Source organism: Lampetra planeri, chromosome 14 (assembly GCF_965212315.1).
Source record: "Lampetra planeri chromosome 14, kcLamPlan1.2.h2, whole genome shotgun sequence".
Classification (NCBI taxonomy): domain Eukaryota; kingdom Metazoa; phylum Chordata; class Hyperoartia; order Petromyzontiformes; family Petromyzontidae; genus Lampetra; species Lampetra planeri.
Window position 1 is genome coordinate 936,632 of NC_136120.1, and position 72,089 is coordinate 1,008,720.

Sequence of the window (72,089 nt, forward strand, 5' to 3'; positions counted from 1 at the left end):
TGGGCTCGGGTCCAGGAGGTCAACCACATATACATGAATAGGGCCCGGCGATATTGTGCATGTATTATAAACGAAGGACAGTCGCCTGTTTTTTTTTCTATTTCAATGAAACTAAATTATTGACGGTGTTGGCACCCTTGTGCTGAACAATTGTGGGACCGCATGCTATACTTTATTTTGTAGGTGGATTATGATGTTTATACATCAGAAGATCATGAGCGGTAGTGGCGACTTGAGAAATACCTTCATCCAGTAGTGGATTGACCATGGCTGCTGCTGATGATGATGCTCGTACTTTATTTTCCCATATGTTGCAATGTGCAATTGAAACGGGATATGGTTGTACGACAGAGTTGTTGGCCAAAGATGGGACATCAAAAGACACCGGTCCCAATTTATTTCATGACGGGATCTCATTCTCAAAACGTATTCAGCTCTCTGTGTTTGTTTGTCTACGTGAAAGTTGTGTTCATGTAAACCAACATCTTAAGGCATTTATCTGCCTCACACGCCGTGATGTACCTGTGGGCTAAGCATCACACATTGCCACAATTTTTTTGCCAACACAATTTTTATTGCCTATCTATCTTCGCCATCCACAGTATATCTTAACATTTATGTGTTCAATATAATTGGATAGTTTTCCTTCCTGCGCCTATCGGTCTTTCTTTTTGTGTACGCAACGCGTCTATTTATCGTATATGAAGTATACATTATGTTATCTTTTCCGTGTTTAAAGTTGCATTGGTTAAATACCAGCGGGAGGAAAATATTGAAGGGACGAGATCACAACGTGATGCTGACCGAGTCACAGCTCGCCTGACAGGCCGTCACAACACGACGCGATCCTTTCATTAAGAAAAACCGACAATACTAATATCTGTACTCTATACTCGAATACTAATATCCGAGAGCGTTATTTGGCGGAGCGGTGGCGCAGCAGTTATTGCCCTGCGCCGTGAACCCGGGCAAAATAAGTTCAATTGTCATTCGATAGCGAGCGATATTTGAAGGGCGATTGTTACCGCCTCATCCCCGTCACCAACAACCCGCACTCAATCGTCGCGGTGAAGCAAGTTCCATCAGCTGTCAACACAGACGACACTGCGTGGGGAGGCCTTGATTCGGCAGTTGATTGACAAAGGACTGCAATTTGTATTGTTGTTGTTGTATGATTCCTGTACGGTAAAATGCACCTTATAAAAGGCCTTGTTAATATCAACAACATTCTGCCCGGTAAGATGATGTATATCTGCAAGCCCAAGTTGCACACGTGCTTATTGCAGACAACGACATCCGATTGTGTCAGCGAGGTGCAGATGCATTTAGACGCTGTATGGAACAATATCGCATTGCATCGTACATGTAGATTATAACTGACGACATTGTCTCGCGTCGGCGCTGGAGATACGAGGCCCTATAGTGGCAGAGTCGCCTTGAGAGTAAAGCTGCACTGACACTCGCACGGACATAACAAACACGGGTAAGATTACGCACGTTGGGTGCGATAAGACATAGACCCCCCGTATAGTCATACAGAATGTTGGGACAAGTGTCGTTCGCGAGCGCCTATGAAGGGCCCAGCACAATGGCACGTGTGGATTTGCGTGGCCAGCACCACATCCGTCCGCACTTATCTTAAAAGCTCTGATATTTTACACGTAGCACGAGGTACTGATTTGAGGCCGAGTCAACCTAGGAGAGCCACGGGACCGGTTCATATAGAAATCGCCAATGATTTATCCGTGAACGCGAGTCGAACTCAGGTGGCCAGGGTTCGGTGCTAAGCATCACGCAACCGCTCTATCCAACACACACACATACGTTGATTTTGTCAAGGAGCATAAGCTATCCTACCAACTCGGGTCAGCCATCGAACAAAGACGGTCACCACATCGCTCGCTTTCAGATGCGCCTCTACGACCGTCTGGAACGCTCTTACTTACGATATTAGGAAGCTACTGGAGCTATGCACTTTTAAATCTAGATTGAAAACGCATTTATTTAGAACTGATTTTCGTGTTTAGTTTGTTGTCCTTCCCCCGCACCTCGGACTGTTGGCTACGTACGGAAAGAAGTTCAACATACACGCACACAGCGTAGACTCGGCACGTACAACAAACAGATGTAGGAGCGTCTATTGCGAAACAAACACAACAAGAAAACGCTCACGCGCACACAGAGGAGCAATACGAGTTCCTTGAGCGTTAAATCGTCCATGACCTGTCCAGGGATACAGAACGGATGGCATTTTACGGACGCCCCGGAGAAGTGAGTGCGAGAGGAGGAGGAGGTGGGGGGGTATTGGATAGGGCGGTGGTGGGGTGGTGGGGTGGGGGGTAAAAATTGATTCTGCACGGAGGGCGGTCCTCAAAGGGTTAATGGGGCCCGTGTTTATTCATCGCTATAACGCTCCGCTTGAGTTGAAGGGCGGCGTCTGGGAAAGGCAACATCTGCTTCACAGTCGTAGCTGCTGCGACTTTTTGTGCGCCATTCAAAGTCCCCTCCCCCCTTTGCCCGTACCCCCCCCCCTCCAACCATCGCCACGGTGCTTAGGCAACAAATTTATTTGGCTTCTCCAGTAAATCAGGGGTCCCGGGCGCATGCGACGGGGCCTGGAGAGCGTGAGTGTCAGGGGGTCGCGTTGGGGAGGGGCTTTTGAGTTGAGGGGGGTTAAGGATCGGGCCTCGGGGGGAGAAAGGAAAGTCGAGGAAATATTTTTCTGTGAGACTGTGTTGCCAGTGGTGCACGACGTGCTAAAAAAAAAAACAACGAACTCCAACATATTCGTCAACAGCGCCGCTTCTAAAAAGTATTAAAATATAGTTTTATTTGGGCGACGTTTCTGACAATGACCGCACTTCATGGCATCTCTCTGACGCGAGGAAACGTGGCAGAGAGATGGCATGAAGAAGGTGCGCATATTGTAGATGTCGTTTTATGTTTTGTGTAGGGCAGTGTTACCGTTCGGCGTGTCGGGGTTGTTGTTGTTGTGGAGATTGTGAGAGGCTCGGAAGACTCAAGATATTTATTAACGCTGGTGGAATCAAATGAACTATGAAGCTCTTTTTCACAGATGTCCAGTCCCCGGTCTCCACCACCACCTACACACACATTGGTAGGCCTCACCATAATCGTGCTGCCGACTTTTACTTCTGTGCAAAGCCGTTTAGCAACGTGTGTAAGCCACTCTGGCTTGCTGATGAGCACCAAGAGTAGCGAGTCGATTGGATACTTTTTTATTTTATGTCTGCCAATGGAAATATGAACATGGAAAGGTCTGTTGCAAAAACTTTGTGAATATATGTGTGTTTTCGTTTTAGAGAATATATTGTTGCACGTATTAAAATTGGATTATTTGCCTATTCAGCAATTTGGTGTGTTTATGTACGTCACGTATTTATATGTTGTTAATTTAATTCAAAAAGGGCACCGACAAATGTGCTTGAAATAAGCACAGGCAGTTATGATTTTTTTTATTTTGTAATAATATACATGCAATGCATTAGCCATTGCATGTTATCAATAATGAGATGTATTCGCAAAAATTGTCATATATCCCAATGCAGTATCCTGGGGACAAAACCTCTCAATATTCATTGAGTTTTTTAAGGCTAAATAATTCGCATTATTGCGTATTGTTATTACTGTTTCTCATTGTAATGTACCATAAATGAAAAACATTTAACATTTGTGCAACCTCGTTAAACATCATCATCCTTGATCTATCCCACTACCGAAAGAAGGCCTACCCAAGTTGCAGCTGCGACAATCCATCTCACTCCTGCACATGAGCTGATCTCATCATCCATTTCCTCTGTGGTTATTCTACCGGGTGCGATCCCTCCTTTAACTGGCGGTCTGTCACCAGCCTCGACCATCAGCTGTCATCCCTTTTGTAGCCGCGTGTCCTGCACCATCCTACTTGCATCCCCTAATATGAGTGTCTCCTCATTCAACTTTGTTCTCTGATCGACATGTACCAGTATACGGTACTATAAATGACGTTGTTATTTAATCCACTTTGAGTTCAACCTTGTTTTATTAAAGACCTATGGCTTAATTCATCCCAGCGCTCCACTGGATGCCTTCCGTAGGCCGTGGAGGGGGCGGGGGGCATGCAGCCGCCCGTCTGGTTTTGAGAATGAGAGATTCCTCCTCTGCCCGTGGCTTTGAGCCACACAGGTAGAATATATCGCCACGAGGAACGGGAAAAAACATTCACTTAATTAATCCACTGAACGCGGCAAACCCATAAAGTACCACGGAGCACATAACGCCGCCTGCTTTCAACGCGTCATTAAAATCAGCTGGAGGAGAGGAGGGGTTAGATATTAATCGTGCGCTGCTGCGCTGATGTGTGTTTGCATGGTGAACTTCTTTCGCACCGTACGTAGCCAACCGTGCTAATCGGCGGTGCGGGTGAAGGACATGCCTAATCACCACAACCAATGTCAACAGACATACGGATCACGTGAAAAAACTGCGATGAATACATTGCGTCACGTGGCCCAACCTACACAAGCGTCCGATTGGATACATGAGAGACGATCTTGACTGAATTATGCAAATCCTAATTGAGTTCTCGATTGGATAGCAAGCTGAAATTTGGCACAAATATAGTCGAGCCTAACGTTCATAACTTACAAAATCATAAAACCAAAAAGATTTAGAAAACAAAACATACAAACAAATTACGACCCGGAGGCTCATGATTTCGGCTCGCCGTTATCATCGATGAACCAAGTAATTTGCCTCCCGCAAAGTTTGACGATAATTACATCTTCCATCAGAAAGCAGGCAAACACATTGCGACCGTGAAATAGTATTAAACACACCGGTTTATTATTTAACTTCAAAATGTATTGCTGAAACTTACTCATATTGCTTGAGTATGTTGACATATATGTGTGTTATGTGGGCCCGTGCAGCTATGCAGCCACGCATCATTCTACGTCGTGTCTGAACACATTGCGGGTCCATCTCACGCAGGCATGTACTGCGTCGGTAATGATTTGTTTCTGATATAGCGCCCTCGTGTACACCCGGGCGTCTCAAAGCGTTTCGCGTCCCATCTCAACGCATTTGATAGGGCACTCCCAGTGGCAGCTGTCTCTTGTAGGACAAGGTCGACTCAACACTTGGCCTGCAAAACGAGCATTAGTCTGGCCGTGGTGGAGGACGATGATTGCTACGTCTGATCCCAGTTGAGGATATCTGTGGGTAATTTTCGAATTTGGGAGGATTGGACAGAAAGCAAGATGATTTATCCAATCCACTGGACGAATTAGATAAATAGTCATACCCCGGTTTATGTCGGGGATGCGTTCCTTAAATGTGCGATGACGAATATAGAAACGTCGTAAATCAAAGCGATTTACAGAGTAGATGGAGGTGAAGGCCGAGGCGACGGATATGAGAAAGAACGAATTTAGTGGACATCTTTGAAATAATAATCTTTCTAGCTAATCAGATTCCACCAGTAAAAAATGAATATTGTGATTCTTATTCTGGATGCTGTTAGCAACGCGAACTCCGTCATCCTCGCAGCAGCAGCGGCTTTTGGCGAACCATCGAACAAAGACAGTCACTGTTATCGCGCTTTCAGATGCGCTTCTGTGGCCGTCTGGAACGCTCTTTCTTCCGATCTTCGGAAGCCACTGGGATCTATGCATTTTTCAATAATCTCAATTGACAACTCATTTCTTCTAAAACTGCTGTTTGTCTTTAGTTTGTTGTCACTTTAGCCACGCACCGCCGAGAAGCGCGGTTGGCTACGCACGGTGCGAAAGAAGTTCAACACTTACATATAACGATAGTAATAATTTCATTTTATATAGCGTCATTCATGCAATTGCATCCCACAACGCTCCACATCAATTAGCCAGTCCCTTATACAGATAATGCAAAAACAAAACCCCACTACTTAGCAAAAAAAGAAAACGAATAAATAAATAACGTGAAAAAATGTGTATACCAACGTGAAGTGGGGAAGACGTGAATCGGGGTATGATTGTACCTACCTACGTAGGCAACATCTCGCTCTGTGTCGGGGACGCACGGTGATAGCCGTGTCCCCTTTATTGTTGCCGGCAGCGAGCGAGCAAACAGCGGCGGCGCGTGCGTCTCTTCAGGCGGGGGAGGCGAGACGCGGCGCGGCTATTAAGAGACTCGCAGACGCGCTCCGCTAGCGGTTAATTTAGTGCGGGGCCGCATGTTTCCAATGCGCGATGGGACCTCGCTCTAACGTTTTGCTTTTTTTGCTGTTGTTGTTGTAACGCGACTTTTAACGCGCAGCGGGCTCCAACTTAGGAGGAGCAGGAGGATGGGTCGGGGGGCGGGGTGATGGGGGGTGGAGGATGGGGTCGAAGAGCATGGGGTGGAGGAGGATGGGTTGGAGGAGGTAATGAGAAGCGGGGACCCGTCCTCTCTGACAAGGGGGGCACGCGTCCGCACATTCACACCCCGCCGTCCACTCCACCACCACCACCACTCACGGCTGCATGGGCTCCACGCGGTATATTACAGCTCAATGAATAGTAAGTGCGGGGCAGTGGCATGGCCCGGGCTGCCGGCGTCCTGCTGAGTGTTTGAGAAGAGAGCAGAAGCGGCTTTCTATAACGCGCGAGTCCCCAGCATGTCTGCCTACAGCCACTACCCCCCAGTACCCCCCCCCCCTCCGCTCTCTCCCTCTACCCATCACCACCCCCATCTATTCCACAGTAACTCACATTTTTCTGTCTTTCTCTCCACGACCCCCCCTCCCGTACTTCACGTCTCTCTACCCCCCCCCCCCGCAGTCTCCCTTCTCTCCCGTTTGCTCTCTCTCGCTCTGTCTTTTCAGCCCGAGGCACAACATATGCCGCTCTCGGAGCCGCCAAGCCAACGCGTCGGGCATCCTCCAGTTCCTAAACAAACACGCAGCACAGCAATAGGGGCTATGGCTCACGGGTACACGGCTTCGCTGTTCGTGAGTAACACCGCTCAACATCAGCAGCAACGTCATCTACTTGTGCTGCTGCTACTGTTTCTCCTGCTGAAAAGAGAATACTTTATTATTGTTTTATCTCGCGCGGTTTTCAGAAGATTAAAAACGTTCCTGCTGGATCCCCCCCCCCCCCACATAAAAAAACGAGCAAAATCTGAATTAGAGTTTGCACGCCGCTTGTCGGTACCGAATGGTTTTACGAAAAGCTTTCCAGCGAAGGTTGAAAGGGTGAAAGTGTCCGTCTGTCTGTTCCCTCCGTCTGCCGGTCCTGCATTACACACTTCCAGCGACAACGGGCATTGCGGAGTCCGTGCGTGCGCGTGGTTTCTCTCCGCCGTGTGGGTGGACCGTCACAAACGCCAACAAAACCTTGCCCACGTTAGGGCGACGTAATTCGTGGTTCCACGTCACTTCCGTGGTTCCGTTTGACCGTTTTTTTTTATGTCACTTCAAAATCAGTCACACGAAATAGTGTAAAAAAAGAGAGTTGTTAAACAAATAGACGCACGTAATATGAAATGGACTTAAGTATATATTTTTTTCCATAAATTCTCACAAAGCCTGCTAATTATAGTAATCACCAATCATCATCATCGTCATCAGCAGCAGCAGCTATGAGCAATCCACTGCTGGCTGGTTGACGGCCATCGTCACCTCTCACGATCCTGAAATGCTAAAATAATTTTGAGCATGGAACAAACACAAATGTAGAAAAATGCTTTGAAAAAGTGTGCACCACCACCATCATCATCATTGTCGTTAACATCGCTGTGTGCGGTAGGATAGGTGATCGTGCTATACACCACGTTTATCACAGACGCGGAAACCATGCATGCAAGGGATAGTCCAGTGGCCCATCACCTGAAGCAATGTCACCGTACTGTATGTAGTGTATGGTTTTGCTACGCGTAATGCATGCTTGGTGGTGAAAGGTGGAGAGGAATGCATGATTGTGCCCTTTCCGTGCGTGCAAGTGGTTGAGTTTGCATAATCACTCGGGAGAACAAGGTTTAAGGTCAACCCATCAAACCAGAGACGCACCCTCAAGGTACACAGATGTGATCAAATTACCGAGACCCCCGATGCATATTTTCAATGGTAACACGAGTGCAGAATTTCTTAGTATGCTAGCCCATCAATGTTGACATGGAGTTTTAATGCAAGATTTTCAAATTCTCCACGTATCTAATTTTTGTTGCTGTTCAACCACCAGCGACACTTAATTCGTGTATGGGTTTTTCATTTTATTCTAATGTGTTTTCTTGTTGCACAGGTTTTGTAGCAGTCCACGTATACATGTTGAAGCAATATTTTTTGTGGCTAGAATATTTATGATATTCTGAGAAGTATGACCCGTCTCGTGATGTTCATGCCCAAGCGAACGCACGTCTTGCTGAATTGCATCGTGCATGCTGTGACATGATCGTCAAATCACAGTCAAAATGTCTGCAAGTTGAGATATTTAATTTTCCATTTAATAACAACACCTATTTACCCGTCGTATATACCACATTCATGAAGTGTGAGAGCTTTATCGATGGTATGATTACCTGATGATCCTCTCATCTCGTTTCATCTCGTTAGTTTGAGTCTAACACGGCACGTACATTTGACACAATGACATCATTTTCTGGGGTATTAACAGACCTATAATATTGACAGGTTTTAGGAGAGGGTTGGATATGAGTGATAGGGGAAATTGGTGTGTGCTTGTGAAATGTATATCCCTCACATTGTCTGTCCGTTGTCCACGTGATATGTGCCGAAACAATACACGTTCTGTGATAATTCAAACATCGTTACTATCGTGGAGACCTCGAAGCTCATTTAACAACACAAACATATATTACAACAGACGAGGGATTCTCGTACTGTCCAATGGAAAGTGAGCATATCACATGGATTCGCATTGTTGGTCGTAAAATAAGCCAGCATTTCTAATAGAACAACACCATCATGAAACTTGCTCACACTAGAAATGAAAGATATGCATTTTTATTTCAGCTTGTGTATACATATATTCATGTGCTATGAAGAAGGACTATTGCCCAAAACGTTGCATATTGTATATTTTTCGTCGTAAGGGCACGGTGTTATTGACGAATTTGCTCATTGTTTTTTTTTGTATGCCCACACATTCGGAAATATTGCTAGAATCCCGCCCCAAAACGTCAATTAATATCGTCTTAAACAGTTATCCCAGTCGTCGCACACACACGCGCGCGCGGAAAAATGCGATACCGCATTAAATGTGAACGAGTGGGACAGAGTCAGTGAAAAAAACGAGCAGGAAAAAAGTGTAATATGCTGACACCCAAAATGGTGTCTGTACTCCCCTTTTTTGCCCGTAATTATCATGGTAATTTGTGGATTCACGGTTAGAAATGCCAACAAAAGCTTTTTCTGCCACTACTCAGCATGGGTGACTAAAACAGTGGGGGTAGAAAATAATAATACGAACCGTCGTATTAAAGCGCTTTGCCGTGTGCTGTCGGCAGGGCCCGGCCAGATATGCAGGGCAGGCGTAGGGGGGGGGGGTGTAGATACCTCAAGGCTATGTTGCTCCAGGCTAACACATGTCCAACTGTGATAAAGGGATACATGTGGAAAGAAAAGGCTGGTCTTGCCTTTTACAGACACTGGCATCTGCAGTGAAATAAATATATATATATAGGCACTACTACTAACGCTGAAATTGTCATCATAATCACAAATGCAATTTTTCCCGTTCTCAGAATGTGTCGTGGCTTCTTGAAGGATGGAGAATTGCCCGCTTTGGGCAGCAAATTTGAGCAGTTTTGTTTAATGTTGCTATCCTATTCCATTCATTATTATATATATAATAAATGTAATTGTTTAATGAGTGAATGTTAATTTAATATTACATTGCATGCATTTTTCGGCGACATGGCACTCCTTTATATTCCTTGGAAATGAGTGCATCTGCCGTAACAACTGCAGTCCGAATGGTAACACGTTTATCATAACATTCAAATCGTTCAGCTGAAGTAATTCGCGTGCTTTTATTTGATTTATTGTTGCCCGCTGCGGAGATGTAGCGACGATATCAGCTCGCGTGTTGTGAACGTGACCACGAGGGATGGCGACAGCTTGGGGAGACCTCCATCCAGCAGTGGATAGATGATGGCTGACCACGACGATGATTATTGATTTAATGCCAACTGCAATCGTTAAATCCCACATCTCAGTGTGTGTGTTTTCACCACGCGTGTATGTTTAAGCTTATATTTCCACTGGTTCATGTTTGTGTGTATATATATAGTTCAGTCTATAGTAAAAAAAAACAAGCCTTGTCACTCAACATTTTAAATCGCAGAGCCAAGCCTCTCATAGTCAATTCTACTCACTTGGACTAAAGGCAATGTCCTAACAGATATACAGTAGAATGAATATGGAATGTCTCTATTTATAGAGGTCATTTAAATTAACATTTTGTTCATAACTATCACGGCTAATTGAATGATTTCTGTTAAATCCCCACTGCACTCTCCTAGCTCAATAACATGTATTTCAAAAATATACACTATGTTTCTGACAACCCTTTCGCAATCCACTGCTGGATGAAGGTCCCAGTCATGGGGGGCTGTTTGACCATACTTCACCACACCCAGGTTGGTGAAATGGAGGCCCCACCAACCAATTCAGATTTCATGTTAACCGTGGCCGGGAATGAAACTCAAACATTAAGCTATAAAACTATAAGCAATGCTTTATTTTAAGAGAAAACAATGTTTTATTTCCAGCAGGTACGGCTCACTGAGCAATATCGTTTTTGTTTGAGAAGCGAACTGGCCACAATGATAGCTCAACGAAGTGGCTTATCATGTGGACATTTCCAGTCGCCAAATACTCTAAACGCGTTTCTTTGAATGAGAAGGGAAAAACCGGAGGACCCGGAGAAAAATCCACGCGACCATGGGAAGAAAGACACGCAAACTCCACATATACGGGCGTCAGGTGTTGGGATCGAATCCACGACCTCCAGCATACCAGGCAAGGTAGTTAACATCTCGCCACCATCGTCAGGTTCGTAGCATGGTGTGCAAACCACTGTGCCACTGTGTGTACGTATATATGCAAACATGACGTTCATTATGTAAAACACAAGGGGTGGAACAGATGTCAATTGGTGAGTGTTGTATTATGAACCCGGTGACCAGAGTTCGATTCCTGGAAAAAGCCAACATCATTGGCGAGGGATATCGGAACCAGTCTTGTCCTCTGTCAATTTTAACAACCAGCACTGACCATCGTGGTGAAGTATGGTAAAAAAAAACATGGTGTGAGCAGGCCTTCGTGGACTCATGGATTGCGAATAGCTGGGGGTTGTATTATTACTGCATTGTATTATTGTAATAGTATGTAAGGTCGAAAACAGCAGTATAAATAGAAGGACATCATTGAAAAAGTTGTAAAATAAAAACGCGACAACAAAGTCAAAGCGGTGGCGTGGTGTTGGAAGAAGAAGAAGAAGACGAAAAAAACTTTACTTGATATACAGATTATAAAATTAATCTGCTGATATGAGCTAACACATTGAGAGACAAGATTAAACTTTGCCGGTAAGCCGCACACAGCGACCGTGCAGTGCGGGGCGGTAGGCCCTGGAGCTGGCTACGACGGCTGATCCAGCCGAGCTAACTCAGCATTAATGGATTAAGTGGCGAAAAAGAGCAAGAGTTTGAGCAGATAAACGCAGTGGGCCCCGGGCGATCCTTCCACCCCCCCCCCCCCAGGGCTTCCACCGCGTGGCCTCGAAGCAGCCGGAGGCGTCGCAAAAGTCACTTTCACTTCGCGTCTGCGTCAAAGCAGGCGGGAATTGTGGGGTGGGGGCGGGGGGTGTAAGAGAGCTTGCGAAGCTCGCTAACCGCCTCTGTTTTGTTTGTGTTGCGCTCAAGAGATAGCGCGCCTCGAGTACCCCGCTTTTAGCCAGCGAGTGGCCCTGGCTTAGACTGACAATTGGTGCGTCGCAGCAAATGGTATGGTACACCTTGTCCTGTCCGTGTGTGTGTGTGATTCCCCGCCACCGCCTCTGCCGCGTGTGCATGCAGCCAACCCCGTGTGAGTGTGTGCACGTGTGGGTGAATTTCTTTCGCACCGTACGTTAGCCGAGGGGGTATAAACGCGCGCAATAGATGTACGCTGCTGTGCGTGTAAAGCTCGTCGCGTTCACACCGCCCCAGCAGCAGACACATCGCCCGCAACCTCGCACTAGCTCGATTAGATCTCGCAAGCTCAGCAAATTTGAGCCCGGAGAGCAACGCAATGATTGACCTTAAGTGTGCACTACGGGTTTGATGTCGGCTGCAGGGCTACGTGGTGGGCAGCAGAGGAGAGGCAAGTAAATCCACGACTGTAAGTTTGTAAGTGGACTTTATATGCTCCCCGCATCCACTAACCTACATTGAGCGGCGTGGTTCAAGGATGATCAAATAACCCCCATGGTGTGTGGAGTGGACAGCTTTAATGAATGCTGCGGAAAGTCCGATTAAATGTGTTCTGCCTTAAGAGGGGAAGTTCCACGATTTCAGATGTACATTGCATGGCACTTGAAAACTATTTTTTTAAATAAAGTATGTATACAAATGTTTTATTTTACCAGTTAAAGCTCACTGAGCGATGGGGTCTTTTTCAGAGGCGACCTGGCCACAAATGATAGCTCAACGAAGTGGCTTATCACGTGGAAAATTATAGCAGCCACATAACCTAAGCGGACGTGTCTAAATATGGAGGGGGAAAACGGGGGAAAATACACACGACCACGGGGAGAACATGCAAACTCAAAATATACAGGCATCAGGGTCGGGATTGCGCCCCACAACCTCCTGTACACCAGGCGAGGTGGTTAACATCTCACCACCGTGGCGCTTTGTGTGGGTAATCGTTCGTCTAACCATGAAGTGGCGTTCTACTTGTACATAGGATGTCAACCACCTATGGACTGTGATTCAAATAATTTCACCAAATTTAATATATTTATTTCGGAGGTGGAGGGGGCAATTCTCATGAATGCCGTCATGTCGGGCATACTCAGACGGACTGCGTTTTGCATCCACACTTAGATCATGACGGTGCATTCTTTCTCAACCACATTGCATATGAGAGTTCCCAATGGCTGCCGAACGGTTATCTGATTATTTCCCGTCCTAGGACGGAAGCTGTAATATTTACGAAAAAATTGAGCAGAGTATAATTGTATCTTGTGTAATTTAATGGCAGTGAATCTTGTACAAAACGATGTCATCAAACACTTAACTGAATTTCACTGTAGCACTGTATTAATGGCAGTGAATATTGCACAAAACGATGTCATCAAACACTTAACTGAATTTCACTGTAGCACTGTATTAATGGCAGTGAATATTGCACAAAACGATGTCATCAAACACTTAACTGAATTTCACTGTAGCACTGTATTAATGGCAGTGAATATTGCACAAAACGTTGTCATCAAACACTTCACTGAATTTCACTGTAGTACTGTATTGATGGCAGCGATGCTTGCACATAACGATGTCATAAAACACCTAACTTCATGTCACTGTAGCACTGCATTTAACTCACCTTCAATTAGTTCGAAATCACTGCTCTGATACTTTATTTGCTTCTGCTTTCGCTCCTGGGGTTGTAACCAATGTGAATTCGATACAATGTCTAGAAAATCACGGAGAAATTTATATATTTTATAATAATTTAGAAGCAAAAATGAGACTTACATTTAGTTTAAAGTGCTGAAGAAATATATGAAGACACTTTCAACTTCCTACAATGTAAACACGCTCCCCCCCCCCCATTGTGTTTGGGAATACAAACGAATGCATACAAACAAATCAACTGCATCAATAATGCCCTGACATAATGCAAACGCTGTAAAACAATTGATTCCAGGAAAAGAAAAACGATAAAGACAATGGCGCATATTTAATTTGCAAATTCTGTAGATTAATTTACAAAGCAATGCAGTACGCTTTTTTGTAAACAAACGCACACTTAATTACGTACAATAATTATATCCTAATTCTCCACAACAGTGACCGAGAATGCGCATATGTATGAAATATAATGAATATCGCGCACATTGCACGCATTTATTTAAGTCTTTAACGTATTCTCCGTCTTACCCAAAACTACCTTGAGACAATCAAATTATTATTACAGGATGTATATTGTTTCAAACTTCTACTTTTCATCTATTAGTGATGGATAAACGTTTTTTTAATCAATAGTTTTATTTTGGTATTTTTTTGCTGTTTCCTATCATATTTTTGTGGGTTTAAAATACACAGTCTTAATAATTTACAGATGAAGAGTACTCTAATTTTCCTGTCTGCAGGGGCTTTCTTAAGCAGTACATGGAAAGTTTGGTTCTAATCTTCCAGCGGTGAGCTAGAAACCAACACTCCAATCATACAATCACAGCTTAATGCCTTTAAATGTCGAGCTTGAAAGTGGTCAGCATCCTCTGGTGCACATAAAATAAAAATGTACGGGTTATTTTTATATTTATTTCGCTAAACAGCAGGTTTATTTTTTACATATCAATTATGCGTGTATATGCGAGCGTGAGCACATGTCTTTCATTCGCCTAACATTTGCAATCGTATTTATGGTTTACATACGAATATATTCACTCTAGCACGCGCACTCACGATCACATTTAATGATAATAACAAGAATGGGCAGGTATATTGCTCGAGCTATGACGAGCACAAGGAATAATGAATGTATGTTTTTGTCATTATGGGGTTGAGCGTTCGTGCATTGCGCTATGAGCCCTTTTATCCGAGTTTGAATCTCAGAGACTGCTAACATCAGTGGCGAGTGAAATCTGAACCGGTCCTGGGTCTGAATCCCCCTCCCCACCCCACCTTCACCAACCCGCACTGACTAACGTGGTGAAGTATAGTCGGTGTCTTGAAAGTGGCTTACAATTACCCAGATTACTTCGGAGCTTCCATTGTGACATGAAATAAAAGTGAAACCAACTTAATTTCTTCTTTGGCAGCTTTCACAAAACGATCGCACAATATGTACTTTGCACCAGGCACAAAACTACTGTACATCACCCGTTGAATAATTTTATACGCACACCACTTTTTAATTCGGGAAAAAAAATCCCGTAAAATGTGGCACGTGCGTATATGTCGTAAAAAAAACTTGCAACAAATTAATAATGTGGAAAATTCCACGCGCCAGAGTACACCGTGTCCCAGATTAATGCAAAAAGCTATATAGTGCCGTACTCTAAATTAACATTGCCCATGGAGTGGTGGCTTTTTGTTGCTGCCACACAACCACTGCACGTATTCACCACCGTCGTTAATGGCATGAAAATTGGTCGATGCATTGAGCCGTGCGCGAGGCAGTCAATGCCTGTGACCTGTGCGGGGACGCCGAAGGTTATGGCCGTGTTTTGAACTGCGCGTGTTCAATCGCGGGGTATCCTGGGGTCACCCTGGGGAGTTTTCACGTCTCACATTTACGCCAGCCAGTGGTCCCCTCTGTCACGTGCGGCACGACGTCATATATCCGACCGTCATATATCTGCCCCTGACCATCTTCTTGGTTCTTTCGGTAAAGTCACGTAGAAGGGAAGTAATAAAATAATAAAAATAAAACATAATGAAATAATTCTCACGATGTTTCGGCCACAACAAAAGCAGCCGTCCTCAGGTCTGTCGGGGAGACAGCGTCTGAATGAAACACCACCACGCTTGGAGCGTATATTTAAGCTGGGTTGGAAGGGGGGAAGGGCGCCTTGACAAAAGTAATTTGCATATCAATATGAATTTAGCAGATTTATGGGAAATATGTGATTAGTATTACTTGTGAAATGCGTAGGAGGTGGGGGGGGGGGTTTCAAAGTCATATTATGACCGTGCATTATGCAGGATTAGCAGCATCAAAGGGAGGGGATAGGGGTAGCATTAATAAAGGGAAGGAATGTTAATAGTATGTAGTTGCAGTGACTAAACAACCACGTAAAAAACTAAAGTATAAACTACATAGTATCATCAGTATACCAAATATACCCTCCAATAAGCTGAGCTACTAACAGTAAGTAATACATTACAATTCTATGTCGTAAAAAATATAATATGCTTCCAGCTAAACTTTTTTACCTTACATCACACGGGTCTATCCTGTACTATATGCTGCCATAGACAAAACCAACATTAAATTATATGCTGTATTACTATACACCACCCTATACCTTAGAATAATACATAGTGTAATATTACACTATGTATTATTCTATCCACCCTACTGTATATCACACTGCTGTATATTCACTATACATATACGATACTATATATTGCCTTACATATTGTATTAAACATTACAATTTTATACTATGTATTATTATACAATCTGCTATACACTATACCATTGACCGTCGAGTGAAAGATACTAAGAGGAAGCAACGAAATATGTCAATGGAAGAGTGGTAGTAGGAGACTTGCAGCGGAGCAAAGAATCCATTCCCTGCGGAGAATACAAGATATATAGACATGCCAGTGAGTGGAACGCGGTCTGAAAGTCACCGTAAACGTGAACACAATCAGTTAAGATCCGAAATGGTTTATTACGTCCTTCCAATGATTGCTGAGCAAGAATCCATCTTCTCGGTTGAAATTGTCTCTGTGTTTGTATATGTGGATCGCCTCATGAACGAATCTCTCATGGTAGCCAGATGGCTTGCAGATAACCTCTGTCTTGGAGAAGTCAATGTCATGTGAGCCCACTGAATTGTAACAGTGATCTGCCATGGCTGAGGTGTTTGTCCTACCGTGTTTCAGGTCTGCGTTATGTTCATGGATGCAGTCCGAGACATGTCTTTTGGTTTCTCCAATATAACTGCTACCACAGAGGCAACTTAGTTTGTAGACGCCAGGGTACTGTATGTCTGGAACCAGATCTTTTACAGACGGGACCAGATCACGGATTTTATGTACTGTGTTGAATCGGACCTGGATCTTGTGTTTAATCAGGATTTTGGAGATCTTTTTTGTGACCCCAGCAATGTAGGGTAAGGTGATGGTTTTGAAAGGCTCCTCAACAGGATCCTTCTTGATGGTTGGAGTGATGGCTTTGTGGATTGTGTAGTCGGAGTAACCATTAGCGTTAAGAGCATGGCGTACGTGTTTGAGTTCACTGGCAATGTGTTCCTGGTCGGAGATGCATTGGGCTCTATGGTATAGAGTCTTGTTGAGGGAATTCTTCTGGGATGGATGGTGGTGGGAATCCGGTTTTAGACCAATTCCTCGACCACATCAATTCCATACACCCAGCCATCAGATTCACCATGGAAGTCGAAAAAGATGGCAAGCTACCCTTTTTGGATGTCCTAATTAAAAGGGGACCTGATGGTTCAATGAGTCACTCTGTCTACAGGAAAGCCACCCATACAAATGTTTACCTAAAACCGGATTCCCACCACCATCCATCCCATAAGAATTCCCTCATCAAGACTCTATACCATAGAGCCCAATGCATCTCCGACCAGGAACACATTGCCAGTGAACTCAAACACGTACGCCATGCTCTTAAGGCTAATGGTTACTCCGACTACACAATCCACAAAGCCATCACTCCAACCATCAAGAAGGATCCTGTTGAGGAGCCTTTCAAACCATCACCTTACCCTACATTGCTGGGGTCACAAAAAGATCTCCAAAATCCTGATTAAACACAAGATCCAGGTCCGATTCAACACAGTACATAAAATCCGTGATCTTGTCCCGTCTGTAAAAGATGTGGTTTCAGACATACAGTACCCTGGCGTCAACAAACAAAGTTGCCTCTGTGGTAGCAGTTACATTGGAGGAACCAAAAGACACGTCTCGGACTGCATCCATGAACACAAAGCAGACCTGAAACACGGTAGGACAAACACCTCAGCCGTGGCAGATCACTGTTACAATTCAGTGGGCTCACATGACATTGACTTCTCCAAGACAGAGGTTCTCTGCAAGCCATCTGGCTACCATGAGAGATTCGTTCATGAGGCGATCCACATATACAAACACAGAGACAATTTCAACCGAGAAGATGGATTCTGGCTCAGCAATCATTGGACGGACGTAATAAACCATTTCGGATCTTAACTGATTGTGTTCACGTTTACGGTGACTTTAAGACCGCAGTCAACTCACTGGCATGACTATATATCTTGTATTCTCCGCAGGGAATGGATTCTTTGCTCCGCTGCAAGTCTCCTACTACCACTCTTCCATTGACATATTTCGTTGCTTCCTCTTAGTATCTTTCACTCGACGGTCAATGGTATAGTGTATAGCAGATTGTATAATAATAAATAGTATAAAATTGTAATGTTTAATACAATGTATAAGGCAATATATAGTATCGTAATTGTATAGTGAATATACAGCAGTGTGATATACAGTAGGATGGATAGAATAATACATAGTGTAATATTACACTATGTATTATTCTAAGGTATGGGTGGTGTATAGTAATACAGTGTATAATTTAATGTTGGGTTTGTCTATGGCAGCATATAGTACGGGATAGACCCGTGTGATGTAAGGGAACAAAGTTTAGCTGGAAGCATATTATATTTTTTACGACATAGAATTGTAATGTATTACTTACTGTTAGTAACTCAGCTTATTGGAGGGTATGTTTAGTATACTGATGATACTATGTAGTTTATACTTTAGTTTTTACGTGGTTGTTTAGTCACTGCAGCTACATACTATTAACATTCCTTCCCTTTATTAATGCTACCCCTATCCCCTCCCATTGATGCTGCTAATCCTGCATAATGCACGGGCATAATATGACTCTGAAACCCCCCCGCACACCTCCTGCGCATTTCACAAGTAGTACTAATCACATACCTGCATTTCCCATAAATATGCTAAATTCCTCTTGATATGCAAATTATTTTGTCAAGGCGCCCTTCCCCCCTTCCAACCCAGCTTTAATATACGCTCCAAGTGTGGTGGTGTTTCATTCAGACGCTGTCTCCCCGACAGATCTGGTCTTCACCTGAGGACGGCTGCTTGCGTTGTGGCCGAAACGTCGTGAGAATTATTTTATCGTTTTATTTTTATTATTTTATTACTTCCCTTCTACGTGACTTTACCGAAAGAACCAAGAAGATGAATCCCTGCAGTTACGAAAGCTTTAAATCGAAATTTGCCCCTGACCAATTAAACGCCCGCATCCAGTGCAGTATTGCGCGTGATGGTGTAACTTAATTTGTTTTTTAAAGATGTTCAAATATCTAAACTTTTCACAGACACGCTTTTACCTCAGTCTCCAGGCAACTGAAATTTTTTACGTTGTGCACTACCGACATTAAATCTGGTGGTTTCAATTTTTTACTGGTAGGAACCTCCTGGTTACAAAAGCCCACAGGGGATTATTGGGGTGGGGCTGGGTGGAGAGGGGAGGGTGGGGAGGGGCTGGGTTGGGGAGGGTGGGGAGGGGCTGGTTGGGGAGGGGAGGGTGGGAAGGGGCTGGGTGGGGAGGGTGGGGCTGGTCACCTCGTGGTGTCCTTATACAACTCAACGTTTAACCTACTCACGCCGGCTTGTGCTCGCCCTCACAGTCGGCCATATTTGCGGAATACACCACGCCGCCGTTGACCCTGGCCATTGACCGAGCAACCCAACGTTCCTACCAGCTCCCTCCGCAGGAATGTGTTTTTTATCCCACCAGATAAGACCCACATAGATCTTTTTCACAAGCGACTTGGGCACAAATGGTAGCTAAACGAAGTGGTTTATTACATGGAATTGTATAGCAGCCACATTCTCAAAACGCATGATTCTAAATTTGGAGGGGAAACCCGGAGGACCCGGAGAAAAATCTACGTGACCACGGGGAGAGAGACATACAAACTACAAATATACAGGCGCCAGGGTCGGGATCGGATCCACGGCCTCCTGTTTACCAGGCGAGGTGCCAACATCGTCAGGTTCATAGCACGGTGTGCTAACCACTCTGCCACTGTGTACAGAAATATGCATAAATAACGTTCATTATTTAGAACACAATGGCTGGACCAGTTGTAAACTGGTGAGTGACCAGAGTTCCACTGTGCCGCTGCGTGTTTGAGGTTGAGGAGTAGCCGTCAAAGCAGGTAGCAGACCCATCAAGGTCAGTGTGACCTGTATCTCTACAACAACATGAAAAAAAAACAGTCGGAAGATGTCATGTTAATTTATTAGAACAAAAGCAATCGTTGTCATTTGAGTGAAACCACGGCTCATGTGTCGCTTGCCAATGATTTAGCCACGACCAGGAATGGAGTTCGTGACGCAGTGAGAAAACCATTGCAACACCGCTCTCCAGCCTCCATTCGTATACAGGGTGCTTCAAAAAAATGTTAACACTTCCGAGAATTTGCAACAATACCACAATAAATGTGCCTCCGGGCTCTGGAGACCACCTGGAGAAGATTCCAGGCATGTATTGACAACGATGGCGAACAAGTGGAGACTCTTTGACTTTTTGAAGCTATTAACATTTCACTTGTTATCATGTTATAGTACATTATCCGAGAATAGATTGTCCCCATTATACTGGCAACAAAACAGGTGTTAAGATGTAAAAACACCAAACTGAAACCTTTTACGTGGAATCATGTCTACATTAACCACAATACTTGTGGTCAGAATGCAAACAAAAAACATACTCTGATAGCATATGCATTGTCTTTGAGACAAATATGTATAATTCGTATATACAGTACCACGTTTTGTAACAACGTGTTGTTTGGCATGATGTCTGGCATTTCGTTCCACGTGCTGGGTCACTTCAAAGTTTCCGGAGTGAAACGTCGGACATCATACCGAACAACACGTGGTACAACCCGAATAAACATTGGCGAACCTTACAGCAACAATCGCGAACATCTACCAAGAAGTACTGTACAAGGGATGTGCTCCGAATTTTCATATTATTCCGAAAATCCGGTCTAGATATTACATTTCGAACAAATCCAACATGTTTTCACATTCATCTGAAAGCGGACGTGAGGTCATGTGACATCGAGTGACGTCACTTGGGTGAGCTCTCAGACACGGAACTTCACAACCGACGACCGGGAAATCTGAAACGGATACTGGGTGCAGTTTTCGATTCACAAGCGATTTTCGGGCCAGAAAGCCTCAGTAATATGTGTGTAGTATTAAACCGTCCGCCACCGGACACGGCCAATCAATACATCGGCACGTCTGTCCATCACGTGACAACTGTAGTTAGTGTTTGTGTCTGGTGGAGGAGGGTTTACGACACGCAGACTTTACGACTCACGTGATCTGACCCGCCCCCCCCCCAAAAAAAAAACTATTATGAATCATGACATCGGTCACGGAAGACTGCGACGTGTTCCATTTCAGAAATTCAGTTTTCATTAAAAACATGAACATTTTAAATCCAAAACTCACCCGTATAGTGTATATATCCCCCCCCAACAGCACGGATATAACTTGCATACTCTTCACCCCTGCCGAGGTGGCAACTCTTGAGCAATGATCGAGCGTGCTTTGCCCTGTGCGTTGTTGTTTAGTGTGGAGACCTGACGTCGATGCGAGTTCCTTGCGTGGGTAGCTTGCTTTGATTACCAGCCGATCTGACAGCCTGCTGTCTCTGCTGTATGATTTAGACCGCATTGCGCATTTATAATCGTTGCAGCTTTCCAAGTAAGCAGAGCCACACCCTTTGAGCTGCCCTGGGCAAGTTTGGCTGGCCATTGACAGGCATGGCAGATCATTTTAAAAACAACCACAGTTTGTAGATGATTTAATTTTGCTTGAATTTTCTGCAGAATAATATTTTGGGAAAAAAAAACTCATAAATTGCACCGCGTGCCGATGTTTCACGTTTTGGTTGCACGTGGTCATTTCATAACACGGACGGGCATAAGTGCCCGTGTCAATTGCTTTCTGCTCTAAGCAGCGAGTCAATATTTGCATGTTGCCTGGCAGCATAATATTATCAATGCGCAAAAGGCCACGAGCCATTTGTTATGACAATTTAGCGATAACACCGCAACAGTGGTGCTTAGGTGTGGAGATAAACTGATGGGTTTTCTGTGTTAGCTGGGCGTTGTGGACATTGCATGTTTAGCAACGCTTTGCCAAGAGTCCAGATTTGTATTATTTTTGTTGTTGAAAAAAAAACCCCTAACAAACTGTAGTTCTTCTGGTAATGATATATACAAATGAACCACAATACTTTCCTGTTCTCGTCAAGGAGCATAAACCATCAAGCGAACTCCGTCATCCTCACAGCAGGGGTTTTTGGCCAGCCATTGAACAAATATGGTCAACGCATCGCGCGCTTGCAGATGCGGTTCTGCGGCCGTCTGGAACGTTCTTCCTTCCGATATTAGGAAACCACTGGGAGCTATACACATTTAAATCATCCGCATTGAAAACTAATTTCTTTAGAATTGCTTTTGGTGTTTAGTTGTGTTGTCCTTCCCCCTAAAAACCTCCAATTAGCACGGTTGGCTTCGAAATATTTTCAACAAATATACTGCCTATACATACGTATCGAGTGAGATTTGGAGCAGTGGATAAGCTATCCGTTGGACAGATGCACAAGGGGTCCACTGGCCGAAGAGGCCCAAGCATTGGGCTACGAAGAGAGAGTGGACATTTGACAGGGCCACCGTGCCAACCACTCTACAGCACTGAACTGGCGACGTGGAAACTAACCCCTAATATTTTGTGGAAAGATCTTGAAGAAAAGTGTGCGGCCGGGCTGCGGGGATTCCAGCGTGCGTTGTTGCGCGCGAATAGAATTCGTTCGAGATATTGACGAGTCAGCGATGAATGGGTGTGCACATGTGCACGCGTACGGGCAGAAGGGTTGGGGAAGGGAGTGGGGTGGATGGGCTAGGGCACATGGGCCCCATTGTTTGATTGTTGTGTCTGTCCCAGCTGCCTGCAAAATTATCCACACACATATGGTCAATATGAGGCCCGATGGTGATACCAACGAGAAGCAACAACTTATTGTACGTTTCCACCTACTTAATATTGTATGGCCCATCGCTCCGATACTAAACACTGCTCTTTTATGGGCCACCGTGGAATTTTTAGAGAGCATTTAAGCGTCTGTTGGATTCCAGTTAAATATTGTGTATGATGGATGTGGACCAATTTTTCAAACGTATGCCTCGTTGCGTCAAAAGCGTAGCTGTCACTTTGACGAACAAGTTTGACGCATTATTGAAAAGAATCAAGACAGTTGTGATGTGTAAAACATGTAAACGAAGGTGGTGGAAACCTGAGCACGATTCATGGCGAGTGATGTCTGAACCATTCCTTCCCCTTGCCCCCCACCTCCCATTCAACCCACATTGACCATCGCTATAAAGTATGGTTCAATAACTCCCACGACCCTCGCGGCGTATGGAGTCCCTCAACCAGCAGTGGAATGACAAACCGATGCCACAGGTACATGCACAGAGTTGCCTTACAGAATTAACTAATTACTCTCGCGAGTTACTTGGTTGTTTCCATGAGCGCATAAGCCCACCTATTGGGACTAATGCTATTCATAATTGTGCGTTTTAGACATTTAAATTGAGTATCCGCCATCACGAAAAGCTCTACTTATTAAGGGCTAAGAGATGCGTCCTTAATTAATGTCACCTCCACGTGCACGGGAATTCTCTCCCGAGACGCCGCTGGTAATCTGTTGGGTTTCGCCTTCATGAATTTTGTCGTCTTACTTTTTGTGTTGCTTTGTTTCGGATTTTTATTGTTATTCAACTTCCGTCTGTGCCGTAACCGGTTTTGTGGCTGGGCCACCCCCACCCCACCCCATTGTGGCGCAGGAAAAAAATAATAATAAAATGAACACGCAGCGCCCCGAGCCATCCCATAAATCATTAGGCTTGCTTGAAAACATCGGCAACACACCAGGTGACTTTGTACTCAACAACAAAACGATACATCTTCGCCCAAAAAACAGGATGCACTTCTGTGAGCACTGTTGCTGCGAGCATACTAGCTTGCGATTAATATGCAATCACGTAAGGGGGCTCTCGTTTGGCCTTGGCAACGCGCGACTTTGCCGTGACGAGTAATTGTGATGTGGCATCGCACCGCACACTTTTTTTTCAACGCTCATGGCAAAGTGTTTCTCCTTCAGCATGAGGGAAAGTAGAAATTCTACGAAACTGCAGGTGCTCATGAGGACATTGCCGGAGCTGAATGGTGAGCGCCCTTGACTTGCGATCAAGAGGCTGTCGCTTGGCTCGAGCTCGTGGCGTGACAGTTGAAACAATGGGGCAAGTTTCTTGAATCCACCCCCTCCACCCGCCCCGCAGCTTCTGTCCGCCCAGCTGTATACATGGGTGCACCGCAGTTAGGGGCCATCCATTCTAGATTTGAAGCTTTCGTGACTGCAATGATTCATATTCTCAGGTTTTTTCGGTAAAGTCACGTAGGTAAAAACATTAAAATTAATGAAAGTAAAATAAAACAAAACAAAAATAAAATTCACGACGTTTCGGAGGCAACACAAGTCTCCGTCATCAGGTGGGACCGTCACAGCCGAATTAGCTGCATCAAGTGAAGCAATGATTCAAGATGTAATCCCTTATAAGCAAGTTGAAGGGAGGTGGAGAGGGGGGGGGAGCTTATCAGGCTGTGGTAGCCAATGAATGGAAACGTATCGGGAGGGAGGAGGAGCGGCGATCAAAGACTGCACGCAGTGCTCAACACAATTGAAGTATTGGAAAATGACGGCAGGAAACTCCTTGACGGGAACACACTTCTTTTATTAAATCTTGACTTGTAACAATACAACGCGTGGCCTCTCTTCTTCACACTGCACTTCTCTTGACTCAGGATTCTGTGCTGCCGGCTCTCTGTGCCTCGTGTAGACTCCGCGCCTCGGCTACACTCCTCTCTCGCCTCGTGTAGACTCTGCGCCTCTGCTACACTCTCCACTCGCCTCGTGTAGACTTTGCACCGCTCTCGCTGGCTACACCGTATGCATACTCGGCTCGTGCAGACCTTCCTCTCTCGCTGGCTACACCGTATGCATACTCGGCTCGTGCAGACCGTTCTCTCTCGCTGGCTACACACTACACATTACTCAGCTCGTGTAGACCGTTCTATCTCGCTGGCTACACACTACACATTACTCAGCTCGTGTAGACCGTTCTATCTCGCTGGCTACACACTATACATTACTCAGCTCGTGTAGACCGTTCTATCTCGCTGGCTACACACTATACATTACTCAGCTCGTGTAGACCGTTCTATCTCGCTGGCTACACACTATACATCACTCAGCTTCTACTCTCCCTTACTCTCCTCTCCGGGCTCTATCTCTGCACCTTCCTCTTCATTCTTAGATGGTTCCACTTCTGCCCCCTGCTCCTCTGTGCATCACCTTATATACCCCTTCTTCCCGGGAGACGGAGCGGATGCGGACCTCAACGTCGGCACCGCTCCTCAGTTACCCAATCCCCACGCTCTATCCCCACGATCCGGTTCCGCTCAGCGCGTGTTTCCACTCCCCAACCAATCACACCGCGCTGCTACCCGATCACTCCCTCTGGGCGCGTCACCGGCACACAGCCAATCAGCAGCACTACCCCCACCCGCGCACTGACGCCTGCTCCTCCCCGTCAGCGCGCGTCACCGCACACACACCCGTACATACGCGCTGGCACACGACATATACACCCAGCGCGTATCACCACTACATCACCCCCTCCCACATAGCTCGCAGCCGGCCCGGCTGCTAACAACAACCAACCGCGACGATAAAACGACAATCAACAAAAAAAAAAACCCCGTAACCCCCCGAGTGTGCCCCGTAACACAACACAACAACGACAACAACAAGAATAACTATGTACAGATTGACAATGACCCCGAAAAGTCAACAATAACACGATACGAGCAAATTCGAAACGAACGCGCCCCACGTCCCTGCGACTACACGCAGTGACGAGGCGCTCCAACTGCCCCGACTCCTCACGAGGCAGGTCATGCAAAGTAGCACGACCTGGCGCGAGTCCGTCTGGCTGGTCCATCGTATGGGGCGGGACACTGACGACCGTCCGGCGGTTCCGGCTGCTCCAGACGGCGCGGAACGGGCCTGAAAGGGCCGGCCCCGCCGCGGAGATCCGGCCGCCGGTGATCGGCAGCTGTCAGTTCCGAGACACCTGGGAGCAGATCAGGCGAAAATACGTGTGGATCAGGCAGAGACATTTCCCCCTCTGGGTCGCCGGTCACGTCACACGCCCGGCCATCACGACACAAGGGGAGGCCATATGGAGGCGAGAACGGTTTCAGTCGGGAGGGGTGAACGTACCACCGGCGCTTTCCCCACTTTATTTGAACGCACTGGGGCCGTGCAACGCGCACGACTTCCACGGGTCCCCTCCACGGTCTCAACAATTTAGGCGACGTAGCCAAGGGCGCCTGAGGGCAATGCAGCCAGGCCCTGTCACCTGGTTTCCATTCGTGCATGGACACCTTCCGTGCCCGCAACCGTTCATTAGCAATTTGGCGAGCCCGCGAATTAAGCCGCGCGGCCTCCCTCGCCTCTGTCAGCTTGTGAATATTAAACTTAATATGTTCTGCCAAATTAGAATTAGTTCGTGGAGCGGACAGGCCAAGTTGCGTTTCTATTGGCGGGTCAGCTTCCCGACCGTACATCAGATAGAATGGGGAAAACCCCGTAGCTGCATGGGGGGCCATTCTATACGCAGCAAGGACTCCCGGGACCTGCAGGTCCCAATCTACATGTGCCTCGCACACCTGCTGGCACAGCATGGAAGTCAAGGTTTTGTGGAGTCTCTCCACCATCCCGTCAGTCTGCGGGTGGTACGGGGAGGTACGCACCTTCTTGGTACCCAACAGATCGCACACCTCTTGCAACAATTTACTCGAAAATTTTTTACCTTGGTCGGTCAGCAGGCGTTCGGGAGCCCCTTTGTCCAGGACATAGCCCTGGACGAAGGCATCCGTCACAGCCGCTGCCGACTGGTTAGCGAGAGGCCACGCCATAGGCCATCGGGTAAAGTATTCGACCCCCACTAACAAATATTTATTCCCTCTCGGCGTGACTGGGAAGGGCCCCAAAATATCGAGTGCAACGAGCTCGTTGGTACGCGAGACCTGAATAGATTGCAGCGGTGGATTAGCTGCCACGGCCGGTGGTTTACGCCTGGCGCACTCAACGCACCCCTTCAGAATATGCACCACATCACTTCCCATTCCCGGCCAGTAATAGTCACGCTGAAGCAGGGCAAGCGTCTTGTTAACTCCCAAGTGCAAGAGGCGTTCGTGTGCCGCCAAGACAACCCTCCCCCTCACAGCGGAAGGCACCACGAGTGCGTTCCGCCGGGACAAACTGTCCCATTTCAATAACACGCCCCGCTCAAGTACATAGGAGCCGGTACGCTCCTGGTCCCCCTCGGGACCCCCAACCTTGCGGCGCAATGCTAGCAGCGAGCTGTCCGCCATCTGGAGGCGGCCCCATTCGCTGAGCGACAGCGAGAGCAGCGAGTCCCGACCCTGAGAGGCAGTGGAATCATCCCCGATCGGTGCGCCCGCTGTCGCAGCCAGTGCCCCCATCTCCCCCGCAAGCGTCGGTTTACAGCGCGCCGATCCCGACAAACACGCGCATTCATCACAAGGCAACAACCGCGACAAGCAATCGGCATTCGTGTGTCGCAACCCCTTACGGTACGTAGTCGTAAACTGATAGTCCTGGAGGACTTCCAACCAACGCGACAACTGGCCCGAGGGCTGGGCGACCCTCAATGAATACTGTAGCGCCGCGTGGTCCGTTCGGACTGTAAAGTGACGACCATAAAGATATGGCCTAAACTGTTGCACAAAAAAAACAATGGCAAGCAGCTCGCGACGGGTGACACAGTAGCGCTGCTCCGCCGGAGACAACACCCTACTACCGTAGGCGACAACTCTTTCGACACCCCCAACGACTTGGGATAGCACCCCCCCAATGCCCGTGTTGCTAGCATCCGTGTCCAGCAAAAAGGGACTGGCAAAATCGGGATAACACAAGGGTGGGGCACCCACCAAGGCGTCCCGGAGGGAGCGAAACGCGGCCTCCTCCTCTGGTCCCCATTTGAACTTCACTCCCTTCGCCGTTAGAGCGTGCAAGGGTTTTGCAATAGTGGCGAAGTGCTCAACGAACCGCCGATAATAAGAAGCAAACCCGATGAAACTACGCACGTCGGAAACGGACGTAGGTGTCGGCCACGAACCGACACAATCCGTCTTCGCGGGATCGGTGGAGATCCCCGAAGAATCGACAATGTGACCCAAGTATCTAACGGACCTACGAAGGAGGTGACATTTGGCCGGTTTAAATTTCAACTTAGCCGATCGCATTCGCAAGAACACCCCTCTCAATCGCCGGAGGTGTTCCTCAAACGTTTTACTGAAAACAATGACATCGTCCATATAAATCAAGCATGTATCCCACTGCAAGCCCGACAAAACCAGCTCCATAAGTCGCTGAAACGTCGCTGGAGAGGAGTGAAGTCCCATGGGTAACCGGTTAAACTGGAACAGCCCCCCTGGAGTCCGAAATGCTGTCTTAGGTTTCGACTCTTCGTCGAGCGGCAACTGCCAAAACCCCGATAACAAATCAAGAGTCGAAAAATAACGCGCACCAGACAATGCATCGAGGGACTCATCCATCCTGGGGAGCGGATACGCGTCAGCCACAGAGATCTTATTCAGGCGACGGAAATCAACGCAGAATCGCAGGGACCCGTCCTGCTTCTTAACCAGCACAATAGGCGCTCCCCACGGGCTAGAGGAGGGCGAAATAATATCGGCTTCTAGCATATCGTTAACAGCCGACTGAACATGTTCCTTCTCCACGGGACTCAGTCGGAAGGGATTTAGCCTGACCGGCGCCGCATCGCCCGTTTCAATGTGATGGTGCAACAAATCCGTGCACCCAATGTCATACTTATGTTTACTGAATACATCAGAGAATTCAATGAGCAACTCGCGCAGCGCACCCAACTGCGCCGCCGACAAATCGTCCGAGGCGGCACATAACGAATGGACCCACTCAAGGTCTTCCCTTGGCTCAACGTTCCGCGCGGGGCTCGAGCCCACCTGCGCAACCAACCCATCATCCCCAGGAACCTGCGCCGCGTGAGCCAGCACGGTGCCCTGCGGGATGACAGCTGGTCGCGACCCCGCGTTCAAAACCATCACAAACGGATCCCTGTCAGCCCGCACCAAAGTGTGAGCCACCGATAAATCAAGACCCCCGACAGCCTTGTTAGAAGGACCCAAAAGCATACTCTGTCCCGAAGCCTCCCTCACCCATGGTTTTCGCAACCGGAGGGGAATCAACATCTGTGAACCCGGGGGCACTTGCACTGTCTGCGTCGCCACCGCTTGTATCGTAGCGCACGCCGTCCGAATGTCAGTAGGGCCCGTCAAAAATGAAATCCGGCGACCCGATGGCAGTTCAATGCATCGTTGATCGATAAGAATTTTAATGGGCATTTTAGCCAAAAAGTCAGTGCCCAAAAGACACGGAACTGCCAAAGAAGACGAAACGAAAACGGGTCCCGATAATTTGATATCTCCAATGCAAATGGACGCCCTAACCTGACCGATAATGCCCAACGATCCCCCATTAGCGGCGTAAAATGGCACATCAACTGGAAGCAGCGGACGACATTGGACTGGAAGAATATTATAAATGAGGTCCGATATAATAGTTGCCGATGCCCCCGTGTCCACTAACACCCTAATCTCAACCCCATCAATAGATCCCGTAACAACGGACGAACCCGCTGAAGCAGCCACAATTCTATGCCCCAATTCCGCCCATTCAATGTCTCCCTGGTCCCGGCCGAACCCCCCTCGCCGAACCGAATCCCCGAACCTTAACCGGCCCTCCTCCGCCGCAACGCGGCGTCCCATGTGTGCCGAATAAACAGGCCGAGCGTGTGAGGTGCCGCGACTTGCCGGGGATTGTAGAGATGACTTGGGCTCTCGGTCGTCGTCCAGCCGAGCTCCCATGGCGCGCTGCCGCGGAGCGCGGCACCCGGACGCCACGTGGCCCCGGAGGCCGCAGTTATAGCACGTGACGAGGGTCGGAGTAGATCTTGGTTGCTCCGACTTTCGGCCCGATCGCAGAGGCGACCGGGCCCCCGGCCTCCAGTCCCCTGGTCGTCCCGTGGCGAACGCCTCCTCTCGTGGGCTGACGACTTGGGGTTCGGCGACCACCAACCCCGGGGCTGCGACGACAGCAGCGTTGCAACCAACGCCTTGCTTCCGTTGTAGGGCCTCGTGCGCTTGAATACTCGTGGCGACTCTCAAAGAAGAAATATCAATGTCGTCAGCTGTGTTGATAGGGACCCCCAGGTCCTGCGCCAACTTGAGCAGCTGCTCCAAAACCATCGCGTCTTGGCCCTCCTCGTCCATCCGAGGGAACGCAGCATCAGCAAGAGCCAGCAACGCCGTGCGATAGGCCAGCGCGGTCTCCGTGGCCGCTTTCCGTCTTGCGTAGAACTGATGGCGGCATGTAGAGGGAGGCCCGTAGACCCTGGCCAACAAACCCAGCGCATCCTTCAGCGTGGAGCGGTCCGACTTCCGTGCAGCCCTGAAGGCCGCGAGCGCATCGTCGTCCAGCATGGCGGGCAATGCCCGCAGCGCTGTAGCATCGGACCACGCTGACATCTCTTGATGCGCCAAAAACCTTCGCTGAAATTGGCCCCAGTCTCCGCCTTCCGCCTTGAAGGCTGACAACGTGGGCAGGCGCTGCTGAAAAATGAAGTCATCCGCCTCGTGGTTCCTCTCCGCCTGTCCGTCGGTGTCTAAGATGGCGGCTCCAGCAGCAGACGTAAGATGGCGGACCCCCTCGCGCGCTGATGACGTCGATGCGCGCGCTTGGGAACCCACCACCACGTGGCGCTCGCCGTTCCCGCCAAAAGTAGGCCCAGGCGCAATGGCGGGAATCCCCCATTCGTTTTGGCGGGAATCTGCGGGGCGACCTTGTAAAATGTCCCCCACCATCCCCGCTCCTCCCGACGAGCTGATCTCCGCCAAGATGGACGCGGCGGCGAGCAGCAGCTCCGCCAGTCGGGAGTGCGCCTCACGAAGCCCGGCGTCTGTCCCCGGTCGCTCGGCCGGCGCCGTCGACGGACCCTGCAGCGTGGGCAAGTCCTCTTCCTCACCCCCCGCCACCAGCGGCTCCGAGTCGTCCAGGTCTTCCTCGCGGTCAATCCCGTGGGTCCTACGGGTCTTCCTCGTCTCCATACTTGGAAGCCCGTTTCACTTCTGACGCCAGATGAAGTATTGGAAAATGACGGCAGGAAACTCCTTGACGGGAACACACTTCTTTTATTAAATCTTGACTTGTAACAATACAACGCGTGGCCTCTCTTCTTCACACTGCACTTCTCTTGACTCAGGATTCTGTGCTGCCGGCTCTCTGTGCCTCGTGTAGACTCCGCGCCTCGGCTACACTCCTCTCTCGCCTCGTGTAGACTCTGCGCCTCTGCTACACTCTCCACTCGCCTCGTGTAGACTTTGCACCGCTCTCGCTGGCTACACCGTATGCATACTCGGCTCGTGCAGACCTTCCTCTCTCGCTGGCTACACCGTATGCATACTCGGCTCGTGCAGACCGTTCTCTCTCGCTGGCTACACACTACACATTACTCAGCTCGTGTAGACCGTTCTATCTCGCTGGCTACACACTACACATTACTCAGCTCGTGTAGACCGTTCTATCTCGCTGGCTACACACTATACATTACTCAGCTCGTGTAGACCGTTCTATCTCGCTGGCTACACACTATACATTACTCAGCTCGTGTAGACCGTTCTATCTCGCTGGCTACACACTATACATCACTCAGCTTCTACTCTCCCTTACTCTCCTCTCCGGGCTCTATCTCTGCACCTTCCTCTTCATTCTTAGATGGTTCCACTTCTGCCCCCTGCTCCTCTGTGCATCACCTTATATACCCCTTCTTCCCGGGAGACGGAGCGGATGCGGACCTCAACGTCGGCACCGCTCCTCAGTTACCCAATCCCCACGCTCTATCCCCACGATCCGGTTCCGCTCAGCGCGTGTTTCCACTCCCCAACCAATCACACCGCGCTGCTACCCGATCACTCCCTCTGGGCGCGTCACCGGCACATAGCCAATCAGCAGCACTACCCCCACCCGCGCACTGACGCCTGCTCCTCCCCGTCAGCGCGCGTCACCGCACACACACCCGTACATACGCGCTGGCACACGACATATACACCCAGCGCGTATCACCACTACACAATGAATGGAGACGCGCCGGGCCCTCCGTCCCGGCGCGTCTCCATTCATTGTGTTGAGCACTGCGTGCAGTCTTTGATCGCCGCTCCTCCTACCTCCCGATACGTTTCCATTCATTGGCTACCACAGCCTGATAAGCTCTCCACCCCCCTCTCCACCTCCCTTCAACTTGCTTATAAGGGATTACATCTTGAATCATTGCTTCACTTGATGCAGCTAATTCGGCTGTGACGGTCCCACCTGATGACGGAGACTTGTGTTGCCTCCGAAACGTCGTGAATTTTATTTTTGTTTTGTTTTATTTTACTTTCATTAATTTTAATGTTTTTACCTACGTGACTTTACCGAAAAAACCTGAGAATAGGGGCCATCCATTTAGTACGTACGCATGGAGGGCGGAGGGGGGGTTAACCCAAATGCGTACGCTTGCGTATGGGGGGGGGGTCTAATGACAATGTAAGCATAGGAAACGGGGGGTGGGTGTGAAGCCTCGATAATGATTTGTCTGCATTGGTCTTCAAATGAGCCACAGTTCAGTTTCTTCAGCTGTCGGACAAGAACTACCGGGAGAGGTAGGACTGTGGGAGAGGTGTCACTTGTGTGACCACCGTACTCCTGACTGCAGCTATCACGCAGCTCAGCAGTGAGTCTGACACGGTCTGGCGGCCTGCCCCATGGATGATCACACATCCTTCAATCTGGCCTTACTGCAGACTGCCACGGTGCTCTGTTCGTGCTGCTGCTGCCCCCCCGGACTTCAGTACTAACACTGGTCTGTGCATCGGTCTACTGTTACAGTAGATAGTCAGTTGACGCACTTTATATGGAGACTAGTTCACCGAGTTTTAATTGTGTTTTAAGATCATAGTAGACGTGTTTTTGAATAACCAGTCAGGATGAATAACACGGCCAAGTATAACTGTATGTACGAAGTTGCCTGTAAAGCTAGGCCGATATTTAATCTGCGTGGATTAAATAACGGCCGTTCTATAGGATTCGGGGGGGGGGGGGGTGTAAAAAGTACGCGTGCGTACAGGGAGGGGGGGGGGGGTAAAGTTTTGACAGATTTTTGCGTTATCTACTAAATGGATGGCCCCTTAGTCCATCGTCCGGCCACGTGTGTATTGGGGGTAAGGTGTGCGTTGCTACGACCTCTTCAGAGACGTCTCGTCGACATAGAAGGAGGAGGCTAACAAACAAATATCCTCCCAAGGAGCTCACTAGAGCGCCCCTGAGGGGAGGCCCTTCTACGAGCATTTGTGTGAGCAAGATCAGTTGATGGACGTATTTTGAACTTCTCTCGCACTATACACCGCCAACCGTGATAATTGTAGGTGCGGGGGAAGAACAACAAACTAAACACAAAAAGCAGTTCTAAAGAAATGAGTTTTCAATCTAGATGTAAACGTCCATTGCTCAAGTGGCTTCCTTAGAACGTTACAGGCGGCCGCAGAAGTGCTTAGCCTGCACCTATTACCTTGTAAATGCACCAGTTACGTTGGCATATCTTCGTAGTCTGCCTGTCACATACCACTCCTAGACAAAGGCCTCACACGATTGTCTTACATTCCCTCCATTCCTCGGTTGCCCTTGTCAAGTAGGAGCCTTCGAATTTTTACGGCATCTCGCCCCTCTCTTCCGCTGTCGCCTTCCGCTGATTTTTCTATATTCCCTCTGCTTCGTAGGTAACTTTATTTCCCATCAGTCATTCTCATTACGCGTCCTGTTCATTCCCACTCACCTATTTTGCCTTCATAGCAGCATCGCCGACTCATGTTTATTTCGTCATTACCAAACGTTTCTCCTGCTCATACAATTCTTCTTTCCATAGATTTTTGACAAACGTGTAGATTTGTCAACCTTCATAGCCACGGGGAAAGTAAAAAGTATACCAAGCGACATATACCAGACTCTTAAAGCTAAGTTGACACATGCCAGTATAAATGAACACAGCTAATGCAATTCATATAAGCTAACAAATAAAAATGAGCATAGATTTTAATCAAGATGCAGAAAGATGCCTGCTGAGCAATAATATGATAAGGAAATTAAGTTAGACTGCTTCAGACTATCAATAATGACACATTGTACGTGTCTATCGCATATGATAATTCAAAATCCAATACAGATGCATGTCATGCATTTCCTATATATATTATGTACAATTAAATTTAAGGAAAATGCCGTCCGCATTGAACAGCAACCGTGGGACTGTGTAACGTCTACAAATGCGAGATAAACACGCACACAATGTCTTCATGCCTTCATGCAAATCGTAATGACTTTGTAATAAAAGTCTTATGATTTAACAACATTAGGCTGAGTGTTAGATCCTCAATGCATGTTCTGCCTGCAGGCTGCCATGAAGGGGGTCATTTCCTTATATCCACTAAACGTGATGTACCTACACAATCCCGGAAAGGGAAGCATAATTTTTATAGATAATGCAGTCGATGGCCTGAGTGTGTTTTTATGGCAGGTTGGTGACGTGGCATTGCACACAATTTCATATTCCAGCGGTGGAAGAAAAAAACCTAACTGGTGCTCTCTATGGCAATGACATTTACAAACATCGGGGATATGTTTAGAAATTAGTGTGAACGTGTGCGTTGTGGAAAGTGGAATTTTTTTGTTAAATTGGTAGCATACTCAGGGTCGGGCAAGGAGGTGGCAGTGTTTGGTTGCTGCACTGTAAACCGAGCAGTCTGTCAGTTTAACACGCAGTCTGTGGTGAATGATATCTGAACTGATTCCTAACACTTAACAAACCAACGCTAACCAGCACGGTCAAGTATGGTCAAAAATGTCCATGACCCAGGGCTCGGCAACCTGCCGCTCTTTAAGGACTGCTTCTTGACGCCATTTATTAAGGACCACCGTGTAATAAACCTTCTTGAGACGGCTTCCGGAATCAGTCCTTTTTATTTTCAACTTCCACAGTTACACTTCACACACTCCCCGTTGCTGACAGACAACGGAGAGAGGGAAAACTTCCCGCCAAGTCCCCACCGCGCACGTGGCACCCAGAGCCCCGTACGCGCGTGACTCCTGCTCTTCTCGTTCCCAAGTCTGCTCTCGACTGCTCTCTCTCTCTCTCTTAATCCCTCTGTCACGTGGTACCCCCCAGCCAATCCTCCATAGACAGCATTGACCGTTCCCGATGGTTCCCTGTCAATCCCGGGACCACGCCTCTGATCCGGCTCCCCATTAGCTGAGGCCCCGATTGGCCAGGCCAATCACCCCTGCTAACATGCTGTGATCACGCCGAGGCCATGCTCCCTGACTCATCCCTTATTGGCTACAAAGCGGGTCCAGCAAGCCAATCCCCACGTGAACCCTCTATGGCTGTTATTACAACCGTATTCACGTACATTGTGGCTCTTGAAATATCGAGTTTTTTCTTACCGAATTTGAAGAAGAAAATGTCTCTTCTTGATATTTCGATTGCCAAACCCCTGCCCATGCCCGACTTGGCACGGGGAGACCTTTATTAAGCAGTTAATTGGCAAAAAGCTGTAAAAGCAAGACTCTCCAAGGACATGGATTCTGAGATCTAGCAGCTATATATCACCTCTCGTGTAAATCATAATCATGAAAGGAATCCTATTTTGGTGCCTTAATAACAATGCACAGTGAATGACAAAGAGACGTCCCTCGTATTTATTCCGCATCTGCAACGTGGCTTTCGACATTATTGTCGAACGACATGCATTTTTAACACCTCATAATAAAGCAATTTACTTGTCTAGAGACAAAACTTTGGACCTGCATTGGGGGGGGGGGGGGGAAGTTCCTTTATAAAGAGCTGCGTTGCACGTGGGAAGAAACTGGAGTGAGTACCTCCCTCCTGCCCCAAAAAACAAAAACTCATAGATATTCCCGTATCGTGGCCAGTGGATTTTGGGAGACGTTTAACAATCTACGTAATCCACCACCACCCAGGAGAATAAATCGATTACAGACATGTGTGATCATGCCCGGAAGAGCCAAACCAACCGTTATTGCAGTACGCGCTGCACCTGAGAATGTATACCAGGACTTTTAATGCCCTAAAGCTGATGTTCTCATGAGCTGACACATTGATGGGTGAACGGATTTATTATTTTTTGCGCTATCTGCATCACGTCACAAGAGGAAGAATCGGTTTGGAAATCTGGCAAGGCAGTGTCACCCTGCGTGTTTCTGGAATCGGCTGCAGAAGAGATTTTTTTCTCTCGCAGGACTTCCTCTGGAAGATATTTCCATTTAACTCTTTCGATTTGTGTTCTTTGCACAGGCGGGGGGCAAGCTTTCTCGCAGACTCTGCTATGAGATTGCTTGGCACGTGACAGTCATGTATCTATTTTTATTTCTCACAAGATGGAAATCACTTGGCCAAATGAGCGTGCACAAAGATAATATAACGTGGCTTTTTGTGTGCGTCTGGGTTAACTGAATATTAAAATCCTTTTCACTTGCTGCAGATATGGGCCATCCCAATTAATCAAATTTATGGCGTTTATTGATACACTAGCCTTTTGCAAGCAAAAAGCAAATCGCGACGTGATATTCATTGCATCCATTCGTGTTCAATTTGTAAGAGCACAGTAACACAGACCTACTTCATTTTAAGGTTATAATTCCTTGTTCATCATGACGTCCTTTTTACTTCGATGTCTCAACAGCGTTACGGAGATCACGTGACGTGAGGGTTCTGCCTTTGTAGTGATGGTTGTAAGTTGATGCTGAAGAGGGGGGAGGAGGCGCCTCGCCCCCCCCCCCATGTGGAGTGACGTCAGCCGCTAATTATTATGAATGGAGGGGGGTATCCATTTGGAGGACGTCACCTTATCATGATTATTAATGAGGGGAGCTGTTTGATGTGGAGTGACGTCACCTGCTCATGATTATTAATGAGAGGGAAGAGTGCTCCATGTGGAGTGACGTCACCTGCTCATGATTAATTATTATTGATGGGGGGGGGGGGGTCCATGTGCAGGACGTAACCTGTTCATGATTATTAATGAAGGGGGCTGGTCGACGTGGAGTGACGTCACAAGCGTTGCACACAGACATTCTTGGCTCATTATAGTAGGTAATAATAATGCATTGGGGGTGTCCATTTGGAGGACGTCACCTAGCTCATGATTATTAAAGAGGAGGGGTGTCCATTTGGAGGACGTCACCTGCTCATGAATATTAATGAAGGGGGCTGGTCGATGTGGAGTGTCGTCACGAGCGTTAAGGACAGACATTCCTGGGTGTTAATAGTAGGCAATCATAAAAAATATTGGTGTACAATTGAACGTAATATTACACGAATACATATTACACGTTTTGCTTTAATCTCTCCACTGATAAAAAATAATAATTATAATTTGCGTCTGCCCTTTGTCAATCCACTGCTGGAGGAAGACCCATGGAGGTCACAGAGGTTCTATGGCCGTACTTTATCACTGATTTTAGCTGTGGCCCAGAATTGAACTTAGGTAGCCGCAGATTCCTAGTGCAGTGTGGTAACCACTGCACCACCATCCCACAGCAAGCTGTAAAATATATTTGAATGATTTTCAGGCGTAATATGCTGTATATTCAGCAACAATGTACCTACATACTGTATAATAAGCCGATTTTAGGCCGTTGTGACTTTATTGTCAGATTGTTCATTAAATAGTTCTAACTACCCCTTGTAAACACGATACATTTACATGTTTGGAGATTTAGGGGGGTATGAAAGTACTCCGATTAAAACAAATTAAACTCACGTAGAATAGTTTGATCAACTTGGCACGAATTTCAATCGAATTTATCATTCTGAAATAATGGACGACACATTCATGGACATCAAGCATAATTCAGACAATGGAAGCCCAGTTTAACACGTAGACTTTTGCGACCAATATCATCCATAATATCGTTTTTTGGGGTTAGATCTCGTAATTATAAATGTGTCATTAAACCCACCACTACCCGACACAGCCAATTTGTAAGGTTTGTCACGTAAACAGAATATGCCAATTCGTTCCATGAAAATGTTGTGGATTTGCTCTCCAACACTAATAACGAATTGGCACGTTTTCTTTACGTGACACAAACCTTACTAATTGGCTGTGTCGGGTGCTGGCGGGTTTAACGACACATTTATATTTACACGATATAACCCAAAAACCTCTATTATGAATGGAAACTCATTCGAAAATTGTGGACTTGTTTCACATCGTGGCACTATTTAAATAAATATTTCACACGGCAATCCCAAACAGTGCTCTGCTTCTTTTTAACCTTTAATTTATCCTTAAACGCGCTCAATTTTGTACATCAGACAAGGAAAAACACCCCGCATTATAAAGGTTACCGCCAAACACCGCATTGCACATACGGCACGCATGTGTCTTGGAAAATCATAACAACTGTTATTACCGCTGTCCGCATAAGTGCTAATTCAGAACACAATTTAAAGTTCCATTTCACACCATCTGCACCTCCGAAGATAATTGCCGTGGAACATAAGTACAGCAGCAAAGCCACACCTGAAGGTATAAGTCTCAAATACTGACTTATAAACTCGACACTTTGTCCAACCTTCCGCCAGGATCATCCCAATGTCAGCCTATAAACTTTTATTCGCCAAGGGGAAGAAAGAGATTGTTTTGGAAGGAAGAGAAAAAAAGACGTGTAATATATTTCACCGATTCCCGGAGCCGCAGTGGCGACGGAGAGCGATCGTTGTTACGAGCGGGAGAGCTTCGCGCTGTTGCGTAGGGCTTCCGCGAATGTTGCTGCACGGCTCGCCGACGCCATGGGATCGCACCACGTGTTGTTTCGCCACGGTGTCCAACGTTTCACACGCACGTGCTGGGAGCGAACAAATAAATCGCATTTTTGGGAATGTAAATGGCTGCGTCGGGTGGTGGCGGGTTTAACGACGTATTTATATTTACGCGATCTCACCAAACAGAATCCTCTATTGTGGAATAATGTTGGTCGCGAAAATCTGGCGCGTTAAAGTGGGCCGAGCGTTGTTCAGCACGGTGTCTGATGCTTAGGTCCCAGGGTACGGAGTGAAACGTCAGACATCGTGCGGAACGAACACGCAGGACAACCGATGGGACATCAAAGAGCGAACACAGCGGGCGATGATGTAATGCAGAAAAGTGATGTCTTCTGAAGAGGCATGCAAACAACACAGAGGTGCACTTAAGCTGATAACACAGGCAGCCCTCCGCGTGCGTAATTGCTGCTCCTTCGTAGCTTTTGTCAACGGACCAAACACATGTATAGAATGTTACGCGCAAACCGTCCCGGACTTTTTATGCGCTTGAAATGGTTTAAAAGTTTCCACCGTTCTAAAAAAAGAAGTCACATTTTACGTCTTTTTTTCTTTTCCTGAAGGCTGTAAATACCTTACGAACGTGGTCGTTAACCTACTCTACCTTGTAACTGAAACATATATATAATAAAGTCATGCACGTCTCATTCTTCAGAACATATAAAGGTGATATTGCCCTTTTTCATCATCAAAATATTATTGTCAAAATATTTGTATTCCAGAATATGTATTTTAATTGGAAGAATCATCATCATTAACCATAATCTATCCACTGCTGGATGAGTTCATGATCCATCTAGCATCTGCACGCGATAATATTTCATCGCTCCATTTCGGGCATGTATCTCGCCTTTGGCTGGCACTCCTTCATTCGTCTCGGCCATTGGCCATCGTCTCTGCTCAGGCAGGGGAACCTGCTGTAGGATATGGATCACAAAATCATGGTCACTGGAAACAAAAGTAAAAAACAAACTTGCCAAAGATGCATGGCGCGGTGCTTGCTTGGAATTACCCCTGAGAGAGAGAGAGGAAGGAGAACACAAGGACCACGGGAGACACGTGTGGCGTTTGTATGTTGAACTTGTTTCGCACCGTACGTAGGCAACCGTGCTCAGTGGAGGTGCGCGGGAAGGACAACAAACTAAACAAAAAAAGCAGTTATAAAGAAATTGTGTTTAAAAGTGCACAGCTCCAGTGGCTTCCTAACATTGGAAGGAAGAGCATTCCAGGTGGCCGCAGAAGTGCATCTGAAAGCGCGCGATGCGGTGGCCGTCTTTGTTTGATGGCTTAGCAAAAGCCGCCGCTGCGAGGATGACCGGAGTTCACGTGATGGTTCATGCTCCTTGACGAGATCAGCGAGGTTATTGTGGTTCATTTGTGGCAAGTACTTTGTGTATAATAAGCGCGACCTCATGATGCATTCGTATGCAAGACTAAAAAAAATCACATTGACTGATAAGAAACATAGGCGGGCTTGCCCTCTTAGCGCGGTTTAAGAACATTTGGGCGAATATTACTCGCACGTTAAGCACTTTTTTAAACCTGCTATGGGACACGAATGGGGTCGAGCGCATGGCATCATCCCCAACCATTTCTCAAGTGTGAACGCAGAGCATTCAGAATTTTAAAAAGAATATCAAATGTTCGACACTCGACAGTAGCAATGCGGTAGACGGGTGATTAAACTAATGGGAACGCCAGCTGTGCGTTGACTTACACTTGGCATAACAAGGCTCGAGTCTGAGTCACATCTCAGCAGCTCAACTACATTTGCCACCTGTTCAGGTGTGTGGGGTTTTCACTTAGTGTGACAGGGTTTGAGATGAGCAACATATGCTGTGTGCAATGCACCGCGCACACAGACTTGTTGTTTCCATAATGAAGCAGGTTGCATTACTTTGAATGACATTTTTTTGCTCACGTTAAAATACAATTTTTTTTACCTGTCAACAAGGCACTGAAATATAATATAGGGTATATAAACCCTTTTTACTTATACGTATAAGGCATATATAATGCATCATATGTGAGTGTGTCCATGTCCTAGCTGGGGTCATAATTATCTAGGCCATATGTATGGATGTTGAAGTTCTTTCGCACCGCACGTAGCCCGCCGTGCTATTCGGAGGTGCGGAGAAGGACAGCAAACTAAACACGAAAAGCAATTCCTTAAGATAACGAGTTTTAATACAATGTATGGGTTAGTGTGGTAGTGAAGTGGTGGGTTCACTGTGCTATGATCGGTGCTTCCTATCCATGGCGAACATCCCGTGTGAACGATGTCTTAAGCAGTCCTGGCTCACCACGCACGCACAGCGTAGTGGGACATTCCCCACAGAATGACACGGTGCGGTAATGTCGTCATCCAGCAGTGGATTGACAGAGGGCTGAGAGTTATATTGTTTACATCCCCCCCACCACCCCTCCCCCACTAATTACGATTCGTGTTAACTCCGCATTATTTGAACCTTTCAAGCGTGATAATCCATCCGTGTATTTCAGGTGTTCTGATCTCACAGAATGTTGTGCCAGGTGGTGAATTCCCTCATTACAAATTCATTGGTGAGCAACTGTCAAACAGTCCACTCTGCTACGTTGTCATTTTGGTGGTGAGTCATTTCGCCGTTCAAAACGTTGCACGGACCATAGCTTCGTCAAAGCTGCCCACAACAAGTCGCTGGTTTGTGCTTAGCAATAGGCAAACAGGGTAAAGGTAAAGCTCTGCAATGTCCTGCTCAGGCCACTGCTGGCAGGAGAGCCTTGACTAGAAGGGAGCTCTGGAGAGTCCCTCTCGAGGAGATTTTGGCCTACTCTTCAAAGCTGGCCAAAGCATTTGGTAATACCCACACTTTACCCCACCACACACGGCTTGCCAATTGGTGAACTGCGCTGTCCTATTTCAACCGGCTGGGGTAGACATCGGCGAGGGAGATTTAATAAATGTTACCACAAATTCGAAAACAAATATTCCCCCGCATAGCCTTAACAGAATGTTAGGGCAAGTGCTGTCAGCGAGCACCTATTAAGGCTGTCACGGAGCACGAAGAGGTCTGTAGCCAGCATCACGCCCGACCGCCTTCGTCTCCCGAGTAGCGATGTTTACACACCTCAAAAGGTACTCAGTTGAGGCTGAGTTGACCTAGGGAGGCCCAGCACCGGTTTAGATAATCGTCACTGGTTTTGGCCAAGAGCAGGAATCGAACTCGGGTGTCCGGGGTTCGTAGTGCAGCGTAGCGCTACCTTGTACACTAACGCTCCCCACAACGTTAGTTAGCATAATATTACCAGACGCTAGATAGCACAGACCATGTAGTTAATTAATAACGTTGTAGAACATTTAGCATAATTATATATTTCAAAAAACAAATTGTTATAATTTCCAATTCACTTTGAGAAATATACCACGAGTGTGAAAGGCTTGGTCTGGACCACAGACATTCTGTGCCGTATGACAGTTGCATCGCAGTTTCTGCTTCACAGAATGGAACACTGTGCACAACGATGAATATTCCAGCCCAGGTTTGATGTGTTTCAACCTGCCGTGGAGAATTAAAAATGTTCCTCTGCAGGTGAGTTAAGGCATGAGTCAGATAAAGGGGCACAGCATGTCAAAGCTGCGAAGTCCAATGAGCTGCTCCGTCCAAGTTAATAAGGAACCGGATGGATGCTGCACAATTCCTCATCAGTCCTGCAAATGCAATTATATATATTTTTGTTGTGGACTAATTTCAACATCGGGGAGGGGGGGGAGTTTTTCCAACACTCCCATCGCTGTCCGCGCAGTATAATCTACGGACACACCAGCCAGTTGGTTGGCAGGAGGTCGTGCGTGGTGAGATGAAGTGTGGGTACTCCCATCACTGTCTAGATGTCTCGCCGGCGTGAAAGAGGAGGCTACATTATCCTCGCAAGGCGGGGTATTTTGAACTCTCTTTGGTGATGGATCCTTATTTCGCTTTTTCCAGTTGCCAAACGAGTCACACTCATTCCACACACACAGTGCTTGCCACGAATGAGCCACAATACCTTGCTGATCCCGTGAAGGCGCATAAACCATCACGCAAACTCTGGTCATCCTGACAGCGGCTTTTGGCTAACCATCGAACAAATGCGGTCACCGCATTGCAGAAGTCACTGAAGCGAAGCACTTTTAATCTAGATTGAAAACTTCTTTCTCTAGAGCTGCCTTTTGTGTTTATAGTTTGTTGTCCTTCCCCTTCACCTCCGATTAGCACGGTTGGCGACGTACAGTGCGAAAAAAGTTCAACAAGTATACCGACATACTTCCACCAGCAGTGTTGTGAGCAAGTAATTGCAGACCTGCACCTTTATCTTCACCAAATCAATGCGGTATTCAAGTATATAACGTAAAAATAATCAGCATATCGTCTGCTTGTTCATTCTCTTTGGTTCTTTCGGTGAAGTCACGTAGCTAGAAAAAATAAATAAAACAAAAAATGATAAATCACGACGTTTCGATCGCAACACAAGCGGTCGTCCTCAGGCGGAAAAATAATCCAGCAGTGGATCGAAACGTCGTGATATATTATTTTTAGTTTTATTTTATTTTTCTACCTACGTGAGTTTACCGAAAGAACCAAAGAATATGGATTTCTGCAGTCACGAAAGCTTCAATCAAGATTGCTTATTCATTGTTCCTAATATTCTCCACAAAAAACACTTATTTCTACGTTGTGTTACGTCTTTGATCACTCTGTGGTGCGTTGAAATCGGACCCCGGTATTAGGGAGAGGGCCCCTGCCTGTAAGCACCTGGTGGTCCACCACCATGAGTGAGCCTCACTGCTCATCAGACACCGGAAGTACGGAACCACTCAGCAGTTTTCTTGACTCGAACCAAATGCTGCTGAAATTATGCCAGAAGGGCAAAGTGGCTGATGGGATGTCTAAAAAAATGTTCATGTGGAGGGAGAGAAATGCGTGTATGCTGAACTTCTTTCGCACGGTACAAAGCCAACCGTGCTAAGCGGAGGTGCGGGAGAAGGACAACAAACAAAACAGAAGAAAGCAGTTCCAAAGAACTACGTGAAGGAAACGTAGTTTTTCTGCAAGACTAATTATAATATGGAAGTTGCTCGTTTAGCTGTTTTATTGTTTTGGCACGCAAGTACGTTTCGGCATTCATCGTGCATATTAACGAGGGGGAGGAGTGGTGACACATTGGTCAGCGTACGTTGATATGAACCCAATGACCCGAGTTCTTACCCAGGAAAGACTCATTTGCGTTGAGTGACATCTGAATTAGTCCTGGGCTGTATACCTACCCTCTTCATCGAGCAGCATTGACCCGCATGGTGAAGTATGGCCAAACAAACCCCTATGACCGACGTGGTATGAGGTGGCCTTCATCCAGGAGTGGACTGACAAAGGAACAGAAAACAACAACCACCACAATACATCGTCACGTGATAGCAGCGGAGAGCCTATAGCCAAACGTTTAATAACGAATGCATGTTAAATCGTGGCTTAAAGCTTTCGTGACTGAAGGAATTCATATTCATTGGGTCTTTCGGTAAAGTTACGTAGATAGAAAAAATAAGAAAAAATATCACGCAACGATTGCATGCGTTGCGATCGAAACGTCGTGATATTTTTTTTTCTATCTACGTGGCTTTACCGAAAGATCCAAAGAAGATTAATGCATGTTACTTAACACAATTATTGTTACTTAATACAAAGCGATATTGTACATCCGCCGATTTTATCTTTAATGGTCTATAATATAAGAAAATGTCCTTGCTTTGACCACGTTCTAAGATCGTGCGACCAGAAAGAACGGAACCTCACAACTTCAGTGGCATTCGTCACCTTCGCGGGCGCGGGCTCATATTGGAGAAGCGCAAAAAACCACACCAATAATTATATCTGAAACATTCAGAGTTTCACCTGTTTGGCTCTCATCCATCCCAAGTGCCCTCCCCGCTCATTCCGACGCGTTGGGGATGCTGCCCCCCCCCCCAAAAAAGAAACAAATCTCTGCTCTGTGCATCTGCCACAGAATGTATTACTCCGTGTTGCCACGAGTGTCTCCCGACGGTGGCGAGATGTTAACAGCCTCGCCTGGTATGCAGGAGGTCGTGGGTTCAATCCCGATCCCGTCCCTGACGCCTCTATATTTAGAGTATGCATGTCTCTCCCTCCCCGTGGTCATGCGGATTTTTCTCTGGGTCCTCCGGTTTTTTCCCTCCACATTTAGAATGAACGTGCTTTTAGAGTAATTGTCTGTTCTAAAATTCTACGTGATAAGCCACTTCGTTGAACTATCGCCCGTGGCCTGGTCGCTTCTGAAAAAAATAGCTATATAGCCCAATGGGCCTGACCTGGTAAAATAATTTGTAAAAAGCTTTAGTTTAGTTTTAGTTTCCCGCTTGTGGGAATCTTGAGATGGACTCCACCCTCGATCGAAACTCGCTGGGTCTCTTTGACATCGGGCGGCAGGTTTTGTGCGTCATTAGCACGTCGGGGCTTGCTCTTCTTCGCTTGCACTTATTCGTGTTTACAGTTTTGAGATAGCAGGCACATATGTTAGACCGTGAGGATGGAATAGCAAGCACATACCTCTGCATTTCATGGACGCGGATGCCCGGATGATAGACACCTCATTTTCTTTGCGAAGGTTATTTTCTCTGACCATACACCCGAATTGTATAACCTCAAAGTGTACAACTGTTCAATCGCATCTCATGCGTATGTCACTGCACACACGGTTTGTGACATATTCAACATCGATATGGTTAAATAGACACACAGACACACTGTTAACATTACCAAGCTGCAGCGCATACAGCATTCTTTGGCACGTGTCGTGATGGGTACTGCAAGATCCGGCCATGCTCGTCCAATGATCACGAAACTGCATCATCCTCCGTTTTTGCCGAACGAATGACGACATTAACAAGGTGGCACTCATTGCACGCAAAGTTCTGGCCACAAATGAACCACAATACCTTGCTGATCTCGTAAAGGAGCATGCATCATCACACAAACTGCGGTTGTCCTCACAGTGACTTGTTGCTAGCCATCGAACAAAGGCGGTCACTGTATCGCGCACCTTGAGATGTTCTTCTTTCTTGTATTAGAAAGCTGCTGGAGCTTCGCACTTCTGCATCGAGATTGAAAACTCATTTCTTTCGAACTGCATTTTTGTGTTTCGTTTGTTGTCCTTCCCCCGCACCTCTGATGAGCTCGTTTGGCTACGTGCGGTGCGAAAGAAGTGCAACGTACATACAACAGTTGTACATTATTGCTCACGAGTATTAGTTTGGACTTTAAGTTGTGCACTGATCACCAGTCTCCTCACAATTGATACAATTGCAACCTTACATATATATACACTAGAAAGTGAGCAATCAAACAACTCTTGATCGTTGAAATATATACAAGAATTTTGCTCATTAATTAGGAATCAAATGTTGTATGCGGATGAGCAAGGCTCCAAAAAACGAAATAAAGTTACCATTTGATAAAATTACAATTTGGTTTTCAAGAAGCCATGCCCTGAGCCTGAAAGCGGGCCGCAACATTGAGTGAAGTGGCTGATTGGCTGTGGTCGCTTGAGAGAGACGCCTGTTGACAAGTGGTCGTGTGGCCCGGAGGTCAGAGCGCTGAGCTGAGATCCTTCTGTTTGAGTCCAAGCCACTGCTTGTGATTAAACTGAATTTTCAAGTGTCGCGAGTTGATGGTCTCAGTACGGTTATCAATGACGATACGGAAAAAAACCCCATCTCTTGTGATGAGCAATTCTCTCATATGCACACGGGTGAGGAAAATTCCTCCGTGTATTGTGTGGGCTAGAGGTAACTTGGAGGGATTTCAGAGGTAGCTCTGTGATATCTGCTTCCGTGGGATTGTCTCTAATATGAATTGGGACATTTGGACACTGTGAGATGACACCGATAGCACGATTCGGATGAAATTGGAAAATATGACACCTATTGACAAATGGATGAATTGCATTATTTTTGTAAATCAACATCGTCCTGCGATACATTTACATTTATAAACATTGCCTCATCATTATCATCCTAGAAATACTGATTGAAAGATTTTGCTTTGTGCATCATTCCACTTTTAACTTGAGAGCCAAAGGGCACACGCGGATGCGCCACGTCGATCGCAGCCGTCCTCCCCGTGTGCCTGCTCGTGCTGGTGGCGATATAACACCAGGAGAGCTCCTCCGAAGTTACCTGCAAACTTCTGGCAGTTCGCCGGCATTGGTTCAAGCGAGCCTGACTCTACTGATGAGATAGTCAGTGTCCAGAGTGGTTGGTTCATTGTTATGCCATGCGCTCTCAGAAAGGCCCCGTGGCCACGTTGACGGGACAGACATGGTTAAGGAGCACGCCACAGTGTCTCCTTGTTGATTGAGTTACAAGGTAACGTGGCTTCTGAATCAGCACATTTTCATGTCGGTGAATGGCGAGTGGAGCAATGCAAATCGGCGTCTTGCCTCGTGCTGTGCCGATGAAAACCCTGCTGCTGAACAGGTAATACCAGTTGCACTGTGTGAGCCGGCACACACCAACGTGAAAATTGTCTGTAAGGATGCTTGTGTATTATTGCAAATGACTCGTGCCGAGTTGAACCCCTTTGAGTAAGATGTTGATCGCACTGCGAATGACGTGAACCCCTCGGTACAGACTCTTGAGTGTCATCCCCTTTGTGTGCCTTGGTTTCCTCTGCATATCACTCCTTACGTATACATTGGCAGAATGTCTCAATACAGGAACCTCCTGAAAAAGAGCCTTGGTAAGTAAAAATAAATATTTTTATTAGTATGATGCCTCAAATGTGAAGCACACAGCTCCAAGTATAAATAATAACAATTAACCACGACTGATAACAATTTGCACCTCCAGTTAACACGGTTGGTTACGTACGGTACGAAAGAAGTTCCAACATACTGCTAATGACTACTTAAATGACGACAAGGGTGTTAACCAGTGTGTAACACTTGTTATGAAATATGAATCAGAAATACGAGCATTTGACGACCAGAATGGAACCCAAATCTGTAAAGTGCGCAAACAAGGTATGGCACGGTGCACACTGGGAACGACACCGAGGGATGGCAAGGCAGCAACACGTGCAAGAGATAGCATGCACGAGGTAGAGGCATCGCATGGGCCCTCAAGAAGAGGAAGTGGACTCGGGCTCGACATGTCACTCACAAGCAACGACGGCCGATGGTCAACGCTAACAACAAAGTGGCAGCCAAAGAAGAAACCGTGTTTGAAAGGTTGTCCACCCTGGAGACAAAGCAATGACATCAACTCGTGGACAGGAGGTCGATGTCTGCATGCTAAAATTCTTTCGCACCGTACGTAGCCAAGCGTGCTCATAGGTGGTACGGGGGAAGGACAACAAACTAAGCACAAAAAGCAGCTCAAATGTATTGTAGATGACAGAAACTTCTGGGGGCCTTCATCCATCAGTGGATAAATCGTGGCTGATGCTGATGATGGAACAACATGCTTATATTACCTAATCTTGTGAATGGAGTTGCATTTCTCTTAGAGGCCTGACGTGGGTTTGTACTATTACATCCATAAAGCACACTCTTATGCAACGCTTGTTTTTATTTCTACCTGGACACAACTCCCCAAGCAAAGGTTTTAAAGGTGGATGCTGCATGCGTTCTCGAATACAGGGGCCCGCTCACACCATTGTGTTGATGTGGCACGACCTGGATAACATTTCGTGGGAAAACGGTGGCTCCACTTTACACTCCCTGGGAAAGGAATAACCTTTAAACCAAAAAAGCGTGAATAGCTCACGCAGCGGCCAATATTTTTGAGCGTATTCCCAGAGAGGGTGTGGTTTCTTAACATGTCATTCGTTTTAGCGGTGGACATATCATATCAGTCAACAATTATTAAAGCACAATTATGAACGGCCGCTTTGTCAATGTATTCCTCGGCAAAGGCCACCCCGTGCATGCTGTGTTGGTCTTGGGAGCTGCTTGACCATTCTTTACCACCATGGCCAACGTGGATTGGTCAAGGAGTTGATTGGTAGAGGGGGGGGGACAGGTGGGGACGTGGCTCGTCACTGATGTTCGCCGTGACAAATTCAGGTCGCTGGATTCGTAGCACAGTGCACTTAAGTGCCACGATGTCACCGCTGCACCTCACCCATTAATTATAGTTTGATTCATAGGATAGTGAACCTATTGTTTAAAATACAATACGCCACAGGTACGCGGACTTGTTTATTATCTGTCAATGTAGTAATAATAATAATGCACGGTCCTGTATACAACCACTGCTGGGTGAAGGTTTCACCATGCCTTGCAGTCTCGGGCGTTGTTTAACCATACTTTACCGCGCTGGAAAGTGCGGGTTCACGTGGTTGGGAATCAAACTCTGGTCGCTAAGGTTGACAGTGAATTGCAGCGAATGCTACACTGTCACTCCCCTCTGTTTATTACAACCACATGATTATAATTAGCAACATAGCATTGCAAATTACACACATCAGAAAAAACATGTTGCCTAGAATACAACAATCCAAACTGAAAATAACCAACGCGGCAAAAATTGCATTCATTTATTGCCTACAATTATCAGCCGTGATGTTTCTACTGCTGGATGACGGCCTTCCCAAGCCGTCACCGCCTCTAAAGGGTCTCGCGATGCGACTGTTCAACTGCCACCTGCTCGGCTGTGGACACATTCACAGGCGTGTTTTTACACCTTTGGCTGCCACTCTATCATTCGTCTCGACCACCGGCTACCATAATCACTTCCAGTGGGTGTGCCCTGCCCAATGTCCACTTACTTTTCTCAGCAGTCAATATGATGATGTTGTTTTTATCGTGCGTAACTTCTGTAATCCACCCGTTCCTCGCCCTGTTTCTAATAGTAAATTCAAGTATACACCTCTCCGTGTAACTTTCTACCCTGATCAGCTTTTGTCCCATATTCTTTGTCACTGTCCATGTTTCTGAGTCGTATGTCAGAGCAGGTTATATACACTGATTGCAACGTTCTTCCTTAGGCACTTTGGTCTGTTGCTTTTCATTATTAAGCATACTTACTAAGTGTCCTATCAGTGCATGCCTAACTAGGGTAGTTATTGAAGGTTGACTCTGATCAAAACAATGAAGCAGAGAGGCGGACGCGATGCGATGATTTATGTACCTTTGGAAAACCTGCCTGTCTTTATATAGCACGACTTTACCCTTCTCAAGATATGAAATAAATAAATAGCAAAACACCACCTCTACAGTTTCCTTTGCATTCCTTCAGCACGGGGCCCCCTGTTTAAAAACATTCCATCATGGCTTTTCGCTGACACCGAAAAATATCCACACCACTTCTGAACTCGAAAGGGTACACATCACGCCGGCCATTTATTCTTCACTCACGGACGGTATCAAACGGTGCGACTCTAATGGGTGTTCTCTTATTTCACTAGCTGCGCCTTTTTTTGGGTCAGCTCAGCCCTCGCCCCCCCCCCACAAAAAAACGCAGGAGGAGGAAAAAACTTCTGCGGTGGTGTCCTTCAAAGTGATTTCAAAATGCCACCAAGGACGCAGGCACCCACCCAACAACCGTAATCGCCACTCAATCACACGTCAGAGCAAAACGACGCCGCTGCTATTTCTTTTTGTATTTCGTCGCTTTTATACTTCCTCGTGCGCGTACGTGTTGACGACCTCTCGAGTTTGGCTCATGCGCGGGGTTTACGGAAAGCCGGAGCGCCGACATTTGTGTCGTATCGTCGGAACGTAGAAAATAGAATCGGCAGGTTCGAGAGGGCGCGTCGATTCTTCGGTTGGCATACCACGGCGCTTACGGTCGCGTCGCTGGTGCACTCCAGGGGACGTGAACACAATTGTAGCTGCTGCTTCCTGTGACCAGGTTGTCATCCTTTATTCTCTATAAAGGTTACGCATTTCTGTCAAATAAAAAAAGGGACACTTGAAGACCTCCTTTGATGTCCCAGAGGCGTTTCTGTCACCATGCTCGGTCTATTCCGGCCAACGTGTCTTGCTGTCGGAAGGCGAAGCGGTAAGCACGGAGCTGATATTGCTCAACAGCGACCGAAAACATTTAAATTCCTCTTCCTTGAGCAACAGTTTTATTTTTTTGCACAAACTTCAGTGCGTGTGTGTGTTGATATATATATTTGCATCAGGGCGGTATTGTGGTGGTTGTTGCTCTGCACTACAATCCCAGTAGCCAGGGTGTTAATACCTGGCAAGGACAACAATCGAGGCAAATGTAATTGTATGTGGAGCGGTGACGCAGTGGTTAGCGCACTGCGCGATTAACCCAGCGACCCAATTCGCGATTACGGCCAACAGCAGTGACGATTATCTGAACCAGTCTTGGGCCTCCCCTCGGTCGACTCAACGACAAAGAGTACCTGGTGCGGTGTGTAAACATTGCCACTCAGGAAACAAAGGTGGCCGGGCATGGTGATGGTTATCCACTCCCTTGTGGGCCATGCCGGCCTTCATAGGTGTACGCTAACAGCACTTGCCCCAACAGTCTGTTAAGGCTATACGGGGAATATATTTGTCTTTGTGTGCATACATGCATGAATGTGTGGTTGTGCCTTTAGGGAGCGGTGGCTCACTGCGCTATGACCCAAGTGACGTAAGTGATTCCCAGCCACAACTCACATCAGTGGCGAGTGATATCAGAACTGGTCCGGCCTGCCCCCACACCCTTAGGTTCACGTAGCCTTTAATAATTACCTGGTGTGGTGTGAACATCAATACTGAGAAGACAAAGGCGACTAGGAATGGTGCTGGGCTCACAACTCCTCGTGCTCGATGCTAGCCTTACTTAGTGGTCGCTCACAACACTTTCCCCACCAGTTTGTTAAGACTATATAGGGGATCTTTGTCTTTGTCCCTAACAACACTTGTCCCAAAAACCTGTGCAGGCGATACAGGAGATCTTTGTCTTTGTGTGTGTGTGTTAAACTGGGGAGTGGTGGCAGAGTGATTAATTCCCTGTCAGGCACACTATTGGCAATTTGTATCTGACCACAACTTGGGCCTCTCAGATTGACTCATCCAAGGACAGGTGCTTGCTGGTGTGGTCTGGTGGTCAACAACCTGGGAAAAATGTGTGACCAGGTGCGGCGCTGGCTACAAAAAATAGTGTGTGCCCAAATAGCTGCTCCCTAACAGCATTTGGTGGAGAGATGATAACTACCTCGCCTGGTATACAGGAGGTCGTGGGTTTCATCCCGACCGTGACGCCTGAATATTTAGAGGTCACATGTTCTCTCTTTCCATGGTCGTGTGGATTTTTCTCCGGGTCCTCCGGTTTTTTCCTCCACGTTGACAAACACGCATTTAGAGTGTTTGGCTGCAATAAATGTCCACATGAGAAGCCAAATTGTTGAGCTATCACTCCTGGCCAGGTCGCTCCTCCAAAAAGAGCTAAATGGCTCAGTGGGCCTTACCTGGTAAAATTAAATAAAAAATAGTTTAGTTTAGTCACATTGCTAAATAAAAACTGATACTTATACATTATGTACAGTAATTGTAAACATGATGGAGTACAGCAGTGCAAAAATAATGTTTGGGAATCTCATGCCCTGTTTAATTAACTTTTTCGGATGTAGTTGTAACTTATCTGTTTCAATGCTGGGTCTCCGTGTGTCCCGAAAGGCGAATGTACACCAGCTTCAGGACAGGCTTACTTCAACCGCAGCTATGTACAGCATTTTGATGATACTATAAAACACGTTTTATGGCTTTACTTTTGACAGACGGCTTACATATAGTTGACACTTTTTTTTAGAACCACAATTGTGTTTTTAGGTGAGGGGTGAGCAGTGGGGGGGGGGAATAAATCGTTTAATTGGTAACAATGTCCACTCACTTAAAATCAGGTGCTCATCTGCTCTGCGTTCAGGTGAAAAAAAAGACAGTTGTACAAATGAAGAGCTGTCTTTCCTCGCCCTTCTTTTATTGCCGGGCATTATTACAATCCGAACAATTAACTGTGCCCGCGTTATCTTGATATACCTTCTGTGACCCTATCTGATTAGGGGTACGTTGCCTCTTGCTGCCTTGCAGCTCGTACAAGGGTCGCAAAGAGGATACGTGCGTGGCATTTGCACCCAGTGGTGGTGATGGGGGCCAATTTGGGGGGCCCTGAACAGCAATTGTTGTTGGAAGCACACTCCCCTCCCTTTCAAAGTATGAAATCGCTCGTGAGATGATGTTTGAAGTGAAGATATATGTACCAGAGATATTGGTGTAGGTGAGATGAGAAACGTTTCAAAACAATGAGGCAAATTGCGAGATGACAGAAGAGAGATGTATATGAGAGAGATTAGTTGGATGTATTTATGTTAATTAGCGTGTTTAGATTGTATGGATTGGAGCGTAAGTTTGATGGACCCTTATTTGTTCAATTATTCCGGAGCTCCTGCCGCTACTTGGGAGGCCTGAGTTTTTGCTTGGGTGGCTTGGGCCTCCTGCCGCCAGTCTGTGCCACATTTCTAAATGAAGTTTTCCACATATTGAAATTATTACGATCCTACATTCTGCAAAACGATTATAGGTGAATCCATATGAACCTCATGGCGGTACCCCGGGGTACCATAGTACCCCGGCTCTCGCATAATGTCCGTGATGCAGTCATTTTTAGTCTGTTGATGGTCGGCGATGTGGCAATCGACTCGCCTCGACGAGCTGTACACAATGCACCACCACTACGGTGCGTACCGCGAGCGTTCAGGGTTTCAGCGCAATCGTCCTCGCTGCGTTTCGACATCGCGGAGTAGCACTGATTTGGGATTGATTGGTACCCCAGTCGCGGAGTTAAGTACACCCCTGGAAAAATAGTGTCCCAGAAATACAATATTTAATTGCCTCGGCCAGTTTGTATTATTTGGTACCCGCCATAAGGATCATCTGTCGGTTTGAATTGAGAAAAATACAGATGCACTTTGTAGCGGAGCGCGTGAGCGTAGACTGCACTTTGCGATGCTGTTCCTCGAATTGTTCTTTAGAGGCAGGAAGTTTTCGGCGTTTCATTTACACAACAATCTTTCTTGACGGTATTCCCTTCGCAAAACACTTTACAGGTAAGCGTAAGAGTTGCGCCAAGCGGCTTTGGATTTCAGCTATCAAATTAACTCATGACGCTTCTTTTCAAGATTTTTTTTAATGCGAGCTCTGTGTGGTGCCTGCAGCTCATATGGGTGGGGGGGGGAGTTGGTGGTGGTGTAGCGGTTAGCGCTGCGCTACGAAACTGGCGACACGATTCCCGCTCTTGGTCAAAACCAGTGACGATTATCTGAACCGGTCCTGGGCCTCCCATAGGTCGACTCCGAGTACCTGGCGCGATGTGTAAAAACATCGCCACTGGGAAAACAAAGGCGGTCGGCCGTGGGATCGGCCACCCACCGCCTTGTGTACCGAGCTGGCCTTTACAGGTGCTCGCTAACAGCACTTGCCCCAACAGTCTCCTCAGGCTATACGGGGGATCTTTTCCTCTGGCTTTGGAGGTAGCAGGAAAATTGCACGGACGTTGCATGAGAGCGAGCGCTTCTTCTTCTTGCGTAGTAATGAGCGAGTGGGAGCGGTGGCAAGGTGGGAGTGCAGGAGGTACAGAATGCGAAGGGAGACTCCGGTGCAAGACGGGACTCGTCACATTGCTGGCAGCTGAATGCCTAACAATGGCTAGAAGCCAGCTCACCGCGAGGCACGGCTGAAATCGGAGACGGCGATTAATAAGCCCGGGCAATCTGTAAGCATTCTGCAGGTCCGACTCGCTCTTGTCGATCCATCGTTACAGCACGCTATGTGAAGGCAGAGCAATGGCGCGTGGACAGTTATTTTTTAAGTTCACTATATATATGTAGGGCGGCCCGGACGTTTGGACACATAGGGATATATTTATTTTAACAAATGGCGGAGGGTTATTTAATTTATTTCAACACATGTTCAAACTGACTACCATTAACATGAGTGCATGCATGAATTGTCTTTTTAAATTAATGTAGGACTTTAAAAAAAGATTCCAATGCGTAATATTTTCATATTAATCAATTATGTTTCGTCTCAATTCAGTCAATTGTTTTTCCATTTTTAAATGCCATCTGAAAAGGAAGAACAGCAGATGTTAATAATGATGACAGATAAAATATTAACTTAAAGAATAGACCAAATGTTTTAATGTCAGTTTTGAAATAAATATAATGGCCCCTTTGTGTCCTGGCTTTTCGGCCACCCTATATATATGCTGCACTGCAATGGGATGTCAGTAAAAAGTTAATAACACATTCACTCGCGGCAGTGTTGTTTGTCAATGTTGGTCAATCCCGTAAAGAACGTGTAAATATATATAATGTTGTTGCTAAATATTTACAAGAGTTTTGACGATGAATATTCACATTGGGTATAAACGAACAGCCGTTCATCGCTGTTCTTAGAATTTCATCACACGACTATTAACGGTACACTGATATGGACTATTATACCGCGAAATGCACTTTTATATTTTATGTTAAATTCAAATCAAACTATAGCGGGGGAGGAGGGGGGGTCCACGCATCGCTGCCGCTGCTCCTTTTACCCCTGTGGTGATAATCCTCATAATAACCAACTTACAACCCGGCTCAAGGGCCGGGAGCAAACCTCGGCACATTAGTGTGAAGGACAGTCAGGCAGGTAACGAGCCACGGCTAGCCGCAAGCACACTTTGCCTCCAGGAGCGGCGTACGTGCGTGTGCGTGAGTGAGTACGTGCGTGCACTGGCTATAGCTCATTCTTATAAATAAACACTATCGGTAACCGCATTCCATACTCAGCAGTGGTCAGGGATTACAACTTTGACGACAAATCCATTGCTGGAAGGGAACGTTTAAGCCCTGCTATTGGAAAGTTTTCTGCTGGAAATTGAGCCACCCCTTTCGGCCTACCTGAGGTACTGATGTACTCGGATCAAGTAAGTGGATTAGGGTGATGTTGTATTGCCAACAATTCCCCCCCCCCCCCCCTCAGGGGCAACTTGCAAGTGCAGTGCATTAACGACAAGCCACTGGGTGTTAAATGTCTCCCGCTGAGCAGAGGACGGTATATATTATTTGCTTGCAATAAAAGACTAGCAGCCATTATTTTGCTTTGTTAATTTTAAAATAGCATGTTTTTTATGCGTTGGAACGTATTTCTTTTAAACACGTTCGGTGTTTGTACAATCGCGCAAATTTTTTTTAGGAAGTAGAAAATAATAATATTAAGAGGAGAATTTCCTCAAAATAAAAAAACAGGGAATAAGCCACTTGTATTAATGCAGTAGTGGAATCTGACAAGTTCAAGAGTTGAGTCGTCTATTGCACACTTAGCAGTTAGCATCCATGAGTCTGCATGGGATTTATTCTAATTGCACGTACAATTTACTCAGAGGAACATAGATAAATACCGCAGTCAAAATACTAATTGGGAATGTCAGGAATATGTTGTCATTCAAAAATTCGGATATGCAACAAGTATAGCACGTATGCAAATAATATAAGTGTTCATGCTATACCTGTATTAGAGTATGGCAGAAAGAAAATATAATTGCTATAATTACGTGACAGCTTGAGTACATTCTATTGCACTGTATATGAACTGGTGATGTGGTCCATTAAATTATTTATGTATTTATTCACGTGTATGACTGGTTGTACAAGTCATTGTCAAAATGCACACTGTTTGAGTCGTAGATTTAAAACGTTTATTTACGTTTTATTTGTGTAATTTAACAACATTGGACACCCTTGCAAACGACTGATATTTTGGTGAAATATTTAAATACGTATATAATAATAATAATATCCTGTATAATCTCAGGGCTCTTTTTCAGTCGGATCCTGAATTTTTATGTTGGGAAATTCCACGTACGATCATTTGGCATGTGGCAGGAGACCAGAGTTCCCGGAGAAAACACACACTATTAAAATAAAAAAAAATAAAAACTCAACTATATATATTTGACCAAGTAAGGCCCACTTACTTGGTCAAATATATATAGATACAGAACCCTCGACCTCCTGTATTCCGGGCAAGGCGGTTAACATCTCGCCACTGTGGCACTCACTTTCCACACGGGCAGATTCAAGAATTAATTTCTGTACTGCCACCTCCTGACCATATCATGGCCTAAGCTTACGACACATGATATTCCCAGGCATTCTCCTAAAAAGGTACTAACAATCTTACTCCTGCTTCTCATGCTGGGTTTGTTGGCCACAATAATAGATGGCTTTATTATATTTGAGAGTCGCTCTTTAGGCTGGCTTAGCAACTGGTTATTTTCTCTTTTTTTAAACGTAACATCATACAATTTATTCATCGCTTTTATATTTATTAAAAAAGAGCTTAACATTTGACTAAAACAATCTATTTTGGGGTATGTTTTTTTTCTCTGTCACCACACCACTTTATTATTTGTGGAATTTGCAGTTAGTCACTTTCAACATGACAAAAAAGTATGCCGGGCTTGATGTTTTCAAAAGTGGGTGACATCACAGCGGCAGTCAGCTCACACGGCCTGGCTATCGTTATTATGTCTCTCGGGAAAGGTCACGAGTGCAGCAAAATGTGAGAATTACATCTTTCGGTGCTCATTCTAAGCGCCAAGTAACCGCACACATTTGCATGGCGTCTCTCGGAGCGTTGTGTTCTTGTGACGGTGTAATTGGTTCTCACTTCGGCACCGGTGGAGCACGCACGCACGCCTCTCAGCCTGGAGGTGTGTTGACTTCGCGCGGCCAGAAGTCCTTTCTCTCCCAGAGGGCGTTTTCCCTTTGCTCTCAATCAACCGCAGAGCGTCGCGTCTCCATCATCGCTCTTACAATTGATGGGTGTCCTGAGCCATGGCTACGGTACAACCGCAGGTGATTGTCGAGGCATCAGCAGGCGCACACAGACGCGTACCCCACGCACAAACCACGCACGCATACGGGCACACCGTTTTTCACGCGAGTCGTGGCTAACATCGTTCCTGGTGAGAAACCTCTTGCGGGAAAGTGTTCACTGTAGGAACGTGACACGGTGGCTGGGCAAGTTTTCGCCATCGTGATGTATAGCTCTGCAATTAAATTTCAGCTCCTCCGGGAACTGAAAGATCACAGCGTGTGGGGTGAAACGTCGGATATCGCGCCGAACGATGCGCGGTTACAGCCGGACAACGCATCGAAGAGCCGATCATCTTCTTTCGTACGGCTGATGTAGATGCAGTGCAACGAATGCAACTTCACGTGCAGGTGGTCAAGTTAGGAGCAGCGGAGTTGTCTATCGCTGCGATTTCTCCTTCTTGGAACTGGCATTGCATCGTTGTATGTTTGCATGGTCTGTTCTGGATGACCACAGTCGCACATTGGAGAGTTTATAATTTTCTATTTTTGCGCATCAGATATTCGCATCAAGCCAATGACAAAGTGACTCACGCGTAAGACATTTCTACAGTTTCCATTTTGTAAAAATGGACCTTGTGCAATGTTTATGATATGCCACAATGTTGTGGTACCCTACAATTTGCTAAGAAGGCAGCATTTATATCCTCATAAAGATTACAATAAATACATGTCAAATGCACAGGGTCTAAGGAATAGAAAAATGTTAAAACCCAAGGTCATTGTGGGTCATTAAATGTAGGGAACATTTGTAGAGAAAAAAAATATCAGAAGATGTTCTCTTAAAAAGTGATGACTTGCTACCCATATTTTGCGTTTGAGTGGTGAAATGTGTGGCCTCAAATATAAGCCTGCTACGTTGGTTGGAATCTGTCAATCTGAAAAGATTGCCCCTGTTTAAATGTGAAACGTTCAGGATAGGTCAACATAAGTCTACGCCCGTAAGCTGTGGCCTAACCACATTTTTACAAAAATTCAACTGGTAGCTGAAAAGATAAAGTATGCAAACAAGTTGTTGCAAGGCTTTTTTAGAGCATCCTTTTTACTGCATGGTATTTTTTTCCCAATGCACGTAATAATACATGTATAGTGTTACAAAATGCTTTACAAATTGATGAGAAAGTCAACTTTTAGACATGCGGCAAAACTAACCCTACGAGTGTGCGTGTTTGTGTCACTGGCACATTCTTTTTAGGAAAATAAATAAATACAATTATTCCGGCGCGAAAAAATCAGAACGTAAATATATTTCGGTTTAATTCAATACCATATTTAAAGAGTTACACGTAAAATGTTGCGTCTACAGTAGGATGCTGGTTATATGCACACTTTACCGAAGCATAGTTCTCAAATAAGAAATGCACCCTCACGTAACACTGGTAGGAGGGGGGAGGAGGTAAAAAAAAAATTCTAATACAAGGAAACTTTGGATATAAGCACAGCTGGACTTGCTTCCAAGGAGTGTGAATGGATCAGATGTCTACTGTCATTGGGTAAAAACAGAGACACTGGAGGTAGATGAGTGGCTCAAGGGGCAAAGTCCCGACCTGACACGACTGGAGCTTCAACCTGGGCAGTTCGCAAGCGCAGTGGTTCTTCTTCTTAACCTGGGGCGCACGCTGCACCCCCTGGGGGTGCAAGATGCCCTTTCTGGGGGTGCGAGACATGGCCCGATTTTTTAAAGGTAAATCGTCGAAATGTAAATTAAGCACAGGCATGTAAATGCAACTACTTTGTTTCATCAAACATATGTATTTATTAACATGATACATTTTTTAACGATTTAGAACCTTAGGGGTGCAAGGCTGCAGTAGCGGTGAAGAACCACTGCCCTAGTGTGTGGATGTCAAAAATTGAACATCACCTGAAGGGATTTCAGAATCAGTTCCACGACATCAACATCCGAGGGCCGGTTTCTGTGAGGGGGGTTATGAAGGGTTATTTCCTCTCGTGCTAAGAAACCTAAAGCATACAGTTTGGAAGACAACCACAAATAAAAGCACGTAAAATTTACAATAGTAAAGTGAGTCTGTAATCATGCTGTGAATTTTTTTAAAACATATTCACTTAATATACATTGGTCAAAAATGGAATGTGAAAAATAAAATAAGAAATAACTAGATAATATAATCCATCAGTACTATCAAACGTGCTCACCAACTGTTACACAAATTACCTTTCCGCCGTTAATGAAAAACAGCTAAAATATTATTCCGGCTGAGATTTCACATTCCTATATTTCATTTAAAATTGGTGAATCTGCATTAAACAAACAAAAAAACAGTGACAGATGTATACGGGCAGGGCAGCGTCCAATGATTGTACTAATTAATTGCTCGGTGGCTTTGAGGCAAAGATTGTCGATTGTTTTTTTAGCGCCAAGTGTACGTCACGCGATTTTTATACGTTCTTACAAAGGGGGCAACTAATGTAGCGGGAAATGCTTTCCGGTGAAGGCTTAGTGCACTTAACATCGCAAATGCCACATTGAAGCATTCACTGTTTATTATTAACTGCTTGTAGCAGTTAATGTAGGGAGCACGCGTTAAACAATTTTAACGATAATAGCGGCTCATTGCTGTGAGACCCACTTTATTGTTGAACATTTACATTTCAAACTAAGCGTGATGAAATACAACGCAATTTCCAGCTGGCGTAATAAATGAGCGGCTTGAATTGTGGCAACGTAATTTTTTTTTATCCTACACTTGTGAATAGGTATTTATGTATTTTTACACAAATCAAAAAAAGTCATTTGGGGACAATTCTTGTTTGGCAACCAATGTTGGACGAAATTGGAAATATAGGCCCCATTGGCAATGTAGCCTGCAAAATAGCGCTGTAATTACAGTTTCTTGGAATATTTTTCTGATATTTATAATCCTGTGATTCCCTTTTGCGTGTTGCTTTAAATGTTACTGTCCTTCAGGGAAACCACAGTAAAGCAGAATAAAAACATTCAAACTGAATGATGACATAGTTTGATTTTTTTTATTATTTTGGCACGGAATTGGAAAATGACGTTCTATATTTTATAAGAAATTTGACTTGTTTCAACATATGTATTTTCACAAATAGTTCTGACAACAACAAAGCCGTTATTGATCAAAGGAAACAATTTGGTAAATGCTGACTTTTTGGTAAATTAAATGGGAACTTTCCTTTCAAGATTAAAAAAAACACCCCGCAAACTTATGTTTGCTACTGATGGTATATTTTTGTCAATATAAATTATTTGTATTGTGTTTAAAGCAATTATTTTGTCTAAAAAAATCAAGCATCACCAGTTTCCACCACTATTAACACAATGCATGCCTCCATTCACAAATATGATCAAAGAAACAAACAATTACAGGGCTATTTCAATCAACTGCTGGATAAAGACCTCACCGCACTTTAATACTTGTGGGATTTATTTAACGATATTTCACCATGCTGGCTGGTGAAGAGAGGACCCTGGTCCAGTTCAGAAATCAGCCGCCACCCGTGGGTAGCGGTGCAAGGAATCGAACTCAGGTTGCTGGCTTCAGAGCTCGACGAGTGAACTGCTGCACGGCTACTCCACCCCCAGGGTGTATGTAGCTCCATTAACACGTAGGAGGCTTTCGCGACCAATATCATCCACAATAGAGGTTTTGGGGTTAGATCGCGTAAATATATAAATATGTCGTTAAAACCCGCCACCACCCGACACAACCCACTAGTAAGGGTTGTCACGTAAACAGAACAGAATAACTTTAACCGTTCGGATAGCTATCGTCTTAGTGCTGCGTGGAAGCGAATCATCAAATAATACATTATTTAAATGCATGCATACAAAGGGCAGCGTACTTCAATAGGGATTTCCGTTGGTAGGGCTATTTTAAAAAAACAATAGACAGGAAGGACAAGTTCAAAGGGCTCGCCTAATGCACATGCATAATGTATGTTGCTTCAGTAATCCCCCCCGTCCCCACATTGTGTAAGAGCGCTGAAGAGTGGTCAACACATCTACGCCTCTATATAAGGAACGAAACAGTAAGACTTCTGCACAAATCTGGCTGTCGCCTGATGAAGCTGGTTGTAATTACTTGCGAAACGTCGTACTCAGTTTGTAAATGTTGTGGCTTGGCTCTCCAACACACCGGTGTGCTGTACTAGTGACGAATTGGCCATGTTCTGTTTATGTGACAAACCTTACTAGTTGGCTGTGTCGGGTGTTGGCGGGTTTAACGACACATTTATATATTTACGCGATCTAACCCAAAAACCTCTATTATGGCTATATAGCTCCTAATAGGCTGCGTCAGAAGCAACGGGCATGCATGGTGGGATCACGTGATTGGCCAGGCGAATTTCTACATCTTTTGATTGAAAGCTTTCGTGACTGCAGGGATTCATCTTCTTGGTTCTTTTGGTAAAGTCACGTAGAAGGGAAGTAATAAAATAATACAAATAAAACATAATGCTTGCGTTGTGGCCTAAACGTCGTGAGAATTATTTTATTATGCTTTATTTTTATTATTTTATTACTTCCCTTCTACGTGACTTTACCGAAAGAACCAAGAAGAAGAATTTCTACATCGTTAAGGTATTCGGCCCTGACCCCAATCACCCAGAATGCCCATGATCTCGTCAGATCGCAGAATCTGGACAGTGCTTAAGTGGGTGACCACCACATATTATGTATACACACACACATACACGTGTATAATCGTTGCTCGTCCGGTGCTAGTTTCTGTTCGTTTCAAAACTTTTTTAAACAGACATGTGCAGATTCAAAAGTGCGCAAAAAGCATGGAGTCATGAGAGATAAGGAGAGACGCACGCTTTGAATTACATTGAGAGGCAGAAAGAAGAACACATGCTACGCACCTCTGATTAGCATGTTTGGCTATGTGCATACATGAAACAGATCGTCATTGGCTGCTACTGCTGCTGCCACGGGACTACGTTGTCTGAGCACAAAGCAGTGCAGCGAAAACCGTCGGTGTACTACGGCCTGTTCTAACGTCTCCCATCTTCCCCAACCAACGCAGGCCAGCGTGGTGAAGTATGGTCAAACTACACCCGATGCAGACGATTGACAAAACGGCTGTAGGTGTCACGGATAAACTTGCGTCACGGTCGACTGGCCTCCTGGTGCCGGCGTTTGCTCTCACTTTAGAAAGGTTGGCCTTGACGCGATAATCTGTCGGGGGGTATGAATGACAGTGGACACATCACTGAAGAGATGAATAAGTATACACGCTGACATGCTTCTACTCTATTCATATAAATACGGAGAGAGAAAGGAGAGAGAGACAGACAAAATCAAGTTCACTTTCTATAGCACGCGTTATACTGTATATCCCCTTTCACACCCCAGTTGTACTTTTGAACAATACATCACGGGTGTACCAAACCGACTGTCATTCTCGACTGCATTTTTGGGGGATTTGGCTTGCCACGATGGCCCCATCACGACGACGTGAGAAGATACTCGCAAAAAAATGGTGGGTTTGAGAAATGAAGTTGGAAAACAAAAACAAAAAGCGGAGAGCACGTTCACCCTCTTGAGAACTGCAGACGACGACGTAGCCATTGTATGAACACCGATGCCAACAGAACTATGGGACATTGTTGATGAACGTTCGAAAAGGAGGGTGGAAAGTTGGGCTCGAGATTAATACGAGCATAGCAAAAACAATTCCCATTCCACAAGCTCATGAAACAATAGCAAACTATCTGTCGTAAGGACGTGACGGGGAAGCACTTCAGAGTATTAATATCTTTGGTGGTTATTGAAGACAGATTTGGAGGTGGGTGAGAGCAGGTTGGGGTTCTTTTGGAAAAAAAATACTCGATAATGAAAAGCAACATACAAATCTGTCTTCAAGAAAACGTTTTCAGTCACTCTAAGCTACCTCCTTGTGACACGGATCACAGACACCATGGAAAATGAGAAAGAAAATAGAACGAACGTTGAAAAGTATGCAGAGCATCATGGAGAGGTGCATGCTTGGATTTACACTGGAGAGACAGGGAGAGGAGCACACAGATTAGAGAGCGAATACAAGCGAGAGACATACAACGTCAAAGTGTTGTGTAAAACTAAGTGTTACTGGCCAAGACTATTTCGAGAATCCATTGAAATTGAGAAAAATACAAATAATTTTAACCGCCCTGACAGCTACAGGCTTCGTGTGGCCTGGAAGCGTATTATTAAGTAATACAGCTTACAATTCCTTATAGTGGAACTACTAATTAACTGATTACTAATCTATTATGTAATTACAATAACGCCATCCCTTCCTCCTTCGCCTCTGATCTCTGCACCTGATGGGTTCGGTGATGACGTCATCCTGCTGTTCTATTTAAGACCGGAAGCAGGTGGGATTGCTTCACAATTCCGGAAAATCGCCCGATAATGCTGGTTGTAATTACCAGCGAAACATCGTATTCAAATTGTAAATGTTGTGGATTTACTCTCCAACACACCAGTGCGCTGAAGTAGTAACTAATTGGCGTTTTGTTTACGTGACAAATCACTTACTAATTGGCTGCGTCGGGTGGTGGAGGGTTACGACACATCTATACTTACACAATCTTACCCAATAAACAACTTTATTACGAATAATATTGGTCGCGAGAGCCTACGTGCGAAACGGAGAGACATATAGGCTGTATAGACTTCTGAGGACAACGTTTCTGCTTTTTTACGGGAGATGTCACGTAGAGACGGGACGATGGCTGGTGGACAGGGGCAGCTTGGGGAGGTCGTCATCAGGCAGGAGATAGATGATGGGATGCTGCTGCTGATGATCACTTGGATTTAAAAGCTCTATGTTTTTTCCACTTTTTACATAGACGGTATTCCTTCGTTATTCGCGAACTTGCTGTCCACTAGAGAGAAAGTGATGAGAGAGAGGGAATATGATGCGAGGCATGAGATAAAGTTATGAGGTAAAGATACGAGAGATAAAGTGATGACATAAAGATACGTGCTATTATGATAATTGTAATGTATTTAACAACATATTTACGTATTTATGTAAGGTAATTCGTTGGCCAATATCATTATGCGTGAAATTTTCTATTCTACAAGAATCTCTGGAACGCATCCCTCACTAATGACGAGCAGACGCCGCATTAGAAAATAAACGTTATTCTTTATCACTCAATGTTTATCTTCACGTCCCATGGATAGCTGCGATGTGAAACATGATACAGTGGACATGGCATAGAGTGTTCCTTGCTGTGTGCATAGCATCGGCTTAGGCTGCATCCCGTTGGCATTCATTCACAACGTCTCGTTGGGTGTGTTTCGCTTTGTGCGTGAGAAACAATAGTAGCAGTGTGGTGCTCCGTAAAAGCCAGCAGCCACAATCCAGTGGTATGAGTCAGTCTGTGCAGAGTCAGCCTCTTTATTTATCCTGGAGAAATCCGATGGGCTCCGGAGCTCTTTTTCACAGATGTCCAGCAGGGACGGGTCAGAAAGTTACAACAACAATCCGTTCTTTTATATTTTACGAGTTTAAGTTCACTGAACTTTCCGTAAATGTTTTAGAAGCGGCCTGGCCTCCAATGATTTCTCAACGAAGTGTGGAAATGTAGAGCAGACATATAACTTCAACCCATGTTTCATGAGTATTTAGATGCAGACTCTATCCTACGCATAAAAAAACATAATCCACCGACCAGGGCTACCGGGTCTGAGATCAAACTAGAGCTGCACTATCTGATTCAAGTAATACATTGCTCGACTAATTTGTCGGTTTGATTACACTTACAAGAACAATTGTTGGGATGAATGCCTCACCTTCTGTTCTCCCGTGTGCCGCTGGATGGGAGGTGATGGGCGGGGCTTGGAGACGTCATCACCATCATTATCGGCCGCGTCACTGCCATGTGTGACTCACAGGGGGTTTCCCTCCTTCGGGAGGTTGCCATTTCTAAAGGGGGAAGGACAGAATTAATCGATTATATTATTTGTCCGCAGCTCTCCATTACGCGCATTGTACAGATAATTTTATATCTAACAAAATTAATGACGTGATGTTTAACTAGGATACTCCCCTCGACATGGAACCTCTCAATTGCAAGGGTTGTCCAGGTTCTCCAGTGACACGTACATCGTCACACAATGCCCCGAGAATGGTCCCGATTGCTTGGGAGGCACTGCACTTGCCTTTCGGATGCCATTGGCGTTTGTTTTAAGTTCCCCTTCCACCCAACTCCGCAAATCAACGTCGCCCACAGACCTGCGCGGTGGACACGCGGCTGTGTCCATTACGAGCCAGCTGGATGCTAAGCCCATCCATGCACAAACATTAAAACCTTCCACCATTGCGCATCGTAACAGAAGCAATTTGCATCGGTGTCCTGGCTACATTAATCACTTGTCAAACGCCTCCCCCCACCCCACCCATAAAGAGACCCCCGTAACAAATTAGCTGATTTCAGCTTAATGGAACTGCTCCGCATATGAGATGAATAATGAGATTATTAATTGATTAAACCATTAATTAAACCATTAATTATTGTGCCTACAAGTGACCGGCTAACTTGAGAGCTGTTTTTTCTCCCCCCCCCCCCTAAGTACACATACAGGAGGAACTTGAAATTAATGCAATATTTTAGAAGCATGCACAGCCTAAGTAGAGCTGATATAATGATGATCTGCAGCATTTGTATATGTTTAAAGGTTCAAAGGGCTGTCAAGATAGTGCACAGAGTATACAAAACATGGCTATTGAGGAAGTGTGGCCTATAGTTTCAGAATGTGAAGTATCCAAGGCAATGTAAAGTCGATTCAAATACGATTTGTAATAAAACAAAATTGGGGTTAGGCTGTGTTATTATTTGGCCACTGCCTAACAAGCTACGTTTACAAATGTCCGAGCATTTAACAATGTGCCGATTGCGATTTTTTTCTGTCAATTCACCGGTGAAGTTGAAGGAACAATTCTCATGGCCAAATTTCGCAGTAAGATGTGACGTTTCGCTTGAAACTACTTCAAGCATCTGCAGGAAAACCTCAGAAAATGCAGAATGAAATCCAGGTAGTCAGAGCGACGGCGGTGGAGGATCTTCCAGCAATAAAGTAGCCACGTCGTAATGTGACCTATCCCAAATCTCAATTATGAATGATAATATCAACTGGGAAAAGCTACGAATTAAGTTAATCAATCAACACATGTATTTTTACATTCACAATACATGCATTGATTGTTCACAAATTATCAAAATTACGTGCAAATATTAAAATAAGTGGACAAAATTGTACAACCAATACAAAAAAATCAATACACAGATAGTGAATGTGAGAGTAGATTATTTACAATAAAATGACATGCTCTTATTAAACATTGAGGTTCATGCAGCAAAATAAACTGTGCAAGCAAAACATAAAAAATATCAACCAAAAATAATACAAATGTGGTGGCAAAAGCCGAGACGAAAAAAGAATAGATTCTTGGATGGAATCTATTCCAGAATCGTGAGCATGTATCGAATCTCTGGAGGCGGGAGTGAATTATTACATGCCTTCCGCATATGCATTGACCCATAACTTTTGAAAATCAATGCAACCAGCAGGAAAATGTCCTCGATCAGCACTCATGAAGAAAGAAAGGGAGGGGAAAAAAACACAGTTTACATTTCATGTTTTGGTGGAGGTGGATGAGGCCAGCTTAAAATGTTTGACTTCTGCAACGTGGCTTGAGATGCTAAATTGAATTAGCAGTTCACTTCGGAAGTTTGGAAAGCAGCAAGAGATCAAGTAATGTTTCCCAAAAAGTGCCGCGGGCAAGTTTGTATTATTCTTTTTTTTGCTGGTAAATTTAAAATAAATTAACCTCAGTTGTGGTTGCGCACTGCAGTGGACAATGCTCTTTATCTGTTTGTGCCACGGTCAAAGGTAGCCGTCCTGTCATATCGATAAAACCATCCGTTAGGCAGCGCGTGCGCGTGTCAGGATGATGAATCCAGGGCCTCCCCATGCAAAACAAAATTTTGAGGTGGGGGGGGGTTCGTGGTTGTAGGAGTAGAATGAGAGGGAGGAGGACTAGGAGGGGGTGGAAGGGGGTGGGTTTGGTCCACAAACCCCAGGCTTATGTTGAAGCAGAGTTAATGACTGGGAATAATGACAGCTCCCGCCATATGTCAGGCCGAGATTCTGAAGCGGACCATAATCCATCTTTAACTCCCATTTTGACAGGCACAGGTTTGGGTAATAATCTGCGACGTAGCAGAAAGCCAGAGGGGTGTGACTGGCATGCTGATGGCTTCTACCTGCTTTTTTTCGTTTTGTTCACTTTTTGTTGTTGTTTAATTTTTACATATACATACCAGGCACCCACGCACACGCATGCGCGTGTGTTGTGTGTGTTTGTGGATGTGTGTGTGCGGGTGGTGGAACTGAGAACTGGCGGCATGGCAGTTAGTTGGCGGTGGCGACCCCAGGTTTAATTGCTCGCTATGCAGACCGTTGCCAATTGATAGCTGAACCCGATCGGGTCTCCCTTAGGCTGACTCAGCCTTAAACGCAAGCCCGAGTGTTGTATGTCAATATCAGAGCTGGGAAGACAACGGTGGCTGAGTAGGGTGCAAACCCCACCATTGCTCACTTATGTGTTATGCCAACCTGCATGGATCATAAATCTTGACTTAAAGCCTTCGCGACTGCAGGAATTCATATTCTTGGGGTTTTCGGTAAAGTCACGTAGATAGGTTCAAAGAAAATAACAAAAAATAACAAAAAAACTACGACGCTTCGATCGCATCACAAGCAGTCGTGTCGCGATCGAAACGTCGTCGTTTTTTGTTATTTTTTGTTATTTTCTTTGAACCTATCTCCGTGACTTTACCGAAAGACCCAAGAATATGCATGGATCATCTCTAAACTGAACACTAAACAAATTTTTTTTATTTAACCAGGTAAGGTCCGCTGAGCTATATAGCTCTTTTTCAGAAGTGAACGATAGCACAACGAAGTGGCTTATCATGTGGACATTTACAGCAGCCAAATAATCTAAACGCACGTTTCTAAATGTGAAGGGGCAAACCGGAGAACCCGGAGAAAATCTCTCACAGCACTCACCCAACAGCTGAAATGGCTAAATAGGGGTTTTTGTCTTTGCCCATCATCTGTCTTGTTGTGCTACGCAGAGGTTGGGGCGGTTGACACGAGTACCTCGTGTACTCGAAGTGCAAGCCGATATCTCATAATGACGTCCACAAAAATCCCACGCCACAGATGCTCCCTGTCACCAAGGTTATAATTTCGGTAAAACGCACGCCACCCACGTGAGTTTCAAAATAACCGTAGGAAATACAGAATCGCGCATGTGCCATCAATCGCATGCCTCACTTTCCTACTGAGAATGCAAGTGCAACACATTTCCTTGAAATAATTAAACAACAACAAAAAACCTTTGCTTAGAATCAAGTTATGTTTTTTTAATTTTACATTTTTTATAACCACCTGAATATTGTCTGTTTATATGCAGAAGTCCGTTTAGTGTCTTCTGTAGTAGCAGCTGTGGGAGGATGTCGTGGACGACTATAATGTATCATCAATGAGGAGTGTATGTATGTTGAACTTCTTTTGCGCGGTACGCAGACAACTGTGCTTATCAGAGGTGCGGGAAGCTGTATTGGTGGTGTAGTGAGTTCAAATGAGTTGCAGACGTACTCTTTGGAGGCAACGAATTTATTGATACCAACACAAAGGGGTAACTGCCCCATTCACCAGATAACAATATCTCATAATGAGATATTGTTATCTGAGATATTGTTATCTGGATACAGTATCTGGTTAGCCTAACATGAGTTACACTGGGAGTAGCTACAATGGACAGGACCCCAGCTTGGGTCCAGGTCCACGTGTTGGTGACTCTTCTCGGATGTAGAACGTAGATTCTTCAGGATGAACAACAGCAGCTGGTCCCTTTTCGGGGACCCGGATTATATCCTCTGTGGTGTGGCTTGCTCCGCCCTTCGCCACGACCACCTTCGAGAGCCCTCGAGCAGGATCTTGGCCCTGACACGTGACCACCCCTAGCCCCCACCTGGGGGCCCTGTGTAGACTTTACCGGTCACGTGTCATTCGGGGTCAACCAGAGTGCCATGGCCCTTAGTAACCTCATCCCCATGGCCGGCACTCTCACACCCTATCCTGTAGGGGTCGGCACTGCACGCAGAGCGTGGTGCCCTCCAGCGCTGTCAATCAGTGCTCACCGAGCCCCTCTAGGGCCGGTACTGCACCCACATCCAAGTGGTGTCCGCGATGTCAGTACATCGCACGCCGTGCCTCTCGAGAGCCGGAATTACACAGTGACATCCGCGATGTCACATCCGCGATGTCACTACAGCAAGGCCGGAGCCATGGAATCAACATTGGGGGGGGGACCAAATCTTCCAGGGGGTCTGGGGGTCCCAAGTCAGAAAATATTTAAATTTGAAAACTAATTTCCTGCCTAAAAAAAAAAATCACTAACACATGGGATAGACTTTTTATTTTATTTTTTACAATAATGGCTAATAGTGTATTGTATTACATTGCTCTGTTTTTACTTTTTTTTTACCATTCCTTGTTTCATTTTATGTAATGTTTGAGATTAGGGATTAATAAAGTAAACCATAATAATATAAACAGAAATCTATGCATTTATTTATATAAGGACAAGTCCAGATATTGTGGCCAAGGTTTAGGAAATTGTTCTTTTTATTTACATAGCATAGCAATGATTATTACTTTTTATATTTTTACAGCAATATATTGGGGGGGGGGACATTCTGAGCATATTTGAAAATTGTCCCCCCAATATATATTATAATTACGACCTTGAACGACAGTGGTATTGATGGCTTAGTTTGTGATGGCCAGCTTGATCTCACTCTTGAATGCTGCAGTGCATTCCATGGCATATTCTGTATAACTCTGTGTGTACTGCATTTGGGGTGTTACGGTGCATGGCGTATTCTGTATAACTCTCTGTGTAGCAGAGGTGTGGACTCGAGTCATGTGACTTGGACTCGAGTCAGACTCGAGTCATGAATTTGATGACTTGCGACTCGACTTGGACTTGCATAACAATGACTTTGTCCCACCTATGAGATGTGGACTCGAGTCATGTGACTTGGACTCGAGTCAGACTCGAGTCATGAATTTGATGACTTGCGACTCGACTTGGACTTGCATAACAATGACTTTGTCCCACCTCTGCTGTGTAGTGCATTTAGGGTCTTGCTGTAGGGCAGTGGGGAGCCAGCGCACCTGAGTTTGAAGTTTGATTCCAGGACCATGGTTAAAATAAGTGATGAGCGCATGTGGTATACTGCAGCCCAATCGATAATAAATGGCTTCCAGGTTTAATGGCCTTAAATGATTATCTTTTTAGTACACGTATAAGTGAATTACAATGTGTTCTATTAAACGAGACATTTAAAAGGCCAAAGAATGAATCACAAGACAGAAGATGTGTTCAGCTTATATTCTACAACATCGACTATCCTCGTGTTGCTAACTGTATAGCTAATGCTATTCCAATACATGGACAGCACTACGAAGCTGATATTCCACATAATTGCCATTCCACCATGCAAAACTACACGGAGATTCTGGTTAAACCCATTAACCTCTTGAAACTCCTATAAATTTTCTCCAGCGCTGCGAGTGACCAACAACAGTAGCCACATCGCACGTTGAAATATCTCAGCTGATTCAATGTTAGTGCTTTTTATGCCAATGAATTCTATAAACATGAGAGACTCACTTACAAGCCCACCCTCGTAAGTAGCTTAAGAGGTATTGATGTTGTTAATGTGCACTGCATCAGCTTGCTTAAACTACGAGTCGATTCACACAGACAGAGGTTGGTGCCCAGTGGTGTGGTTCAGAAGCCCGTTGAGATAGGCGCTGCCTTGTTGTGTCGTGCCGTCTCAGGTCGGAACCCAAATCAGCTGGACAGCACTGAAAAAACCGCAACAAATTTGAACGTTCATGGACGCACAGCCCTTTGTCAGTCGACTGCTGGATGATGAAGGTCTTTCTCCAAGCCGTGGCAAGTCATGGCGGTTGTTTGACTATACTTCACCACGCTGGTCGATACGTGTT